General features: G+C 42.3%; 1 protein-coding gene and 1 non-coding gene across 4 annotated transcripts; both read right to left on the reverse strand.

The window, feature by feature from the left end:
• Window positions 645-34,282, reverse strand: LOC102179277 (placenta-specific gene 8 protein). 3 transcript variants are annotated; one of them, XM_005681849.3, is made up of 5 exons: window positions 34,214-34,282; window positions 12,940-13,068; window positions 10,330-10,454; window positions 3,035-3,149; window positions 645-855 (listed from the first exon to the last, which is right to left on the reverse strand). In XM_005681849.3, the coding sequence occupies exons 2-4, from the start codon at window positions 13,037-13,039 to the stop codon at window positions 3,045-3,047; spliced, it is 330 nt and encodes a 109-aa protein (XP_005681906.1). In that variant the 5' UTR covers window positions 13,040-13,068; window positions 34,214-34,282; the 3' UTR covers window positions 645-855; window positions 3,035-3,044. The 3 variants fall into 3 exon arrangements, with proteins under 3 accessions (XP_005681906.1, XP_017905163.1, XP_017905164.1); XM_018049674.1 differs by lacking the exon at window positions 34,214-34,282 and adding an exon at window positions 30,827-30,912; XM_018049675.1 differs by lacking the exon at window positions 34,214-34,282 and adding an exon at window positions 25,503-25,522.
• Window positions 13,985-14,057, reverse strand: TRNAW-CCA. Its single transcript has one exon. It is a non-coding gene; the product is annotated as a tRNA-Trp (tRNA).

Below are 57,738 nucleotides of genomic sequence, written 5' to 3' on the forward strand. Positions count from 1 at the left end.
TTGACATTTTGACAAACGGCTCATTTTTTAAAAGAAACCTATTGGATGCTACGTTGCAGCCTGGATGACAGGGCAGTCTGGGGGAGAATAGTTACATGTACATGTGTGGGTAAGTCCTTTTGCTGTTCACTTGGTACCATCACAACATTGTTAACCAGCTATGACACGCTCAGTTGCTCAATCATATCTGACCTCGGAGACCCATGGACTATAGCCCACCAGGCTACACTGTCCATGGGATTATCACAGCAAGAATACGGGAGTGAGTTGCCACTTCCTCCTCCAGAGAATCTTCCTATTCCAGGGATCAAACCTGTGTCTCTTGTATCTCCTAAATTGGCAGGTGGATTCTTTACCATTGAGTCACCTGCGTGCATGCTAAGTCACTTCAGTTGTGTCTGATTCTTTGCAACTCTATGGACTGTAGCCTGCCAGGCTCCTCTGTCCATGGGATTCTTTAGGCGAAAGAACAGGAGTGGGTTGCTGTGCCCTCCTCCAGGGGACCTTCCCAATCCAGGGATCAAACTCATGTCACCTGGGAAGCCCCTAATTGGCTATACCCTAATACAAACAACAACAATAAAACAAAAACAGAAGCATACGGGAATGTTAATTCCATGATGAAGTACTTAAAGACACAAGAATTGTTGAAGAAATTAATTTTTAATGGCGTCATCTTAGAGAAGAGCACTAGAAATATATTTCTTTCAAAGCAAATCAAAAATTAAAAATATTTTGAAGCCATTTGAAGCTATATGATTAGCTGAATTAGTTTCTAAGATTTAAGGTGAGATAGCACTGAATAGATGCAGTATTTCTTTGCAGCATTTTCTTTCACTACCATGTGAATTTGACCTGTAGAAATCAGAAAAAGAAAGACCAAATCAATGAAAGAATTCCATATTTACATTAACCTTGTTCCAAGTATCAAAACTTTCATCCCACTGCTATCTTACTGCCAAATTGCTACATATTTATTTATTTTAAATATTTATTTATTTGGCCACATGGCATATGGACTCTTGGTTCTTTCACCAGGGATTGAACCCACAGCCTCTGCAATGAAAGTACAGAGTCTTAACCACTGGACTTCCAGGGAAGCCCCCAAATCACTACATATTTAAAATCTATATCAAATCATGACCCCTGGTTCAGTACAATTTACTCAATTGGTCAAGAAGTTCATTCAGGTTTTTCCATAAGATTTTATGAACATTTTGGTCAACCCAATATTTGAACGAGTCACAACCACTAGGTAAGATTCAATGAGTCGTCTAGGTTAGAGCTTACTATGCTTCCTTGCTTGAAAGTTGCATCTATTTATTCATCCACAATAGTTATTAAGTGACTGCCATGTCAGGTACCATTGCTACGCTGTTAGGTAAACCAACAGAATGCTCTGTAGATTGCCAGAGATAATTTCTCTTATCAAATGTCAGTGAATCATCATTCACACTAAGGTAAGAGACTCTAAAAGACAGAGACTCCAGAACAATCTTTTTCATTAATTGGATGACTGGACCAGTAAATTACCACATTCTATGTAGGGAACTACATACATATTCGTTGGAAGGACTGATGCTGAAGCTGAAGCTCTAATAATTTGGCCACCTGCTGCAAAGAACTGATTCACTAGAAAAGACCCTGATGCTGGGCAAGATTGAAGGCAGGAGGAGAAGGGGACGACAGAGGATGACACAGTGGGATGGCATCACCGACTTGATGGACATGGGTATGAGCAGGCTCTGGGAGTTGGTGATGGACAGGAAGCCTGGCATGCTGCAGTCCATGGGGTCACAGAGTCAGACACGACTGAGCGACTGAACTGAACTGATGTAGGGGACTAGGGTTACTTTGGCAAAATTCTGAATTGCATTGGTAACAAATGGCTTTAAAGAAACATCACTGCTTGGGAAGAGAAACAACAGTTGTGTCTCAGGAGGCAGGGGTACAAGGGAGAAAAAGAATAAGAAAACTCACCGTCTTGACTCTGCTTGTAAATGGGTTAAGCACATCAGTCATTGAGGAAAGCAGTCAGAAGACAAATACTAAGATACTAAAATGGCACTAAAAGAAATGAGCTAAAACGTTTCTGAAGAGGACATAATTTTGTGCTGCATGTGGCAAAAGAGCTGAGAGAGAGACAGATTGTGCCCATGCCAACCGTTCACACAGCTGAATGCAGTATCCTGATCAAATGCTCTCAAAGACCTCTCGGGAGATAGGACTTTTAGAGAACATCCTTTTCCAGGTGAAAATAAAACTTGGATGATAAACTCCATGGGATTGGCAGTAAGAGACGGAAAGACAGGACTGAGTAAGCCATCGTCCTCTTGCCTAAGAAAAATAGGAAGAACTAAGAAGATTAAAAACGTGACCAGGAGAGCTTAGGAAACTAGGCATATGAGCAGTTGGCCAGCTTTGATGATATCCCCACCAAAAGGCAGTACTCTTCTTCCTAAACGGGAGCTTTGGGCATTTTAGATAACTGGTTGAATTGTCCGCACTTCATTCATAGAGACTAAGGTAGCTTTCTACCACTTTGGAGAATGAATTACTCTTTTAATATTGTGGTGGTGACAAGAACATATCACTAGATACATTACACAGTCATGGTTAGTGTGACGTCTCAGTGGGTTACTGTTGACAGCAGTGGGCCTGAGCTGTAGGCTTTGGGAAACGAATGTTCGGTTGTACACATATCTCTGGTACCTTCAGTCATGATGCTGTGAAGATACACATGGAGGATAGGTGGCACGTTTATCTGGTACATCATACGGCCACTCCACCTATGGCAGACATCCTAAGAAATCCCAGAATTCTTTCCCATCCAATCAGGGCTAGCCCTCTCTACCCAGGCTCTCTGGGAAGCTGAGTCCCAACTGATTGGTGCAGGCTGGCCACTGAAAGTCATTTGCCCTCCCTTTGTCAAGGGCCATGTCATGGATCTGTGAGATAGAGAACCAAAGAAATCAAAGATACCTTTGAGACTTTCTTTTGCTACTCACAAATCAAAGAAGTCCCGCCAACTTACCAAGCATCTTTTATAAAGCATTCATTGCTTTTCTCTTTTCAATATCTCGCTTGAGTTGACAAAGGGTACAGTGCGGTAAAAATGCCAGACACAGGAAATCCTTGCAAATGGATCCCTGTTAAAAAATAAACAAATGGATCAACAGGTAGCCTGTGAATAGTCACACAATTCCCTGCCCTTGTTTCACTTTTCAAACCTCTTTAAAACATACATTTTATGTCACTTGTTTATCACGTTATCTCTATTTTTCTTTTAATAAAAATCATTTATTTATTCATTCATTTATTTTTGGCTGTGCTGGGCCTTTGTCATTGCCTTTGTCATTTTCTTTAGTTGTGGTGAGCAGTGGCTACTCTAGCTGTGGCGTACAGGCTTCTCATTTCAGTGGCTTCTCTTGTTGCAGAGCCTGGGCTCTAGGTGTGGGTGCTCCAATAGTTTCGGCTCCTGGGCTCTAGAGCACAGGCTAAATAGTTGTGACGCATGGATTTAGTTGCTCCATGGCCTGTGGGATCTTCCAGGATCAGGGATAGAACCCATGTCTCCTGCGTTGGCGTGTGGATTCTTCACCACTGAGCCATCAGGGAAGCACATCCCTATTTTTTTTTATGACCAAGTGAAGTTAACTGACTTGCTAACTAAATCACGTAGACTGGTGGCAGCGACTGGTCTTTCTCCTCTCAAGCCAGTACCCTTTTCATAATAACATGTTTCAAATGATCTGCAGGTTACAATCATAGCCACAGTTCTCTGTTATCTGTTCTAGAAGAGTTCTCTATTTTTTTTCCTTTTTAAAAATCTTTTGATTTACTTACTATTTTTTACTGATGTGGAATGGTTCTCTTTAAAGCCAGTTGTGTAATGCACCAATTTTTCCAATTGATTGTGAGTGGAGTGCTAGATCACACGCCACCCTGTATCCCTCTAATCTTTTTCATTGACATCCCTCATGTTCTGCAAGGGAGGCAGTCCATAGTGAGAGAGGACATAAGCCTTATGGGCAAAAGAAGAAATCAGAGAATGAAGAGTGGCTAGAAAACCTGTAGGATGAGCTGCTTTGCAGAGTTTTGAAGGCCCTCTCCATGGGAGGTCCAGTTGAGTCTTCAATGGGTAGAGATGCCCCAGAAGGGACTCTTGCTCTGTATAGTCAGCACTGGCTAATCCAAGGGGTCTAATCTGATGAGCAGGTTATGTGACTGTGTGTCTTAACCGACTGAAATATTTTGCACTCCATTTTTGGATATCACTTATTTTTTAAAATTTAAAAATTAAAAAATTTTTTTAAATTTAGTATAGTTCCCAATTTCCAGTGTGAACAGAAAGACACAGAGAGAGAGCAGAAAAGAGAAAGAGAGTAGATTTAGCCTATAAAGTCTGGGAGTTCCTAAGTGGTGAGAAAAGTGACTTACTTTTCATAACTTTTTTTCCTTGCTGTAGTGATTTTGATTTTTATCTAACGGAGAAAGTGTGTGGGACAAAGACTGGACAATGAGATAACCATGTTAGAAATCTAAAGTCTTGACCCTCATCAGACAGAGGAACGGATACTCAGTTTGAAGACAGTTTGGTCCCTTGGCCATTTCTTTTTCCCTGAAAAATAATCCAAATCCTTTAACCCTTCCTCAAAGTGCTTGATTTTTTTCCATGCTTCAATTCATTATTTATATTTATTCATCTTTTAAGCCTCCATTAAACCAACATTTATTGAATATACATAATACATTATTAATACAAAAAATAAAATATTCATCAAGGATGTAACTAGTTTTCTGTTCTAGCATGTCTATGCCTGTCTTTATCTCAGGAAGTTTGTAGGAGAAAAAGTCCCACTATTATTTGCTGAGAAACCTAGGGAAACCTTTAGAAAACACACCCTAATTCTAAGTCTGTTTCATAATACAGATATAAAGAATATTGAGAAGAAAAAAATTCCTCTTTCAAATGAGAGGACATGAACTATGGGTTTAAACCATGCTGAAGTTAGCAAGGGACATAAATGCCTTGCCCAGAATAGCTTCTTGGGAAATGGTACCAGAAACAAAGATTTTTGCTTTCATCACTCTGTTTGGAAAAGGGAACTGGTGCTTCACTCATTTGGAAGCTGTTTAAAAAAAAAAAGGAAAGAAATCTGGTTATGAGGACTGGTTACAGAATCGCTGAGCAAATGAATGAGTTGTGGTGCGTGACTCAATACACATGGACTTGAGAAGACAAGATGGTCAAGTGGGAAGAACCAGGCCTGACTGTAAGTCAGAATAAACATGAGCCCATGGGGTGGGGTGGATTGAGAGAGTGGCATAGACATATATACACTATCACGTATAAAATAGCTAGTGGGAAGCTGCTGTACAGCACTGGGAGGTCAGCTCAGTGCCCTGTGATGACCTAGAGGTGTGGGATGAAGCATGCTGGGTGGGAGGTCCAAGAGGGAGGGATTTTTATATATATACATAGAACTGATTCATGTTGCTGTACAGAAATGAACACAATATTGTAAACTTTGTTTGTATTTCCATTTTTACAAATAGAGTAATAATTAAAACAAAAACTTGAGCCCAAATTTCAGCGCTTCCATGTTCTATGACCTTAAGGCTTTCTCATTCCTGCTTTTCATGTCCATGAAGTGGAGATACCACTGCCTGTACCGCAGAGCGTTTGAAGTAGTATATGAGCAAATATATGTCCGGGCAGTATTCCAGCACATAGGAGTTCAATTGGTTGTTTCTTCTCTTTCTCCTCTGCTGTGCAGGTTGTGGTCCTGGACAAGGGGATGTTCTCTTGCCTGTCTGTGTCCATGACGGGAGGGGGAGGTCAGAGAGGCTGTGCTGGGACAGCCTTATAAATGTTTGCATAGATGTAAAGGGGGAACAAAGCAGAGAACCTGAACTATGCAAATCAGTCCTAGGGTTTATTAGCCATTTTAAAGTTCTGTTCTAAGAAAGAAGCTAGAGATACACTGTCTATAAATACACTTATATAATATACAGCAAGAAAACTTATTATAGAATCCTAGACCCTAGGAAGACCTTAGAAATCACCTTGCATGAATTTCTCATGAAAGATGAGAAAACTGATGCTAACAAATGACTGGTCAGAGAGCCCCAAAGTGAGCTATTTGCTGAGCTGTTTCCAGAAACTTGGCTCCAGAATTCAGCTAAGCTCTCCTTCCTCTACCCGCTCAGGGACTACTTTGAGAATCTCACTCCCATACTCACAACTACATACATCCATGTACACAACTATGTACACAAGTACATACACCCGACACTTAGCGTATGGTTTTGGGAAGTTTATGGAACGGTCACGAAGTTAAGAACCCTCGTGTTAAGTTCTGCTGCCTTTTGAGGGATGTAAATGAGAGCACAGGGAGTGCTGAGGCAGCTGAGCAAGCCCACGGGAGGAATGCAGGCTGCCCGGAGACAGCTGAGCTAAGAACAAAAATTATAATAGTTACTCATTGAGCACTTATTACTTGCCAGACACTGTGCTAAGTCCTTTCCCTGCATTATCTGCTGTGACTCTTACTGCACCACCATAGGGGAGGTATCATTGGTACCATTTTATCAGAGAGCCAAGGCTTAGGGAGATGAATTGTTATTGGTTACAGTGAGTGAGAGGCTAAGTTTTCAGGTCACTTCTGTGTTTAAAAGCATTTTAAACGCTTTCCAGATCACTTAAAATGAAAGCTAGGTGAAGATGCTCAGTCGTGTCCAACTCGTTGCAACCCCATGGACTGTAGCCTACCAGGGTCGTCCATCCGTGGGATTTTCCAGGCAAGAGTACTGGAGTGGGTTGCCATTAGATTACTTAAAATGAAAGCTATATTTCTTAAAATGGTCTGCAAGGTCTTGCTGCGATATCATCTTCTTTTATTACCACTCCCCATCTCCCACCCCACCTCCAGTCTTTCCATCTCTCTGGCTGCTTGCTATGTCTCGGACCTTCCAGGTAAGCTCTACTTCTGGACCTTGGCTCTAGCTCATTCCTCTGCTGGGACCTTTCGCAGATGAGTCCTCCTCTCATCCTTTTAGGTCTTTACTTTCTCCCCCATCCAAGCACTAACCAGGCCCGACACTGTTTAGATACTGAGAAGAGACTGAGCGTATTTAGGGTGGTATAAGCGGAAACAGTGTCAGACTTTATTTTTGGGGGCTCCAAAATTGCTGCAGGTGGTGATTGCAGCCATGAAATTAAAAGACGCTTACTCCTTGGAAGAAAAGTTATGACCAACCTATTTAGATAGCATATTCAAAAGCAGAGACATTACTTTCCCAACAAAGGTCCGTCTAGTCAAGGCTATGGTTTTCCAGTAGTCATGTGTGGATGTGAGAGTTGGACTGTGAAGAAGGCTGAGCACTGAAGAATTGATGATTTTGAACTGTGATGTTGGAGAAGACTCGAGAGTCCTTTGGACTGCAAGGAGATCCAACCAGTCCATCTTAAAGGAGATCAGTCCTGGGTATTCTTTGGAAGGAATGATGCTAAAGCTGAAACTCTAGTACTTTGGCCACCTCATGCGAAGAGTTGACCCATTGGAAAAGATTCTGATGCTGGGAGGGATTGGGGGCAGGAGGAGAAGAGGACAACAGAGGATGAGATGGCTGGATGGCATCACGGACTCAATGGACGTGAGTTTGAGTGAACTCCGGGAGTTGGTGATGGACAGGGAGGCCTGGCGTGCTGTGATTCATGGGGTGGCAAAGAGTCGGACACGACTGAGTGACTGAACTGAGGCGTAGACTAGGTCTTTACCTTCTCACTGAGTCTTTCCTGATAATGCGATTTAAAATTAGAACCTTTCAACACTAAATTCCTCTTTCTTGCTTCATTTTCCTCTGTTGTATGTATCACCAACATATACATTATATTCTTACTTATTCTTAGTTATTGGAGAAGGCAATGGCACCCCACTCCAGTACTCTTGCCTGGAAAATCCCATGGACGGAGGAGCCTGGTAGGCTGCACTCCATGGGGTCGCTAGGAGCCAGACACGACTGAGTGACTTCACTTTCCCTTTTCACTTTCATGCATTGGAGAAGGAAATGGCAACCCACTCCAGTGTTCTTGCCTGGAGAATCCCAGGGACGGGGGAGCCTGGTGGGCTGCCGTCTATGGGGTCGCACAAAGTCGGACACGACTGAAGTGACTTAGCAGCAGCAGCAGCAGCAGCAGCAGCAGCATCAGCATTCTTAAATTGTAACTGTTTTCTTCCATTAGTGTCTAAGCTCTCCCATTGACAACCATCACAGTAATAACTGATGGAGGCAAGAATCTATCACAGATGTTAGAACTAGTGGGTGAAAGTTTGATTTACATCTCTCTACAAGATCCTTATCCATTATAAAGGGGAAAATAGCAACTTTGTGGTGGAGAATCTTGACAGACACTATCTTAATTAAGGAATCAAAGTGAACATTACACACAATGAGATAACTTGATGTCATGTGGTGCAAGATGACCATAGCATCACTTTTGTAGAGTTGATACCAAAAGTATATAACCAAAGTCTTATCATGAGGAAACATGTGACAAACCAAACTGAGTCTACGAAATAACTGATCTGTATTCATTAAAAAAAAAAAAAAAAGACAAAGACTGAGAAAATCTTCCATATTATAGAAGACAAACAGTTGTCATTCAGTTCCAGTGGCCCCAGTTCATCTTAACCCTCCCAGCCCCTGCGTGATTGCAACTTTCCATTGACAGAATCACTTGCCAGGTTCTGCCAGCTTCCATCATTAGATCTCCCTTCAGATTATTCCCCACCCACACCCTCTAATACTGTCCACAGGTGCTCTGTGCCTCAAGTGATATGGGCACACACACCCATGTTACCCTATCTTCTTTAAGAGAGGGCAAACAGCTGGCTTAACTCCTCAACATCTCCATCTCATCTCTGCAGCTTTGCCACCTCTCCCTTGAGGCAGTTCTAGGGACAGACAGATGCCACAGACATCTCCATTCAACCCCCAGGGGCCCTTACTCAGCTCAGCTGAGGGCAGAATTTCACATTTTTGTTGCCCTGGATAGTCAAGAAAGAAAGTAAAGGCCAGGGGCTGGCAGAAGCTGGTCCAGACAACTGATTTTTTTTTTTTCATCTAAAGAAAGTTATTGGGATAATTGGTAAAGTTTAAATAATACCCATGGATTAGCTGATAGTACTGTATCAATGTTAAATTCCTTTTGATAGTCACATTGTGATAAAATAAGAGAATGTCCTTGTTTTTAGGAAATACACACTGAAATAGAGATAATAGGGTATCAAGTATATAATTTACTCTCAAATGATTCAGAAAAAAATTAGAATAGATAACCAGAGACAAGAAAGAGAGAAAATCAATCAAATCTGGTACGTTTTTAAATATTGGGGGAATCTGGGTGAAGAGTGTTTAGGAAGTCTTTGTACCATTTCTGTGACTTTAAATCTGAAATTATGTTAAAATAAAAATCTCAAAAAAGTTGAAGTGAGCTCCATGAAGACAGGAATTTTTATTTCCTTTGTTCACTGGTGTGTCTTTAGCATCTGTAATAGTCCTTGGTATGTTCTGCATATTCAGTGAATCCCCGTTGAATGAGTGAACACTAGCTTATGACTTAACAAGGTTCTAGGTGCTCAATAGTATCTTTTGAGTGAATGAACACTGTTTTACGAGTTATCAGTGAACTAACTGGCTCAAAAATGTGCCAGCTCTGGGGGGATCTATATACACCCATTTTTCACCTAAGACTTTCTAAGCAACAGCCACCCACCCTGCAGAGTCCACCGTCTGACTCTGAGTAAAGCCAGGAGAGGCTCTGTGCTGACTTGCTCATCTCCAGCAGCTTTTTCAGAGACACATCTATTGGATCAATAAAAAGTTTTATTGTGAATATATCCCCAGGGATAGATAGATAGTCTCTATAAATCATTTAAAAAGTTTAAGATGCAGGGGTAAGGTATAGCCAGGGAGTTCAGGAAAGCCATGTACACACTGCTAACTGCGCAGCACATGGAATTCTGCTCAGTGTTACGTGGCAGCCTGGACGGGAGCAGGGTTTGGGAGAGAATGGATGCTTTCATATGTATGACTGAGTCCATTCGCTGGACACCTGAAATTGTCACAGTATTGACATCACCTATGCCCCAATACAAAATAAAAAGTTTAAAGTTTAAAGGGAAAATGTTTAGGATGGCAGTGGAGAAAAGGCTAGGGTCAAGTCACGATGGTGAGGAGGGCGATCATGGAGACGCGCTCAGGCTGAAGGAAGGCCTTTGGGCTGTCTGGGTGATTCCTTCCTGGTGGACGTGGGTGACTCACCGGGATGCCGTATCGGGTCCGATACATCGTCCTCATGGCGACACTTGATCCGCACAGGCAGAATTCATCCATGTCAGAGGCAATCTGACACGAAAGGCACAGGGGAAAGAAAGCCCCACAGAGACCTGAGAGCAGGGTGAAATCACAGAGATCAGGCAAGACTGTAAGGAGGTTGGCTTAATCATACCTCTTCCACGGGCTTCCCGGGGGGCTCAGTGGTGAAGAACCCACCTGCCAGTGCAGGAGACATAAGAGATATGGGTTCAGTCCCTGGCTTGGGAAGATCCCCTGGAGGAGGTCTTGGCAACCCACTCCAGTATTCTTGCTGGAGAATCCCATGGACGGAGGAGCCTGGTGGGCTACAGTCAATGGAGTTGCAGGGTCGAACACAACTGAACCCGCAAACACACGCACTGCTTTCAAGAAAATACACACTCAGGGAATGGCCCTGATGGACGCTTGGTGAAAATAGTGGGGTCACCTGGCTCTTTATGCCTTGCTTCTAGATCCTACACACACTGGGGAAACTTGCTCGTCATATGCCGGGTCAGATTTAATGGCAAAAATGCCTGCCTTGCCAGGATGGGAGGGGAGTCTGGGCGAGAATGGATACATGTATACATATGGCTGAGTCCCTTCGCTGTTGACCTGAAAACTATCACAACATTGTTTGTTAATCGGCTATACCCCAATAAAAATAAAAAGTTTAGAAAAAAATTTGCTTTAAAAATAATTGCTAACTTCTCCCCCAACAACCTTAACTCATTAAATCATCAAAATAGTCATCCAAAAAAATAAAAGTTCCTGCCTTGTTGATCTGAGCATGTCCAAAGTATCTTTCTTCCTTATCTTTGTTTACATATGGAGCGTACTGGCATAGGAAGTTTGTGGCGTCGGAATGTCTGAGCGACCCTCTGGAAACTGTGGGAGAATGCTTAGGATCAGAAAGCACTGAGTAAAGAAATAATTGGAAAAATGAGAAAAGCGGTAGGAAACAGATTCTAGATGCTCATTCTGGCAAAGAGGAAAGTTTTATTATTGTTGTGAGGATCGAAGCAAGTAAAAGTTAAGGGATATTGACAAAGAAACTTAAAAAACATACTGAAATTTCACTTTTAAGAGTCTGTGTGAGACAAAAAAGGACCGAAGAAAATAGTGACAAACAGAAAACTGTTCTCAAACGTGCCGAGCTCAAGCTTATTTTGAGAAACTCTAGGGCGGAGTGTTGTCGCGGCTCTACCCTAGATGAGATAAGAAAACTCTTATTTTTTGATTGATGGTTTTCAGCAAAAGGCTATCTGCACAGAACTTGGAACTTCCATCATATACACACACACACAAAAGAGGCTCTTTCTCAAGACAGTGGAAAGACTAGCCACACAGAGAATGCCTACATTCCCTTGGGCAATAGACTCTGAAACAGGAAATTGTCTTACACCAAGGTGTGTTTGGTGCCGTGAAAGAATTTAAGGTTAGGAAAGCTAAAAACCTGAAAGCTTCCTGAAATGGACCGACCACAAGAGTCACAAGAATACTGAAATCTGGAAACACAGACTCAGCCCTGCAGGGAAAAGAGGAAGTAAAGGGAAGAGTGGAGAAACATGGGGAGCTAATGAGGTGGGAGATATAAAGCCAGATGGTCGATCTGGATAAGGATAATAAATTCAAGGCAGGCAGGTAAAACGAATGAATAAAACTGGTTGAAAAAAAAAACACAAACTAGCCAACAGTGGATGATGGACATGAATATGGCAAAGTGTAGAGTGAAGGTCCCTTTGAATAGGGTTAACTAAGCGGGTTAGAAGACTCCAGAGTCCCCTGGACCGCAAGATCAAACCACTCAATCCTAAAGGAAATCAGTCCTGAATATTCATTGGAAGGACTGATGCAGAAGCTGAAGCTCCAGAACTTTGGCCACCTGATGTGAAGAGCTGACTCCTTGTAAATGACCCTGAGGCTGGGAAAGATTGAAGGCAAAAGAAGTGGGTTGCAGAGACTGAGATGATTGCATAGCATCACAAACTCAATGGACATGAGTTTGAGCAAACTCCGGGAGATAGTGAAGGACAGGGAAGCCTGGTGTGCTGCAGTTCATGGAGTCCCAAGGAGTCGGACACGACTTTGTGACTGAACAACAAGTCAGCTTGGCAGCAGCTACTTCTGCCAGTAGAAAATGAGGACTCCTCTTTCCAGATTTTCCAAATTTTCAAGAGAAGCTGGAAATCTAGATTAGAAAGCTACAGTTTTGTGTGGAATCTGATCTGAGAGGGGAGGGTACCATGTCCTGTGGCATGCAGGATCTTAGTTCCCTGACTGGGGCCCCCTGTACTGGGAGCAAAGAGCCCTAACCACTGGACTGCCAAGGAGGTACCCGGAATCTGACTTTCGTATGGTTTCTATTGTTTTAAAGTTAATACAGCAAGAGGGGTCTTTATGTACAGGACAAACAAAACACACCCAGTAGTAAAGTCTGCCCAGGTGTTCCACCTTGTGACCGCTGATCTCTAGAATAACACATGGATCTCAGTGAGAGGATAAGCAAGCGATTTTTGTTATGGCAGTGACTGCATGATTGTAGCCCAGGAGAAAGCAACAGCTACGTTTACTTACAGATCCCTATGTCATCAAAGCAGTCAAAGGTGCCGGTTTGCCAGTCACTAGACCCCGAGACCGCCGAGCCATATCCTGGCTGCGAAACAACTGGGTTCATTTTTAAGACTGAGTTCAAAAGGGTACTGCCTGTGAAAACAAAACCAAAAAATTATTTAACACTTAACTGTTTTGGTTGGATATAACATTCAATTCAGAAAGCATTTCCCTCCTCCTTTGGTTGGAGTCAGTCACATTCAACTAACTTAGCATAACATTTCCAGACTATTGCTGATATTTGAGAATTAAAAATATAAAAGATAGAAAAGCAGCATAAAGGAGAAGGGATGAGGATTCCATCCTCAGGTTGTCTGGTTGTGTATGTGTGTGTGTGTGTGTTTCCCATTCACCAATTCCTCTTTTATCAGCAAGATGATTTTTTTGTGTGTGTGCTGTTTTCAAGACAACTATTTTGCATTTGAAGTATTTTCATTTAATGGTCATTATAATCAGTTTTTACAAAGCAAGTTCACAGGCATTCTCTCAGTTGCTCTGTAGGAGAACTCTGTGAGATGAAGTTGTTTACTTCTCCATAAAATTGGTGTTATGAAAGCAGATACTTCTGGCTAATGTCAGCATTAGCCAACTAATACTAGTGGTATCCTGACAGCTAAAGTTTACTTGGAAAAAGATGAATTTCTCTTTCTGAATGTTTCTCCAAAAAAAGAGGCTTTAAGTCCCGCAGAAAAACCCAGTGGTTGCAAAACCACTAGGATAGGGTGTCCCCCCATACTTTTCACATTTCATCCAGTGATCAAAGTAAGTCTTGTGAGCTGTTACCTAGTAAGAGCTCTCAAGAGAGAAAATGTCTTTGATTTAATTAATGACTAATGCTAAAACTTTCTCTTTTCTTGTATTGAATCTAACTATGCCGTGCTCTATAGTTTTAATTTTACTTTTTAGTATTTATTTATTTATTTGGCTGTGGTGGGTTTAGTTGAGGCACACGGGATCTTTGATCTTCGTTGCAGCATACAGAATTTTTAGATGCGCATGTGGGATCTGGTTCCCTGACCAGGGATCGAACCTGGGACCCCTGCCTTTGGAGGGAGGAGTTTTAGCCACTGGACCACCAGGGAAGCCTGCATGCTCTGTGGTTTGGTCCCGGGTCACTGTCAATACTTCCCTTGACTAGTTGCAGGGCAGCCTCTACCCGCATTTCCCGCTGCTTTGCTCCCTTCAGTCTTCCTCCCCTGTGTTGCTAAGGAAGTCTCCAGTCAAAGATTCTACTGCTGTGCTTCCCAGTCCTGACTGTGCACCACGTTCATCCTCACGCTCGGTTACAGATAGATACAGTAGATATGCAACAGGATATTGCTGAACTAATTTGCAGAGCGGTGATGGTTAAAAGTCAGGAGAATGGATAATATTCCCTTGTCTAACCGAGTGAATTTAAATTCATGAAGGGTAAGACACAACGTTTCAGTTTTTATGTAGAAGTGTTTTGTATTTCTCATTATAAAGGAGTCTTATCAATTAAAATGGGAGAAGGAAATGGCAACCCACTCCAGTATTCTTGCCTAGAAAGTCTCGTGGACAGAGGAGCCTGGTGGGCTGCTGTCCATAGGGTTGCACAAAGTTGGACACGATATTCTACATAGAAGTTATTTTCCACTGGTTTGTTTACAGATATCCTGTCTTAGAAAATCACTGTCACCTTGTTAGCTAACATTTGTGATATAACTTACTTAAATACAATAGAAAACTTGCTTATAATCGACAAAGTTTTCTCTTACTTTTAAAAAATTTACTGTGGGTAAGAACCAGTTGAGGGGGGTTTAAAATTATATATCCCTAGAAATTTGGATTTAACTTAAAAAGTCTAGAAAGGGATTGAGGAATCTGTGTATTCAATAAGTACCAAAGTGCTTCTTAAGGGAGAGGGGCTGATAAAAAAAATGTAAGAGTGATGAAGGGGACTAGCTGTTTTATTGCCTAATCTGACTGCTTTTAAATCTACATCATATTTGTTTGACTGCTTTCCCAACCACTGATTTTTCTGAGAACCAAATCAAAAGAGTATAAGAAAAGAAAAGAATAATTCATTCAAAATCTTTTTATCCAGCAAGTCTGGCCTTGTTTTGGTATTGGGTGTAGGTACAAAGCCAGACGGGGGGTATCAGAACTTTGAATAAGGAGGAGAAACGAAGAAGAGAACTCATCAGGTAGGACTCTCCAGTAGTGAAATAAAAGATCTGAAACTGCAGAGACACTTGCATAGCCCCGGAAGGACAGGTATAATAGTTCACAGAGGAAGTGGTGGCATTTATCGTCAATCAAAACAGTATGTTCTAGAAAGAGATTCACAGAATTAGAGAAGGAGCGTGTGGTTGCCCAGGGGGTGGGGGTGGGGGAGGAGGGAAGGTGGGGGAAAGGACAGTTAGGGAGTTGGGATGGACATGTACACACTGTGATATTTAAAATGGGTACAAGTAAGGTCCTACTATATAGCACAGGGAACTCTGCTCAATGTTACGTGGCAACCTGGACAGAGGGGAGTTTGGGGGAGCATGGATACATGTATATGTATGGCTGAGTCCCTTCGCTGTTCGCCTGAAACTATTATAACAAATAAAAGTGTAAAAAAAAAAAAGGCAAAAAAAACAAGTCTTTTCTGTGAATCTCTTTGATCCCATGGTGGGTATAAGATGAACATCTGACCCAGGGACCTGAGCTGAAGTCTGAACATATGATTTGGGAACAGGTTTCTTGGGTTTTTTTTTTTTTTTTTAAATCATTTGTACTGGCGAAACTTGGGAAGGCTGACTGGAGAGTATGTGATGCTTGTGTAGGCAAGATAATAGACATTCTAGACAGTGAAAATAACGTGAGGAAATGCCTAGGGGGCAAAAAGAGTGTGGAAGGCATGAGGAACAGTAAAGACATTTGCTTTTTGGAGTAGGAAAACAGGGTCAGAGTGCATAACAAGGGTACTTCAGGCTCTCTTTCTTATACTCGCTGCAGACATTGCTAATCAATCCTAGAATGTTCCTGCTGGACGTATCTTCACAAGACAGGGTATCAGATGCTCCTACTGTTTGATCAGAGTTGGCACATGATACGTAAGACATAGTTAACAAATAAGAGTAAGTTGTATAGGTAATGTGTGGTTCAGCTCTGAATGTTACAGATATACCCCTGGCCTCACGAAAGAATTATCCATTACTTTAAAAATTATTTACTGGGAAAATCAGTGTAGTTAACATATACAGAAAGCTGCTTCTGCTATTGGGTGTGCGTATACTACTAAAGAAAGAGCAATGTAACAGTAAGACTATGTTCTTGATGGAGAACTGCTTTATAATAAAAAAACAATGTTTTGGTTATCAGTATAGGTAACCAAAATCAGTTTAGCCAATATATCAAAAAGGAAAACTGTCCTTAAGTACTTCCCTAGAGACCCCAAAGCTAAAAATTACTCCAGGGCAAAAATTGTACCTTAAATATTCTTCTAGTGCTTCATATATTTGTTGTGTTGAGTCGTTTAGGGTAAGGATAAAATTTTCTGTGTTTGCTTTTAAAAAAAAGTGAATAATTTCCTACATAAGAAGTATTGATTAAAAAAACACCCAAAACCTGGAATGGGCAAATGCTGCCATTGCTATATATGAAAACATCTGTCCTGGTATGTATTAAGTATCTATTAATTCAATTCCCAGTCTAACACAGGGACTCATGCCACTTGCTTTAAAATCCCTAAATTCCCTTTCTTAAAGTAAAATTTTTAGAAAAAGTGAAAGTGTTAGCTTCTTAGTCATGTCCAACTCTTTGCGACCCCATGGACTGTAGCCCACCAGGCTCCTCTGTCCGTAGAATTCTCTAGGCAAGAATACTGGAGTGGGTTGCCATACCCTTCTCCAGGGGATTTTCCCAAACCAGGAATCGAATCTGGGTCTCCTGCATTGGAGGCAGATTCTTTACAGCCTGAGCTACCAGGGAAGAGGTGTATTTTAAAAACACCCTACAATATATGTGTGTGTGGTTGTGTATGTGTGCATATATGTGCTTATTTACAGATTTTGCACTTCTGAATATCAGAGATAGACCTTCACCGAGGGGCAATAGAGATCAATGATTCTTAAATTATGATGTGCACGGGACTCACCAAGGAGTCCTTTTAGAAAGCAGATCCTTATTCAGTAGATCCAGAGTGAGACCCAAGATTTGCCTTTTTAACAAGCTCATGGGTGGTGTCAATGCTATTGGCATCTGGCCCACACTCTGACTTGCTAGGGCCTCGATCATGGTTAGGAACTGGTGGAGACAAATGAAACTGGATTCAAATCTATTTTCCATTTGCTCTGTGTTCTCAGACAATTAAACTAAATTCTCTGAGCATCAGTTTTAGCATCTTTAAAATGAGTATAATCTGACTTTCTTCTTTGTCATGTTAATGTATGAGACTATGTCTATTAAACCCCATGTTCCCTGTGTGTCAGTGACCTGACATTGTCTGTTTTAAACTAAATGCTGCCAAGTAGCAGTGTCCATGTATGACTTATTGATACAGAAAAGCACCTGGGATCAATGGGTTAGAAGTCAGAAAGCTTGGATTTTAGTCATTGCTAGTGTTTGGGAAGCTCAAGTAAGAATACATACATGAAGACATTTTGAAAGCTGCAAATCACCATACACATGGGAGAGCATCTAAGCGCCAGTGGACATTGATGGAAAAAGTCTGAACGTGGTGTGTTGTAGATACGACCGTGCTACTGCTACTGCTAAGTCACTTCAGTCAAAGCTGATGCTTATATAGAGTGCTATGCTTCTCATGTCTGGCTCCTACTTCACATTGGTCTCTATTTAATATTCACAGCAGGCCAGAGCACTCAGGGGATTAGGCTGTTAAGACTCTTTTCACTGCAGACAAGAAAACTGAAGCAAGGAGAGTAAGTGCCAAGGCCAAGGAAAAATCATGATGGCTAGTCGAACTTCTTTAATTTATAGATGAGAAAATGTAGCTTGTCTCAAAGATTGCATGTTGGCTCCACATGCTGTTCTTAGTCTCTTCAGGGAAAAGATATGGGGAGCATCTTATGGGAAATGTTATAGGAACCAAAAGATGAGAAAGTGGACCGAGAAGCATGATCAAATGGTTAAGGTCATGGACTCTGGCCCCAGGCTCCAGCTCTCCCAGTGACTAGCTACATGACCTTGGGTGAGTTACTTCGCCTCTCTGTGCCTCAGTTTCCTCATCTGTGAAATGGGGGATATCAATAGCACCCAGGTTACAAAGTTGCCATGAAGATTAAATGAGTTGATGTTTGAAAAGTCCTTCGAAGGAATTTTGGCAGAGTAAATACTTCGTGAATGTTAGTTAAATAAAAACAGTGGTACTGGGCCCTGGAGGAGACAATACTTGCCCCGTCCCATACTTCTTTTATACTTGTAGGAATTGTAAAGTGTGTGTAGCTTTCCCACAAGGCTGCAGAAGAAAGAGCACTGATAGAGGAAACAGAAAATAAGCCACACAGAAAAGAAGCCCAGGTGGTCCAGTGGCCAAAAGCACATGCTCCTAAAGTAAGGGGCCCAGGTTCGATCCCCAGTCAGGGAACTAGATCCCACACGCTGCAACTAAAAAGATCTCATGAGCCTCAACTAAGACCCAACACAGCCAAATGAATAAATAAATATTTTTAAAAATTGGTCTTAAAAAGGGAAAGAAGCCACATGTCCAAAGTGACAGACTGGCAGGGATGCGATTTGAATTTAGTTCTAAGGGATTCCAGAAACTTCATTCTTCTTCCCACTGACCTCTATCAATCAGGGACCACTTGAAATGAGCAAACCCTGTTCAGTATTTTCCTAGAGGGTCCTTTCTTAGGTGAATTTTGGGGTCTCAGGAAGCTAGACAGTTTGTGACTAACTGCTTTTTTACTTTTTAATGTGTGCATGTATATATGTATGTATTTTTAATATCTTGAAATCAGTCAATGAAAACTTGACCTGGAGTTTACAATACATGTGTACAGAACTGGTTCTCAACCAGAGATGATTTCAACTCCTGGGGGACATTGGGCAACGTATGGAGACATTTTTGGTTGTCCCAACTGGGGGGCAAGTGTATAGAGGCCAAGGATATTTCTAAACATCCTGAAAGCACATTTTGTTTTAAGGAAAATGGGCGGAAACATGAGCTTGAAGCCTGTTGAATGGAGTCTCCTAGCAGACAATGACCAGCAATCCTCGTGAGGAATGAGACCTTGCTCCTTGCTTCTGAGTTCAGAAATGTCCAAAGTGGGGACTTCCCTGGTGGTCCAGCGCTCCCGTGCAGGAGGCCTGGGTTCCATCCCTGGTCTGGGAGTTAGGTCCCATAAGCCTCAACTAAGACACTGTGCAGCCAAATAAATAAATATTTTCAAAAAAATGTTCAAAATGCACGTGCTGGAACTCAAGGATCAGGACAGGATCTTGGTCCCCTCACAGGTGTGTTTACATCCTATTCAGTAATGCTTCTCCTGTGTGGCAAGTCCTGTTGGGACTTGTCCCCAAACCTGCCTCTCGTCTCTTCCTTCTGCTTATTGTTCCTAGTTGACAGTTTAACCTCTCCAGTTCTACTGTTTTCTTTAAATAGCCCTTTAATTGAAATGTAATATAAAGTTGCTCAGTCATGTCCTAATCTTTGTGACCATATGGATTGTAGCCTGCGAGCCTCCTCCGTCCATGAAATTCTCCAGGCCAGAATACTGGAGTGGGTAGCCATTCCCTTCTCTTTATATACAGTAAAGGATAGAAATTGTAAACATGACTGATGAATTTTCATCAAGTGAATTCTTGAAACCACAGCCTGAATCGAGAACTAGGATATTATAGAACCCCAGAAGCCCTCCTTACTCTTACAGGGAGTCTAGCCCTCCACCCAGAGGCAACCTCTCTCCTTTCTTCTTAACATCAGAAGCTCATTTTGCCTGTGTCTGAGCCTTATATTTATTGAACTATCAGCATTATTTACGCTTCTATTTCTGGCTTCTTTTGCTCATTGCTGCATAATATCCCATTTTATAGACGTACCGCAATTTCTTGACCCATGCTACCGTTGTACTGTTTCCAGTCTGGACTGTTACCGATAATACAATACTACTATGAACATTCCTGTACATATCTTTAGGGGAACTATGTATGCATCTCTGTTATATCTATATCTAGGAGTGCAATTGTTGGGTTCCAAGGTTTGCAAATAGTGCCAAACAGTATTCCAAAGTAGTGGTGCTCCCTCCATCAGTAATGAGTTCCAGTATGAGAACTGATTACTCATCAGTAATGAGTAATCAGTATGAGAGTTCCAGTTGCTCCACATCCTAGCCCATATCTGGAAATGCCACTATCTTTCTTTTTACTCATAGGCTTCTAAAGAATCTGGGAAGCAGACACCTAGGTTTAAAATTGAGAAAAACAGAAACTAGGGTTAAATGATTAAATAGAGTCATCACATTTATGAAAACAAAAATACAGATTATTCAGTTAAATTTGAAAATTATGTCCCAAGCAACATTGAACTGTGGTGTTGGAGAAGACTCTTGAGAGTCCCTTGGACTGCAAGGAGATCCAACCAGTCCATCCTAAAGGAGATCAGTCCTGGGTGTTCATTGAAAGGACTGATGTTGAAGCTGAAACTCCAATATTTTGGCCACCTGATGCGAAGAGCTGACTCATTTCAAGATTGAAGGCAGGAGGAGAAGGGGACGACAGAGGATGAGATGGCTAGATGGCATCACCAACTCAATGGACATGAGTTTGAGTAAACTTCAGGAGTTGGTGATGGACAGGGAAGCCTGGCGTGCTGCGATTCACAGGGTCGCAGAGTCGGACACGACTGGGCGACTGAACTGAAAAAAAAATTATTTGTTATTTGAAATTCAAATTTAACTGGGCATCCTATATTTTATCTGGAGGGTTGGAGAAGGATTTTGGTGTGAGGTAATATCAAAAAGACCCTAATGCTGGGAAGGATTTGGGGCAGGAGGAGAAGGGGATGATAGAGGATGAGATGGCTGGATGGCATCACTAACTCAATGGACATGGGTTTGGGTAGACTCCGGGAGTTGGTGATGGACAGGGAGGCCTGGCATGCTGTGAATTCATGGTGTCACAAAGAGTCGGACATGACTGAGCAACTGAACTGAACTGAATACCAGTGTAGGGGCAGTTACTGCTCCCCACACTTACAGGAATGGGAAGTGATGGTGAGGAGGTGAAAATAGTGGGCTTTTCTAGGTTGTGCAGTAGGCCTCTTTCTCCACTACCACCCGCCCCACCCCTGCCGCCCCTGCCATAATGTCCCAAAGGACAATGGTTTATTTGATTTCTAGCTTAATTATTTAAGAGCATTTCCTCTGGGAACGTATAATTGTTTATTCATGGATAGAGGAAGGAAAACTGAAATTTATTGAGCAGTTTCTATTGCCAGTTTCCATGTTTGACAATCTGATGTGTGATATTGGCCTTGCAACAATCTTGCTTCCTGTGTTGAAATCTGATTCTTCGAGAAGATAAGCGGCTCAGCCTGGTTCAATGCCAGGCCAGCTAAAGCCAAAGTCAGAGTTCTTCTATTCCATCAAGCCCTCTGTCTCGTGGAAGGAGTTTCATTGACTTGCCTGGGTCCCACATGGGCTCTGTTTCTCTCAGCCAGTCTGATCTGTCTTGATGGGGTTGGGTGATTGTTGCCTATCATTCATTCACTAGGGCTTCCCAGGGCTCTTCATTCCCTTGTTTCCCCCTCTTTTCTCCTCTGTCCACCTCCTTCTGGCTTTCAGCTTCCTGCCAGATCATTCCATGGGTTCTATGGCACCCATTTCTGGAACAAGGAAGTTACATAAAGGCAGCTGAGAAGGCCTTGCTTTTGATCACTTTGAGATTCTGCAGCACTTAGCAACCCACAGCAGGCCTGTCTTCTAGTCCCTGGTCTAAGTCTGCATCCCACACCGTCCCCCCAGATCCAATGTGTCTTTAGCAGAATTCTGCAGTCTCCATGTCACACTGGACCAGTTATAGTGTTAACCAGAAAATGGCATCTCCAAATGCCATTTTGGACTTGTTAGGATTACAGGAGTATGTGTGTGTGTGTGTGTGTGTGTGTCTGTGTGTGTGTTTGTTGCTCAGTCGTGACTGTGAATTCATGGGGTCACAAAGAGTCGGTCACAAAGAGTCTCTTTGTGACCCTATGGACTGTAGCCCACCAGGCTCCTCTGTCCATGGGATTCTCCAGGCAAGAATGCCCGAGTGGGTTGCCAGTTCTTTCTCCAGGGGATCTTCCCTGACCCAGGGCTTGAACCTGGGTCTCCCAAACTGCAGGCAGATTACTGAGCCACCAGGGAAGTTATTTTGAGCTGATTATTTTGAGAAACAGCAGACTTGGGAGAAGATAGGAAAGAGAGTAGAAGTCATGCTTTAAGGGAAATGTATATTTAGAAAGAAGATCACCATTTGTAAGGTGGTCTCCCTGCCCTACCAAGAAAAGAAGAATGACTCTAACAAGATATAAATCATAAGAAACTCTTGGATGGACCAGGCCCTTTCTGCATAACAAACATTCTTGTTGACCTAGCCTCCTCCCCATAACTGGTCCATTCCCAGCTTCTCTTTTGCTTTCAGCAGAAGATGATATTTAAGCCTGAAGTCTAAGCCACTGCTGAGAGTTACAGTTTTTCTTTTCTCCCATGTATATGAGATATAGGAGTTAATCAACTTCTGCTTTTCTCTTTATCTTCTGTTACAGGGCTCCAGCTGAGGAGATAGATGGTTAGAGGGAAAATTATTTTTCTCCCCCTACAGTGTCATTTCTTTTCTTTAAACATTTTTTTTTTTTTTGGCTGTGCTGCAGGGCATGTGGAATTCTAGTTCCCTGACCAAGGATTGAACCTATGTCCCCTGCATCAGAAGCAGAGTCTTAACCACTGGACTGTGATGTTAGGAGACAGAGGAGGAAATGGTCCCTTTTGGTTTATAGACTGGGAGTGAAGAGAGATGATTAGTCTCACATCACTATCTGACCTCCAACCCCCTGTAGCCAGCCCCAGAGTCCGTCAGCCGCTGCACCTAAGAAGACATCTCCTTTCTTGATCTTTTCCAGCCCCCAGCCACCCATGGCAGGCCCGAATCTGCATCTGGAGCCAATTATCTGGATCTCATAAGAATCCCTGTTGTCTGTATCCTAGAAGGATGCTGCCTAATGTCCCCCCAATTATGTCATTTCTGAAATCTTAGCCAGAACAATGAGAACTCTCAGTCATAAGGTAATTTTAAAATGATTATGCACAATTGATGGTATGGCATTTTGTAATGGAAGCTAAATCTTTTTATTTTTAAAAGGTCACTGGAAAACATTTCTCCTCATGGTTAAAATGGTACTCATGCCTGCTAACGCTTAAATGGGGAGCCCTCTTGTATTTTTTTGTTAATTGGAGGATAACTGCTTTACAATGTTGTGCTGGTTTCTGCCATACAACAACGGGGGTCAGCCTTAAGTATACATATGGCCCCTTCCTCTGGAGCCTCCCTCCACTCCTCTCTCTGTCTCACCCACCTCTTGAGTTTTTGATAGTGCAAGACTGGGAAATTTTCGGACACCAGGAAAGTTCAGTTACCCTCCTTTCATCAAGATGGTGAAGGGGACTTGGCTCACTAAAGCCTTTAGTTTGGGGACAGGGTAGAGAATAATGATCACTTGATAAACTGGATCCCTCCAGGCCCACACTATCATTGTACCATTAGTAATATCTTTGGTGACCTAATTCATTAAGCTTCTTCTCTACTTTTATCTAGGTTATGAAGGGCTGTCAGGCATACATGGTTCTAGGGAACGACTGCCTTTTCACAGCCAAACCCCATAAGCCTGCCCTCAGAAGCTCTTTACAGCACAACACACTCTGTTTTCCTAGTCCTTCCCCGACCCTCTCCTTCCTGTATCTGGTCAGCTTCCTCACCACTCTACAAACTCTCCATCTATGCCATTCCTGCTATGAGTTTATACCTCCACTTTCTCTACTGACCAGTCAACAAACATCTCATCTCAAATGCTGTCTCCTCCAGGAAGCCACTCCAAATCCTCCAACTTGGGGTTGCCTCTCTCCCTCCTTTGAACTTGCTCAACAACACTTGGGTGGTGTGGTGAAGAGCCCCCTGGACCTGGGGGTCAGGTTGCTGGGCTCTAACCATAGCTCTCACCATCGATACCTGGCTACCTCTGTGCCTTTTCTTTAAACGACAATGATAGTACCTTCACTTCCTTCTCCCCAGAGTCATTAGGAGAGCTACAGTAGCTATAATAACTTCGGATATAAGCCAAATCTAATTATGCATACTCTGAGAACTTCCGTTTTTTTTTTTTTTTTTTGGCTTATTTTTGGCTTTGCTGAGTGTGGTCAGTGGGTTTCAGTGATCCTTGTGTCCCTCAGAGACAGTGGCCTCCACATAGCTTAGAAATTACAAAGTTCTTGGTGGGATTCAGGACCCAGTACCCTAAAATATGACACCTTGGCATACTGAAGCTGAAGGAGTTTGCAGGCATGTTAAGTTGCCTCAGTCACGTCTGACTCTTTGCAACCCCATGGACCGTAGCCCACCAGACTCCTCTGTCCATGGGATTCTCCAGGCAAGAATAATAGAGTGGGTAGCTATTTCCTTCTCCAGGGCATCTTCCCGACCCAGGGATCGAACCTGGGTCTCCTGAGTCTCCTGCATTGGCAGGCGGGTTCTTTACCACTAGGGCCACCTTCGGGGAAGCTCCTGAAGGGGTTTGAGAAAATAGCAAAAGCAGGAAGGTCTCTCCCTTCACGTCTTCCCAGAAAGCAAGAGGTAAGTAAAAGAAAGGTACCTTCTCTGAACCAGAAGGAAGGCAGACATCCTTAGCACCAGAGATGGAATTTAGGGCTAAGAATAAGCAAACCTTGTTACTTTTCCACCATTTAGTACCCCTCGGGCAAACCCTCTTATCTTGTCAACTCCAAAAATTTATGGTTTCTTTGTCTAAAAGTATAAAAATTTCCTGCTCTGGTCACTTCTTTGAGTCTAATTTTCTTGCAAAAGTTCCCATGAACTTGTTAAAATTTAATAACATTTGCCTGGATTTCCCCAGTCAAACTTAGTTTAATTTTCAGACCCAGCCAAGGACCCTAAGAGGGTCAAGGAAAGCTTTTCTTGCCCTACATATTCAGTACTAAGTTTATTGATGCATTTATACCAGTGAGTTTCAATCAGGGGTGATTTTGCCCACAGGGGACATTTGGCAATGTCTGGTGTTATTTTGGTTGTCACCGCTCAGGGTGACAACGGCTTATTGGCACCTGGTAGGTAGAGGCCAGGGAGGCTCTTCCTCTCTCTCTGCCCCTTCCTTTCTCTTCCACTTAGTATCCATTCCCACAAACAAGAAATTCTTTGACTCACTAGCATGAAGGCTGAGAAATTTTGATTCGTAGTCTTGCCCTGTTTTTACAAAGATTTGAACGATCTACTAAATTACACATAAAACTAGACACAAAAATAAAGAGATCAGGGAAAATAAAGCCAGGAGTAAATGTGGCACTTACTCTAAGGTTCCTGTACAGTGCTTGGTATGGGCTGAAAATTAGTCTCTGAGCTTCCCACTAGGCAAAGCAAAGAGGGAATACAAACATTTAGGAGATTGATCACGCCCATGAAATAAAAAGAGATTGAGACCTAGACAGATTTTTCAACTTCCTCAACAAGGAGATGATACATAAAATGCAGTGGCCAAAGCCTATCTCAATAACTCTACAACAGAAAGAGCGGTGACTTTCCCGAACCTATTCCCTAATACACAGTGATAGCACAATTCTGGGGTAGAGTCAGTGAAAGCAAGAAGCTAAAATGATCCCATCCGAGTATCTACCTCTCTGATAATCTGCGAGGATTCAAGATTAAAAATCAGATTATTTTAGATTGTTCAGTGAAAAACATGGATGGATATTCTTGAATATTCCTCCATGAATAGTATTTTCACCACCTGGGGTTTGTTAAGATTTGTGCGGCACTGAGGCTAAATTAGAAGTCTTTGCCAAGAGTCTGAGTTCAGATACCCATCGAGGGTTGCCTATTACACGTAGCAACAGGTATGCAGAAGAAAAGGCATATAAAGCAAATGTAGTGTTATAAAAATTGAAAGATGCAAACAGGGCATGCACCTGAATAGCAGTGTGGAGGCGAGTTGATGGCCATCCTAATTCAACATGGAGATAAGCTAAAGGCATACCTGCAGGAAGGAATGTGTTTTCCTTATAAATCCATTCTATTAATAAAACTGCTTTAGCAAGTGACCAGTGGGGAAGCTTAGAAAGGAGACTTGGCCAACATGGGCTACGACTGGCATTTAAATATCCATTTAAAACAAGCTGGTGTTTCATTGAGCAGTGCATCTTTCGCACACACCAATGAATCACATCTGACTGTACAACTGATCAAGGTCCAAGTTCTACACCAGAGAGCTGGAAAACTTTTACACCGGGTGTTACCAAAACCCACCCATTGTGATGACAGAAGAAAGCAGTAAAATGCTCATGGACTCTCATCTTACGTAATAGACTTCCTGGTTGGGCTTCCCTGATGGCTCAGCGGTAAAGAATCCACCGGTCAATGCGGGAGACACAGATTCAATCCCTGGTTTGGGAAGATTACTTGGAGAAGGAAATGACAACCCACTCCAGTATACTTGCTTGAGAAATCCCACAGACAGCGAAGCCTGGCAGGTTACAGTCTATGGGGTCCCAAAAGAGTCAGTGTGACTTAGCGACTAGGCAACAACAATAAACTTCCTGGTCAATGCTGTGAAGACAAAAATTACAACATGGACCCTTAGATTATAAAATAAGTTGGCCACTTGGCTTCATTCTGATTCTGGCCCCATTGGTCTAAGTGAAGGAGGCTTTGGGATTGATATTTTTAAAGCTTCCTAGGTGATTTCAGGGTACAGGGAGGGCTGAGAATTAAGTTATCATAATTATTATAGGCCGTCTATCCAAAATGATGATTTGAGTACTGAAGTAATGGTGCGTACATCTTTTACACAAAGATAAGACACACATATCCTCTCTAATTCCAAATTCCCCTCCCACTTAATTTTTCACCCCAAACATGTATAATTTTTAAAACTTAGTTCAAATAGTACAATCAATGAACATAAATCTAAATATCACAAAAATGTCAAAAGCAAAAGTTTCTTTTAAATCCAGCATACAAGGCTAACCACTATTTTTTTTAGGGGGGCACATGGCATGTGGGATCTTTAGTTCCCTGACCAGGGATCAAACCTGTATCCTGTCAGTGAAAGCACGGAGTCTTACCCACTGGATTGCCAGGGAAGTCCAAAGATTAACTATTGTTGACATCTGTGATGTATGTCCTTCCATTTAATCCAATAAAAATTTGTTTTGTGTGTGTAGGAACACATTTTAATGAGTTTACTCCCAACTGTGGCAGTAAAACATGTTTCCTACAGGGAAAAGAAGGCTGTTTTCTTTTTTGTTGTAATTGGAGAGTGAGCATTTATCTGTTTTAGAATTGGGATCCAATCACTGGGCTCTAGCTCAGAATTATTAGTTAAAACTTCTACCGTGACTCTTGAGTTGGTGTAAAGGAAAAGAAAGTCTTTCCAAGAAAGAGTTTGTGTTCTTCCAGCTCATCCTCCAATTTATTTCTGTCTGAAGAATAAAAGGTTGAAATATTATTGGTTGAGTGAATGAATCCTTGAGTTAGAAGTTGTAAGTCATATACAGCTATGAAAACTCTCAACTAAAATCAGATTCCTCCCTTAGGCTATTATTTTCTCAGACTCATGTCTTGCCTTTATTCTATCTGTTGTCTCTTGACTTCTTTCTTGGAAATCTTTGTCTCCAATAGGAACTCAGCAGGGGAGAATCCCAGGAAGAGAAGAGGGGATCACCAGTTCCTGGACTTGCAGAGGGCTTGTCTCCACCCATGTTTGGAATATCTATTATCTGGTCTTATCAGCATAGTAAACCTGTAACTGTCTCAGATTTAATATCTTGGCTAAAAGAACCAGAAGACCTAAGAAGTACAGGACTGTAATTTAAAACTTGCTGCAACTTAAATTAGAACTGGAATCATCAGTCCTTTGAGTCATGTGGGTTGAAGATCACTTACAGCTAATAGCTCCATTCCTTTCAGCACAAACATCTTGAAGGGACTTAGCTGACTTTTTAAAAAATCTTTTTTTGGTCAACAATCAACTTTGCTAAATAATTTTAGATTTTGTGCTATTAGCATGGGATGGGGTTGTGGGGGGAGGCAGCAGGAAGAGCTGCCCACCCCACTCAATGCCCACAAATTGCATTGGTGATGGAAGAAAAGAGGGTTAAGATAGCGCTGGTCATTAGCCATAAAATCAAAGGCCAAAAGTTACAGAATGGTGAATTTGGGTGGTGTCCGTAATCCAAGGGCTTCCGTGGTGGCTCAGTGGTAAAGAATCTACCTGCCAACGCAGGGGACACAGGTTCAGGGTTGGGAAGATCCCCTAGAGAAGGAAATGGCAACCCACTCCAGTATTCTTGCCTGGAAAATCCCATGGGCAGAGGAACCTGATGGGCTACAATGGGTTTTCCAAAGAGTTGGACACGACTTAGCAGCTAAACAACAGCAGCAACAGCTGTAATCCAAAACTTGAGCAAGTCCTATCCAATACTTTCTACGACGATAACTAAAACCATTTCTGGGTGCTCTAGTCAGTATAAATGGATCTCAAAACTTCAGTGAAAATATGATTAGCTGGTGGCCACGAAACACTTAAATGTTGACAAATTTAACTCAGGAAAAAAAGCAGGAGCCAATACACTTAATTACCAAAGTTTTGTTCTCCTAAAAGCCTCTGGACGTGTTCTTCCAGAAGATGATCTGTGCACTAGGAGGGGCAGCCATTAAACGGACCCACACATTTTTCTGCGTGCACACGTTTATCTCTGTTCTTACCTCCCTACATATCTGTGCACTAAGGGGGCAGATGCTAAAAACGCACATGTACGTTTATCTCCATTCTCACTGCCTTCCACCCCACCCCCATAAAACCCAAATGAGTTTAAAAGTAGTGTTAAGTGCTAATTTCTCAATAAAGCTGATGGCTAAACAATGATGCTTGCTCAGTACTCTTGGCTTCCTCTGCATTGTGCTAATACATGGAAGTGCACTTCCGATGGATTGCTTGGATGGCTTCGAAAGAGCTAAACTAGGCATGTCCTCAGGGCTGCAATAAAGTTTGGGCAATAAAGTGAACTAAAACAAAGGAAAAATATTTATTCTCCTTCCTCAAATAAAGGTAATCTTTGAGGGAAATAATCACAATTACACTGGACTTCTTTACATATGGAGGAATGTAGATGAATAGCATACCACACGTTTTTCAGTGTGTTTAAGACCTCATCACTGACTCAGTGGACATGAGTCTGAGCAAACTCCGGAAGATGAAGAAGGACATGGAAGCCTTCAGTTTGGGTGTGCTGCGGTCCATGGGGTCGCAGAGTCGGACATTACTGAGTGGCTGAACGACAACAAAAGGCCTCTCAGAGGGCTTCCCTGGTGGCTCAGACAGTAAAGAATCTGCCCACAGTGCAGGAGAACTGGGCTCAATCCCTGGCTGGGGAAGATCCCCTGGAGAAGGAAATGGCAACCCACTTCTGTATTCTTGCCTGGAGAATTCAATTGTCAGAGGAGCCCGGCAGGTTATAGCCCATGAGGTCGCAAACAGTCAGACACGACTGTGTGACTCACACACACACAAGGCCTCTAGAGGCTTCCCAGGTGCTCAAACGGTAAAGAATCTGCCTGCAAATGCAGGAGAAGCAGGAGATGCAGTTTCGATCCCTGGGTTGGGAAGATGCCCTGCAAAAGGAAATGGCAACCTGCCCCAGTGTTCTTGCCTGGAGAATCCCACGGACAGAGGAGCCTGGCAGGCTGCAGTCCATGGGGCCACAAAGAGTCAGACACGACTGTGGCTGAGTGTGAGCATCTGACCTGATATTTTAAGATCAGCTGTTTTCAGGTCCCTTGCCTCTACTGGAGTCTGAGCTCTATGGATTCTGGCCACTCATCTTTTTATCCTAACATGATGCCTGGGACAGAGTAGAGGCTCAGTGAACAAATGTACGGATACAGAAACAGTAAGTCTCATACGCACAATTTCAAAGTCTCGAGACCAGACATCCATCTAGATGTCATGCCTTTTATCAACCATCTTTAAGAAATAAAAAAAAAACTTTTCTCCCTGACCCCTTTCTTTAAATCATACACGTGAGAAGAATGAATCATTCCCTCCACAGTGAAAATACTAAGATTTGCCTGGGTAATATCGCCCATAAAAACAATAATGCAAATCAGGAAAGGTGACAAATGGCCAGACTGTGATGATCTCAAAAATTTGTTTTTGTTACATAAAAACAGACAGAATTATCGTCAGACAGTAAAGTAATAATAAACTGCAAACTCTAGCAATGGTAATTTCCACAGCAAATCTTGAAACTGATTATAAAATAACAAAGTTTCTAGAAGGAATTTAGAATAATCTGCCTAAACACACCAGTCTTAATTTCTTCTTTATAACTAAGAATATTTTTTCACTTAAAAAATATCTCTTCATCTTTAGGAAACAGTCTATACACAGGATCTTATGAATCGCCCCTGTCAAATTTAATTTAAAAGACAATTACATGTTGCAGACATGTGGGTTTTAACAAAAATTCACTTATTATTCAATTCTACCTCATCTTATATTAGTTATATGATAAGAATTTACTGGTTCAATAATTTATTAAAATAATTTTCTTTTGAAAGAGGATGAAAGAGAAAGACAAGAAGTTTGCAACATTAAAGTTATTGCAAAAATACTCACCACACACAGGCTGACTGCAGAGGACAGCAGCTCAGATCAGCAGGAAAAACCTTTGGAACACGACTGTTTTGTTGTGCAGCCCAGGGCTGTCATCAGTTAAGGCGGGGTTGGGTGGGAGGGAGGTGTGGAAAGTTAGGAGGTGGGACTGGAGGGAAGAAAGCAAGCCTGTCTTTACTGCTTGGGGTGGGGTGGGGTGGTCAGTGTTTCTCCGTTTAAGAAAGTTGACACTCCGTTCATCTGATTCCATTAATTTTATGTGACATTTGCCTGATGATACTGCTTCCTTAGACAGCAAGATTTATCTATGATTGGGCAAACAACACATCTTATGAAGGTCCATGTTTTATTTACTTAGAATTTTTAGAATTCATCTATTTCCTAAGGCATTTAAGGGTCTTGACACATGTTTAAAAGTGAGAATTGAGCAGCTGGCCTTACGATTCAAAAATGCTAAAGACATATTTGATTTCCTTCTTGTCAGATTGTTTTCTAAGCTAACGTGCTGTATGGCCACTGAGAGACAAGAGAAGATATTGAAGGTTAGGAGTGCAGAGAGGGACAGTGGCAATTTTGGAGTCACCCATCTGGTGCTGGGGTGGAGCCTGGATTCTAGAAGGCAAGACTGTCATCATGGAGATCACTGCAGGGACAACTTCATGGAAAGAGAAGGTGCAGGGTTTCCCTGGTGGCTCAGCAGTAAAGACTGCCTGCAAAGCAGGAGACTCGGGTTCCATCCCTGGTCAGGAAGATCCCCTGGAGAACAGCATGGCTACCCACTCTGGTACTCTTGCCTGCGAAATCTCACGGACAGAGGAGCCTGGTGGGCTAATACCCATGGGGTCGCAAAGAGCTGGACATGACTTAGTGACTAAACAACAACAATGAAGAATGCAGAGGACCTCAGCAAGGATGGCAAACAGAAGCGTAGCTTTAACGGAAGCCAGCATTCCTATTGTTTAATCACAACAGGAATGGGCAGTTCTTAGAGAACGGGCACAGCGATGAGGGAGCTGAATCACTTCATGAATCAGTAGCTAGGTACACAGATACGCAATACTGAATACGAAAACTTCAATTGTTTCCTGGTTGCTGATTTAAAATGTGTTCATTTAGCAGAGGTTAAAACATTATCCTTTTCGATGTGACTCTAAGTTGTAGAGATTTTCCATGGTGTTTGAATATAAAACTTGAATGAGTTTTATCACTGAAACTACTTTATGTTCTCCTTGGTTAGTTGTATGTACAGAAGTTGTTCTTGGAGGTGGAAAATAAGGGGAAAGGAATACCTGGGCACTCACTGATTTTGGGGAGACCTTCATCGAGTCTACTGACATTCACACATACCACTGAGTAGAAAACCCAGGTATCAGCACAATCATATGACCTTATTGTAGAAGACTGGAGTGTGAGCCAAAACCATAGCACTCAGCCAAAATGGGTGGTGATATCATTCCCGTCCTAGGAGAGTTTATGACCTGGGAGGTGAGACACACCGTATGGCCCATATAGAAAATATCCTTCCCTGGTGGCTCAGTGGTAAAGAATCTGCCTGCCAGTGTAGGAGACACAGGTCCCACCCCTGGATGCGGAAGACCCTGTGGAGGAGGAAATGGCAACCTACTCCAGTATTAAAAAGAAGAAAGAAAGAAAGAAAGAAAATATCCTTTTGTTGTTCCTTCAGTTAAGTTCAGTTCAGACGATCAGTCATGTCCAACTCTTTGGGACCCCATGGACTGCAGCACACCAGGCTACCCTGTCCTTCACTATCTCTCAGAGTTTTCTCAAACTCATGTCCATTGAGTTGGTGATGCCATCCAACCATCTCGTCCTCCATCACCCCCTTCTCTTCCTGCCTTCAATCTTTCCCAGCACCAGGGTCTTTCCCAATGAGTTGACTCTTCAAATCAGGTGGCCTAAGTAGTAGAATTTCAGCTTCAGTATCACTCCTTCCAATGAATATTCAGGGTTGATTTCCTTTAGAATTGACTAGTTTGATCTCCTTGCTGTCCAAGTGACTCCCAAGAGTCAAAGCAAGAGGTCATCAAGTTCTAGGCCACTTATTCTGTGGATCTTTGGCAAATCTCTTAACAAAAAAGGCTGTAATGTATTAAATCTCCAGCATGTGCTTAAAGCACAAAATCATTTCAACTAATGTGTCATATATCTTCCTCATTTGACATTCATAGCAACTGTCATTGTTACTACCACTACTACTACCACTAATAAGGAGACTAAGTCCAGAGAAGTCAAGTAGTTTCCAAGGGCCCTACAGCAGCTAATCTGAAAGAGTGGAATGTGAATCCAGGCTTATCTGACATTAAAGTCTGTATTTTTCCACTATGATTCTCAACTACAAAACAGTGGTGAAAACATCCACATCTCAGGACCCTGGTGAAGATTAAATAAGATAATATGGGAGAGCCTGGATACATGAATGATATGCAATAGAGTTGCGTTTCCCTCCCCTCTCACCCCTACCCTTTCCCAAGATGAGGCCCTTTTTTAAGGTTCTTTCAAAGCCATCTGTGTACCCCTTTCCTCCACAGTAGGACATCTCACCTGCCCCATTCTCCAGCTGGACACTGAGCCCTTTGAAGGACAGGGGGAGGCCTCTGTCACTGGCATGAGTGAAATTCAGGGACCCTTGGGATCACATTGAAATGTCTTTAGAGTTATGGTCCAAGCCAGCCACAGGTGTTACAGTAGTAGAGAATCCACCTGCCAATTCAGGAGACATGGGTTCAATCCCTGGGTCAGGAAGATCCCCTAGTGGAGGAGATGGCAACCGACTCCATCATTTTTGCCTGGAAAATCCCAGGGACAGAGGAGCCTGGTGGGCTATAGTCCATGGGGTCACAGAGGTGGACATGACTGAGCATTGACTCACTCACTCACTGAGCCAGTCACACAGAAATAGGAAAAGAACCACCCAGGGATTAATTGAATTCCATCAAGTGGGGAAGGATCCAGGATTTGGGAACTTCATGCATTCTGCCCAGTTATACCAATTGAACACTTTAAAAAGGGACCTACCAGGTCATCTGTGATTGGAGTTAAATCAGGCCCCCCAGGTTCTGTATTCTAGTCTCTGATTCTTTTTTATTCATTCACTCAACAAACATATACATATATGCTGAGTCCTTGCTATACAACAGGACTGTGTGAGGTACCAGCGATATAAGAGCAACAAAGAGAGTTCCTGCCCTCAAGATGCCCCTTTGGTTTTATCCTACTAAGGGAGGAAGAGGAAAGAAAAACACACGCAAACACAAACCCCAAGCCAACATCCAAGTGAATAAAACGGTTGCCTGTTGTTCTAAGGGTTGTAAAGGCAGTCATCAAGGGGATGTGGTTCTGAAAGAGGGAGTCGGGGAAGGCAGGACCTACCTCAGACAGGATGGGCAGGGGAGGCCTCCCTGGAGCAGACACCCGAGGAGGATTGGGGGGTGGCTGTGTGGATGGGTGGGAGGAGCATTCCAAGAGAGGGCAAAAGTCCCGGTGTGAGCTCAGTGGATTTGAGGAAGTGAAAGGAGCATCTGTAGAAGTAGGAAGTGTTCAGATGGTCTACATGAGGAGTCCTGGAATGGCAGCAGGGAGAGGTTTATAGGACTGTTCAGGAAAGGCTCCACGGGACCTTCTGTGATGGTCCAGTGGTTAAGACGCCGAGTTTCCACTGCAGGGGGTGTGGGTTCGATCCCTGGTCAGGGATCCTACACGCTGTGTGGCCAAACACTAAAAAAATTAAGAACAAAAACAACAGAAAAGACTCCATGAAGAACTATATATATATATATTAAAACATGTTTATTTATTTATGGCTGTGCTGGGTCTTCATTACTGTGTCGGCTTTCTCTAGTTGCAGCAAGCGAGGGCTACTCCCTAGCTGTGGTGCACGGCTTCTCATTGCACTGGCTTCTCTTGTTGCACAGCATGGGATCTAGGGTGCTTCGGCTTCAGTATTTGCAATGTACAGGCTTAGTTGACCTGCAGCATGGGGAATCTTCCCGGACCAGGACTTGAACCCATGTCCCCTGCACTGACAGAAAGCTTCTTAAGCACTGGACAACCAGGGAAGTCCAAGAACTATATTTTCAAGGAGACAGACTTGTGAACAGGTGTGTGTGTGTGTGTGTGTGTGTGTGTGTGTGTGTGTGTGTGAACTCCTGCTGAGAAAATCACCAGGCCATTTTTTTTTTTTTTGGTCTTTCTTTGATCAAAAGATGTGGCATGGCCACAACCTGGCTGGTGTTACTCTTTTCTTTGCAAACAGGTTCCACAAGCTCTGGGGCTGAGAATGTGGAGATTTAGTGGTTGATAACAAATTCTCTGAGAAAAGTGATCAGGTTGGGTATTGACTAGACTGCTTTGGAGAGTCATTGCCGTTTTCAAAAAGGACTAAGTAGCTGCTGGCCTGTGTCATGTGGGCACTGCCTGGGGTGGAGTTCTATAACTATTGCTTCTGGGGTTAGTCACTGAGTAAACGTTTATCAAGACAGTCTGGCATACGGGTGCCCAGTATGGCTTCTGGAGTTAGAATCACTGCTGGCTCACTGTGTGACCTTGGTCTAGTTAGTCACCATCTCTGCTTCAAATTCTTCAAATTCTTCATAGGGTTACTGTTGGGATTAAATAGTGAACGTGTCCTAGCAGTCTGAGCTTCCCTGGTGGCTCAGTGGTAAAGAACCCGCTTGTCAATGCAGGAGACTTGGGTTCAATCCTTGAGTCAGATCCCTGGAGAAGGAAATGGCAACCCACTCCAGTATTCTTGCTGGGAAATCCTATGGACAGAGGAGCCTGGTGGGCTACAGTCTGAAGGGTCACAAGGGTCAGACTTGACTTTGTGACTAAAGTCATGTAGTCATACCGCCACTACCTAGCAATCTATAAGTATGTCTATAGTTCAGTTCAGTTCAGTCGCTCAGTCGTGTCCGACTCTTTGCGACCCCATGAATCGCAGCACACCAGGCCTCCCTGTCCATCACCATCTCCCGAAGTTCACTCAGACTCACGTCCATCGAGTCCGTGATGCCATCCAGCCATCTCATCCTCGGTCGTCCCCTTCTCCTCCTGCCCCCAATCCCTCCCAGCATCAGAGTCTTTTCCAATGAGTCAACTCTTCACATGAGGGGGCCAAAGTACTGGAGTTTCAGCTTTAGCATCATTCCTTCCAAACAAATCCCAGGGCTGGTCTCCTTCAGAATGGACTGGTTGGATCTCCTTGCAGTCCAAGGGACTCTCAAGAGTCTTCTCCAACAGCACAGTTCAAAAGCATCAATTCTTCAGCGCTCAGCCTTCTTCACAGTCCAACTCTCACATCCATACATGACCACAGGAAAAACCATAGCCTTGACTAGACGGACATTAGTCGGCAAAGTAATGTCTCTACTTTTGAATATGTTATCTAGGTTGGTCATAACTTTTCTTCCAAGGAGTAAGCGTCTTTTAATTTCATGGCTGCAGTCACCATCTGCAGTGATTTTGGAGCCCCCCAAAATAAAGTCTGACATTGTTTCTACTGTTTCCCCATCTATTTCCCATGAAGTGATGGGACCGGATGCCATGATCTTCGTTTTCTGAATGTTGAGCTTTAAGCCAACTTTTTCACTCTCCTCTTTCACTTTCATCAAGAGGCCTTTTAGTTCTGTTTACTTTCTGCCATAAGGGTGGTGTCATCTGCATATCTGAGGTTATTGATATTTCTCCTGGAAATCTTGATTCCAGCTTGTGTTTCTTCTAGTCCAGCGTTTCTCATGATGTACTCTGCATAGAAGTTAAATAAGCATGGTGACAATATACAGCCTTGACATACTCCTTTTCCTATTTGGAATCAGTCTGTTGTTCCATGTCCAGTTCTAACTCTTGCTTCCTGACCTGCATACAGATTTCTCAAAAGGCAGGTTAGTGTTCAGCAAATACTGCTTTTTTTCCCCCCTCTCCCTTGAATTAAGGAAGTGGGGAAAAGGAATCATAACGAAAAGAAATTTAAGAAGTAGAATCCGCAGACTTGCTATATGGAATGTGGACAGTGAGACAGCAAAATTGAAATGGATCTCAAGTTTCTATCCTGGGACACTGCTTGGCAGTTGTATTGTTTAAGACTCTTTCTGACTCCAGTCACAGAATATTAACTGTAAATATTAAGTGTCAGTCATGGGCTTCCCTCATAGCTCAGTTGGTAAAGAATCTGCTTGCAATGCAGGAGACCCAGAGTCGATTTCTGGGTCAGGAAGATCCCCTGGAGAAGGAAATTGCAACCCACTCCAGTATTCTTGCCTGGAGAATCCCATGGACAGAGAAGCCTGGCAGACTACAGTTCATGGAGTCACAAAAGTCCAACATGAGGTGGATTCTTTACTGTCTGAGCCACCAGGAGCCCAAGAATCCTGGAGTGGGTAGCCTGTCCCTTCTCCAGGGGATCTTCCTGACCCTGGGATTGAACTGGGGTCTCCTGAATTGCAGGTAGATTCTTTATGCCCAAGCTACCAGAGAAGACCATATTAAGCAAAAAAGGAAATTTATTGCCTCATATCTGAAAAATCTTGGGTGCAACCAGGTCCAACCATGTGATCAAGGCTCAGTGGTCTTAGCTCTGCTCTGCTTCATGCCAGCTTCATTCCTTCTCAAACATCACATGGAGGTACAGGGGCCACCAACAGCTCCAGACTTGTCCTCTCAGATCGTCTATAATAAATAGGTAAATAATAACAGTAGTTAACACCCACATTTGCTTACACCAAAAAGAGCAGGGCAACTACTCTTTTTAAATATATTGACACTTGTAATTTTCACAAGAATGATGTAGGTAGAAAAAACTCTCTAGAAACCAATGAAAAAGATTCCACTTTTATTGAGATTAATAGGACCCTGAAAACAGTACTAAAAGGAACATTTAGAGCTCTAAAATGCCTTCATAATTTAAAAGTAAAACCAAAAAAAAAGGAACTAAATATTCATCTTAAAAAAGATAGAAAAAGAAAACACAAAACTGAAATCAATCAACAAAGGTAAAAGTTGAAATTAATGATATAGAAAAATAATTGATTAAAATAGTATTAGTAAGAAGGACGAATTAGAATCTGCTGGAAATAACTCCGAAAGTTAGTGAATAGACTAATAAACTATACATAAAACAGACCAAAAAAATGCGCAAAGTTGACGAGGTCAAAAAAGAGAAGGAAATAAAAGAGGGTAGGAATGAGAAAAAAAGGCATGACCATAGGTATGTGAGAAATTAAAAAATTTGAAAGACTCATTATAGGCAACTCTACAGCAATGCTTATGAAAGCCTACAGAAATGTGTGATTTCCTGGCAAAACACAAGCTATTAAAACAGACCCAAGAAAACAGAAAAAACAAAAGCAGAACAACAATAATGTGCTTGGAGGTCAATACTGAAAAGATTCTAGGGCCCGATGGCCTCAGAGTTGGGCTTTAATCTACCTCTAAATGTCGACAATTCCAGTACCAAGTAATTTAGTCCATGTGTTCATGAACTGGTAGTATTAGTATCACCTGGGAGCTGGTTAGAAATGGAAATTCAGCCACTCCTCCAAGCCATAGAAAAGTCTTTTAAAATGATGTTTTGAAGCCAATGTAATTTTAAAGCCAAAATTTAAGAAAGAAAAAAATGTATAGATTATTTTTAAGTACTAATTATAATTATAGATTAATATCACTGATGATTTAGAGAGGAAAGTTATAGAAGACTTCTTTATACATTATATCAAAAGAATAAAAGGCAATAAATAAGCAAGGTTTATTCCACAACTGCATGAGTGGGTCAGTCTCTAAATCCATCACCATAATTTATTACACTGATAAACTAAGAGAAAACATCAGCAGATATTCTAACAACACTTGCTTAAATTCAACAACCATTCAATCTGGATAAAAATCGAAGCAGGTAGGTATAAAAGAAAATTATTTAAACAGGCAAAACACTATATTCCAAACCAATAACAAATATTATCTTAAGAGAATATGATAAGATGGATGGATACTAGATGAACATACAGAAATCAAAAGGTCTTTTTCTGCTCTAATCGGTTCAGTTCAGTCACTCAGTCATGTCCGACTCTTTGCAACCCCATGAGTCGCAGCACGCCAGGCCTCCCTGTCTATCACCAACTCCCGGAGTTCACCCAAACTCATGTCCATTGAGTTGGTGATGCCATCCAGCCATCTCATCCTCTGTCGTCCCCTTCTCCTGCCCTCAATCCCTCCCAGCATCAGGGTCTTTTCCAATGAGTCAGCTCTTTGCATGAGGTGGCCAGAGTATTGGAGTTTCAGCTTCAGCATCAGTCCTTCCAATGAACACCCAGGACTGATCTCCTTTAGGTTTCTGCTCTAACAAGAACCAGCAAAAAGTAAAAATGGGAGTGTATTTTTTCCATTTATAATAATGATGAAAACTATAAACTACTTAGGAATAATTCTAATAAGAATGTAAGAGAAAATATAGAGGATAAAATCTTACTGTCTTGTTAAATCAACAAAAAAATCTGAATAGCTGGAAGATTTTCATGTTTTTGGATGAGAAATCTTATAATAAAGTCAATTCTTTTAAAATTGATTTCATGCAGTTCCATTAGAATGAAAACAAGGGTTTTTTTTTTCTTTCTTTGAATTAGATAAAATAATCATATAGTTCATTGGGGAAGATAAGTCCAATATTAGGTTAAGAAAACTATAAAAAAGGGAAATAGTATCTAAAGCTGAAGCTCCAGTACTTTGGCTACCTGATGTGAAGAGCCAACTCATTGGAAAAGACCCTGATGCTAGGAAAGATTGAAGGCAGGAGGAGAAGGGGACGACAGGATGAGATGGTTGGATGGCATCACTGTCTCAATGGACATGAGTTTGAGGAAATTCCAGGAGACAGTGAAGGACAGGGAAGCCTGGAATGCTGCAGTCCATGGAATCACAGAGTCAGACACGACTTAGCAACTGAACAACAACAAATAGGTTTTGATGTTTTATTTAAGTGACATTTTTGGGGGGATGCCCGTGTAGAAATATCCAGCTGCTAACGTGAGAAAATGCGATTTTCATTCTCTGGTAGGACCAGAGAAGTGGGTCTGAGAACTTTCTGTTGAGATCTTATGAATGGCTGAGTTACCAAGGAAGAGAAAATGATATTCCCAGGAGTTATGGTTGGAGACCTGAGGCCAGTCCAGTGGTTACTCCAGTGCTACCTCCAGACCATGTCATTCTGGGTACACCATTCAATGGCTTTAATGAACTTGTATGTGTACTCAGTTACACGAAGAGCTATTAATATTAACATCTGCCCTCCACTCCACAGAACATAAGCGTGATGTCTGAGTGGTTGTGGTCGTGGTTGTAAACCAGCAAGCATGATGCAAATTAAGGATGTGGGTGAAGGTGGTGCTGCCTGACACTGAGCACTGGGGTTCTGGCCTCACCCTTTCACCTGGTCCACAGACACCTACCCATCCTTCACATCTCAGACCCAGTGGCCTTCCCTGATCGCCCCTTGGCCCAGTGCCCCATCATGAACTGCCATTGCAAGCCCACATTTGTTCCTGTATTGATTTGATTCACACCTGTCTCTCTGGTCTCAGGGGCACCCCCAAGGGAGCAGGCTGTACATTCATTTTGCTCCCTCTTGGGAGCACATTGCAGCCCCTCTGGAAATATTCACTGAGTGAATAGAGGAGAAAACCAAGTGAGAAAGATAACAGGAGGGATAGAGCCAGAGAAGGAGGAGGAAACCCCCTCCAGAAAAAAAAAAAAAAAACACAACAAACCACAGCTGGAGACAAGTTGTAGAGAACATTTTTGTAAAGGAGGCAGGGCAATGATGCTGTATGCTTTAAGAAGCAAAACTGAGAGAGGAATGCGAGAAAGCCCTGGATTAACTGTAAATTGCTCTGGTTACAGTGTGGCTGCCACTGAAACAATTGTGTAATTATGAAAAGTGGCAAAGCTGATGGATGAAAGTCTTTGGGTTTCTAAAGAAGGGAAATGTAAACACTGAAACTTTTCCTATTTCCGTTAGCTCTAGGTAACCTTGCTCTGTGAAGCAAGAAGACGAAAGGCATGCAAATTCAGCAGAGAGACCTGAATGGAGATGTTGAATAGTAACCAGGTGTGTGTATTCTACCCCACAGGTCTGTAGTTGTTGCTAGAGAAGTTTCCAGTTAACCAACTTTTGTTCAAAACCCTAACACTGTTAATACTGTGTGACACACTTCAAAGCTGTTAAGAGAGTAGATTTTATATGTTTTCAGCACAGAAAATAAGCTGTAATTGTGTGACTTGATGGAAGTGTTAGCAGCAGGTGGTAATCTTTGCCAATAGGTAAGTGTATCAGCTCAACAGTTTGCACACCTTACACTCACTGAATGTTATATGCCAATGATATGTCAATAAGGCTGGGGAAAATCCCATAAGGGTTATTGAAGGAGGAAACAGACAGAACAGGTTCCATCTTGAAAGCAGGACTCCATCTTGGGCCGGACTGTGGACTTTGAGCTATATGCCTGGTATCTATGGAAACGAGATACTAACTGGAAAACCAGATCCCCCGATGAAGGAGCCTCAGGACTTGTACCTAGACTCTCCTTCGCCTAAAAGAATGTGCTAATTATCTCTGTAACAGAACAAAGTCGTAAATCCCATTATACTTATGGGGTATGACCACAGGCCTATTGATAAATGTCCACTATTTAACTATCTAGGCTTATGACACATGAATCATGGGTTAACTTTGATTGTATCTCTCTTTTACTTTGTCCAGACTAGTTTCAAGGAATTTGGGGAGGTGGGTCTGAGCACATACACTTAGGGTATATAAGGTTTTCACAAAAACTGGTCGGGGTCCTTGCTTAAGAGGAGACTCTGCCTTGGGCCCACCAGTGTAATAAACTGCACTCCTCTATCTGCATTGTCCTTCTGAGTGAGTGTTTCCGGAACGCATGGCTATAACATTATAGCTAATTTGGGTCCATGTATTTTGTGCATTTAATAACTTTCACACGCTGTTTTATAGGGTGGACACTAATTTTCCTAAGCTCCATTTTTGTCTAGGAATGTGAAATATTTGGATGATGTTTTATTCCCGGTTGACCCTACAGATCGATGTTTCTCTGTAGCTATAACAATTCCAGGAGGTGATAAGAACACCTAAGCTTTAAATATAATCTGTCATAAAATAAAATGTAGTATCCTTATTTCTTGGAGGTCTCACCCTTTTTCTTGAGTGTATGGTGGAGACTTCCAATGATTACATTTTTAAATACTGTGGAAAAAATATGCATAAGATAAAACTTACTGATTTTTCATGGTCCAGGCACTGGTTGGAAAAGAATTTCCAGACATAGACAGAACGAGAGGGAAATAAAGTTTATTAGAGTGGGAGACACTGTTAGAACAGCGGGCCAGCTCAAGGGAGAGCTGACGTTGAACAGGGGTTCTTAGTAAACTCTTAGTGAACAGGGTCCACTTTTATAGCCATGTACAAGGAGTGGGATAAGGGTCTTGTGGGTCATTTGCTGATTGGATGAGGCATGTATCCTGGGTAGGGGAAAGAGTAAAGAATAAAGAGTAAAAAATACCTTCTCCCTGTGGGGTAGCAGGGGAGACAGGTTATACTGCTCAGGAGGACCTGAAATCTATTAATAGTTACAACATGGGGGAGGGAAGGATGATAAGGGTCTGGTTTTTCCATTCCTGCATTCCAAGACCCTCCTGGGTTTTATCTGCTCTTTTGTCCTTGGGTCACCACGCTGATCACCTTTTTTTAAGTGCACAATTCAGTAAAACTAAATATACTCACATTTTTGTTCCACCAATCTCCAGAATTTTTCATCTTGCAACACTGAAACTCTATATTCATTAAACAAAAACTCCCTATTTCCTTCCCCATCCCACCCCTGGCAACCACTCTGATGGTAACTTTTCTTTTTGGGTCGATTTCCTGGAAGTTCTGCCTGGGTGGGTGTCCTTATGACATCCCTGGGAAACCAGAATTGGTAGGTACCCATAGAAATTAGTGTGTCATTTGATTAATCCAGAGGATTAGTGACTAGGTACAATTCTACGCCAAGAGGAAACAAAATTCAGGGGTGGATTCATAGACACTAAAATCCGTGTGGGATCTTAGTTCCCTGACCAGGGATCAAACCCAAGTCCCCTGCATTGAGAGGCGGACTCTCAAGCACTGGGCTACCAGGGAAGTCTCTGTAATTTTTAAGTCACTCATTTTCTACCATCTTTTATAGCATCCACACTGATATATTCACCACTTAACTAAATTTGGCTGATGTACTTGGAATGTCTACTAAGTATTTACAAGTCCATCATCATATTAACTCCTTAGAAATGCCCCAGAGGAGGATGTTATTATTACCATCTTTATTTTGCAGATGAAAAAATGAAGTTCAGAAAGCCTGGGTGAATTTTCCAGAGTCACAAAACTAGAAAAGGTAGAGTTAAGATGGCCTCAGTGGCTCTGAATAAAGGCGGAGCTCTCTTGATTTCCGCATATGTTAACCACAGCTAGAAAGTGGACAGTCAATGGGTCATGCATCTGTGCTAAGTCACTCAGTTGTGTCTGACTCCTTTGCAGCCCCATGGACTGTAGCCTGCCAGACTCCTCTGTCCATGGGACTTTTCAGGCAAGAATACTGGAGTGGGTTGCCATTACCTCCTCCAGGGGATCTTCCCTGACCCAGGGATTGAACCTGCATCTCCTGAATTGGCAGGCAGATTCTTGATCATGGAGCCACCTGGGAAGCCCCAGTCGATTGGTCATCAACACACTTATTTGTTGAGCACTTACTCTGCCAGGCATCCAGGACCCTGTAGTAAATGAGATCCCAGTAAACCAGTCCTTTGTTAGCCAAGGTTGCACTGCAAGAAGATGGAAAATCACAGAAGATCACAAATGCATTGCAAAAGGGGGCTTTGGGGGAGTAAAACAAGGGAAACCCACCTGGGCTGAAGTGAGGTAGGGGGTGGAAGAATCATATTAGGAAGGGAATCACAAACAAGTATTTTCCTTCTGAAAACAAAGCTTCAGGACCCAGCCCTTAATTTCTATTGCCTACACAGACAAACGCATTCATGCTTGTTTTGCCTTGTGGGATGATTCAGTTACTGCACAGGTGGGTTCAATCGAATTGTGGGTAGAAGGTTCAACCCCACCCAGACCAGTGAAGCTGGTTTGGGTTTTCACATCCTATGAAATACACACTCTATGAAAAATTTTGTTTAAATACACTATTTTGGAGCAAAAACTAAAATTAGATCCTGGGTGAGAAAGTAGCATGTGGTTCATCACCTACTCTACTCCAAGCAAGGGAGGAGCCTCTCATCTTTGTGGGGATGAAAAGTGTTGTTTGACTTGATACAAATTTTGAAAAAGAGACTGCTGCAATGCTCTCTTCCCCCAAGCTGACACAATCATGGAAAAAGTTGACAGGAAAGTGCTTTCAAGACACAATTGCAAAAATTAACAGTAACATTTGAAAGAACTCACTTCTGCTTAAAAGAAAAAAAAAACATGTTTCTTCAGCTACGTGCATTCTTGTAATTAGCATTCATTTTAACACACTGTATGAACTTAACCACTGTTATTGGATGTTCCAGAGCTCTGAATACACTAGGCTCAACAAACTGAGCAGATCATTGCGTTGGTCCCTGGGTTATAAAGATGCACCAAAGACTTTATTCTTGCTGCTCTTCTATAGATTATAGTCTACTACTACAGGAATCTTGCTTTCCGGACTTTCTGGACCTGTCCCAATTTCAGATTATTCCGTTCCTGGTCCAACCACAGCTCCTTGGAGACAAGGGACTCCCTTGTCTTATCTGTTATTGTATATCTGTTTCCAATAGAGTGTTTGTATATTGCACAAGATCAATGGATTAGTTGTGTAGGAGAGAAAATATTTTCCTCTACCCTTCTAGGTTCTTGTGGCTGGTCTGTTAATGAAATTGACATAAGATAATTAACAGGAGAAAAACAAAGTTTTTCTAGTTATGTTTGTACGGGAGCCCCACAAAGACAATGAGATCCAAGGACAAGTTAGGTAATTATGGCCAAGGAATGGGATGGCCCTGGGACTTCAAAAAGAGGTGGTGATTTATGGAATGGTAAGAAAAGCAGATATTCTTGTTATTAGGTGTCTGTCCTGCCACGCAGTTCAGATAAGAATTATCTCTTGGGCTTAGTGGTAAAGAATCCACCTGCCAATGCAGGAGACGTAAGTTTGATCCCTGGGTCAGGAAGATCTCCTGGAGAAGAAAATGGCAACGCACTCCAGTATTCTTGCTTGGGAAATCCCACGGACAGAGGAAGCTACAGTCCATCAGGTCACAAAAGAGTCGGACATGACTTTACAACTAAACAACAAAAATTCTGAACACAGAAAACACAGCTGGGAATTTACAGCTGACAAGCAGTCTGAGGAGGTCAGTAGTAAATGGAGAGGTTGTAAGGGAAGACATTACAGGTAGGGGGATTCTTGCTAAACTGACTTAATAAGGTTCTTGCTAAATGACTTAATAAGATTCTTGCTGAAGACAGACCAGAGTGATGAGATAACTGTGGGGGAGGAGGGGGATGAGGAATTTGATCAGATATAAAGGTCAGGGAAGAATTCCCTGGTAGTCCAGTGGTTAAGATTCTGAGCCTCCACTGCAAGGGGCATGGGTTCAATCCCTGGTCAGAGAACTAAAATCTCACATGCCACACAGTGTAGTCAAAAGTCATATAGATATTAAGGGTGAGGAATTCTCTCTAAACGGACTTAGCAAGATTCTTGCTGCATTGGCCTCAGCAAGGACAGGTCAGGGACAAGGTTGAGACCTGGTGGGGAAGATGTCTCAGAGGAGCCTCACAGAACTGAGTCTTCATCAGGCTTCCCTGGTGGCTCAGAGGTTAAAGCGTCTGCCTGCAATGTGGGAGACCTGGGTTCGATCCCTGGGTTGGGAAAATCCCCTGGAGAAGGAAATGGCAACCCATCAGCTACTCAGGCTCTTGAACTAGAATAACTGGACTTGAATTCTCATTCTGTATCGTCTTGAACAATTTGCTCTATCTCTCTGCCAGTTATACATTGATGATGGTAATAATATCTACCTCTTCAGGATACTGTGAGAAGTGATTAAATATATAAGGTGCTTAGAACTGGCACCAGGTAAGTGGTCAATAAATGTTAGCTGCTGATGCTGGTGTTGCTTCTTCTTACCACTCTGATTATCTCCTTTGACCGTAGAACAAACATTCAGAAAGCACAGGAAGTGAAGTGTAGTCAAAGGCCTTGTTTGAGTCTCAGCAGGGCCATTCGCCAAGGTTATCCAAGGGAACTGGCCTGACCTATATTGAGTCTTTTGTTTCCTCATTTTTCACTGAGATCAATGAGTCATGCACTCTCTCTGAAAGGTTCCTGCAAGAGTCAATGGAGACAACCGGTGTGAAGTTGTAAAGCTCTGTTCAGACGGAAGGAATTCTAAAACGCCCTACTCTTACCCTTGCTGCACTTCCGAGCCCAGGCTGTGTTTCACAGGCTTCTCAGAAACCTCTCATCAGCATTCCCCCCACCCACTTCCTTCAACCTTTGGACTTTGCTGGAATCCACTTAATACTCACTTTACAAGGCTTCACTCTACTGTCCTACCCACACCTACCTGCTGTTCACGTGTCCCCATCAGTCACAACCCAATCTAGACATCACGTTATGCTGAGCCTGTCCTCTTCCATTTCTTTAAGATTTTGAGGAACTCTGACTGAAGGAGGATTGCCAGGAGCATTGCCAGGTAAAATACAGGGTCCCGGGACTTCCCTGGTGATCCAGTAGATAAGAATCTGCCCTTTAATGCATGGGACATGGATCTGATCCCTGGTCTGGGAACTAGGGGCTTCCCTGATAGCTCAGTTGGTAAAGAATCCACCTGCAATGCAGGAGACCCCGGTTTGATTCCTGGGTCAGGAAGATCTCCTGGAGAAGGGATAGGCTACCCATTCCAGGATTCTTGGGCCCTTGTGGCTTGGCTGGTGAAGAATCTGCCTGCAATGTGGGAGACCTGGGTTCAATCCCTGGGTTGGGAAGATCCCCCTGAGAAGGGAAACACTACCCACTCCAGTATTCTGGCCTGGAGAGTTCCATGGACTGTATAGTCCATGGGGTTGCTCGGACACGCCTGAGCAACTTGCATTTCACTTCACTGGGAACTAAGATCCCACATGAGGTGGGGTAACTAAGCCTATATGCTGCAACAAGAGAAACCCTTGTTCTGCAACTACTGAACCCATGTGCTCTGGAGCCCCCCGTGTGCCATAACTTGAGAAGCCCGTGTACTGCAATGAAGACTCCCTGCAACAATGAAGACCCAGCATAGCCAAAAAAATAAAAACATAAAGTGAGAAGAATAAAACAAATACAGGGTCCCTAGTTAAGTCTGAATTTTGGATAAACAATGAATACACTTTTAGTAAAAGTGTGTCCCAAATATGCATGAGACATACACTATCAATTATGTTTTGTATATCTGAAATTCAAATTTAACTAGGTGTCCTGTATTTTTATTTGCTAAATCTAGCAACTCTACACCCCTTCAAAAGGGGAACAGGTAAAAATATACAGGAGGAAATGGGACCGGGAGGGCAAGTGAGAAGGGAGTGAGAGAACTGTGTGAAAACACCCTAAGTACTACCTTCCTCATCTCACAAAATCCCAGGCCCTCAGGTCTGTGTTGTGCTTAGTCACTCAGTCACGTCAGACTCTTTGCAATTCCGACTCCATGGACGGTAGCCCATCAGGCTCCTCTGTCCATGGGATTCTCCAGGCCAGAATACTGGAGTGGGCTGCCATGTCCTCCTCCAGGGAATCTTCCCAACCCAGGGATCGAACCCAGGTCTCCCACATTGCAGGCAGATTCTTTACCATCTGAGCCACCAGGGAAATCCAAGAATACTGGAGTCAGTAGCCTATCCCTTCTCCAGGAGATCTTTCTGGCCCAGGAATCGAACTGGGATCTCCTGCATTGCAGGCAGATTCTTTACCAGCTAAGCTACCAGAGATGCCTCCTTTAGGTCAATCACGGTGCAAATTTTCCTGAACTACTCCAAGGAAAAAGATAATGACAACATGAACTTTTTCTTTTACCTTGCCCAGAGTGTTCTTTCTAGATCAAAGATTTGATCCTTTCCCTGCTTTAATCATTGATTTTGTAGGGATCTGCAAACTCTGACCCAGGCAAAATCCAGCTGCCTTCTTGTTTTTGTAAATTAGGTTTCTGGAATACAACCACGTTCATTCATTTTCATTTGGACTTTGCTTTCGTGCTGCCATAGCAGAGTTCAGTAGCTGCAGCAGAAATTGTCTGGCCTGCAGAGCCTAAAATGTTTACTCTCTGGCATTTTATTAAATTAAAAAAAATTCTTCCTCCTCATTTTTCCCTTGTAAAACCCGGCCCTAATGTGAGATGGCTCTCTATTTACACCCTATAATTCCTGCTTCTCTGTGCTCCCATAGTATTTACCCATAGCAGCACTTTTTAAAAAAGCCTCTTGTAATTACAAGTTTGGTATCTATCTCTTCTACTGGCCGTGGTTTTCTTGGGTTCCAGGCATCATATTTTGTTTTTCTTTGTAGCTTTCTGAGTGCCTAGTACAGGGAAACGCATACTAGGTATCTGTTGAATAAATAAGAGAGAGAAGAGTCTGGGTGTTAGACCCAAAAAGACCTATTTTCAGATCCAATCTCTTCCTCCTACTGTCTACGTATTCAGCATTGATTGAGCAAATTACTGAAGTTTTGTGAGCTTCAGTTTTCTCAGCTATAAAATGAGGATAGTAATACTTAGTGAGATATCAGTGAGGTAATGCCTATAAAACACGTGGTGTATTATTCACTCTTTCTCTAATCCTGTTTGAATGAGAGGAGAGAGGAGAGAAGAAAGGTGAACAGTGATTTCTAAAGAAGAGGTGGATAGAGGAAGTGATAAGGATACCAGATGGATAATTTACCAGCATCAGAAACCACTGACGACTGTGACTTGTTTGATGTGCCTGTCTCCAGACTGTCTCTCTGCCTATGGTTGATTCTCTCTGAGTGTGGGAACAAAATTAGGTACCAACGCAGCTGTGTTGCGCTCTGGGAATAGCCACTGTACCACAAACCAAAGATTTGTCTGGACAGAGCCAGAAATACACACATAATGTCAAGATGCTCAACAAGCCACATGGTCTCCATGGCTGGTTCTAATGACCCTTCCCCAGATTGTAGGCATCTCAGTGCCTGAGTCTTCCAAGTCCGTGCCATGTGTAAGCAGAGCTCTGCCCTGCCTTGTTCCTGATCTCACTCAGATAGAAAATTTCCCCCATAAAACTAGGAAGTTAGCACTGAACCAATGGGTCAAAGAGTAAATCACAAGAGACATTAGGAAATATATTGAGACAAATGAAAACGAAAGCGCAGCATTGCAAAACCTATGGGATGCAGCTAACACAACTGAGAAGGAAATGCCTATCTGCTAAAAATGAAGTGAAGTGAAAGTCACTCAGTCGTGTCCGACTCTTTGTGACCCCATGGACTATACAGTCCATGGAATTCTCCAGGCCAGAATACTGGAGTGGGTAGCCTTTCCCTTCTCCAGGGGATCTTCCTAACCCAGGGATCGAACCCAGGTCTCCCACATTGCAGGCGGATTCTTTGCCAGCTGAGCCATAAGGGAAGCCCAAGAATACCCGCATGGGTAGAAAAATCTCAAATCAAAAACCTAAATTTATACCTCAAGAAACTAGAATAATAAGAAAAAGCAAAACCCCAAATTACCAGAAGGAATGACTAATAAAGACTAGAGCAAAAATAAATGAAATAGAAAATAGAAAAACAAAAGAAAAAAATGACAAAATTAAGAGTTGGGGTTTTTTTAAAGCCCATTAAATTGTCAAGCCTTTAGTTAGACTAAGAGAAAAAAGAGAAGACTCAAAACACAAGAATCAGAAATGAAAAAGGAGACACTATAACTGGTATCACAGAAATAAAATGGATTATATGAGACTACTTGCAACAATTATATGCTAACAAATTGGATAATCTAAGAAAAGAGATCAACTTCTGGAAACATACAACCCAGCAAGACTGAATCATGAAGAAATAAAAAACCTAAACAGACTTATAATTAGTATGAGAATTGAATTAGCAATCATAAACCTCCCAACAAAGAAAAGCTCAGGACTAAATGGCTGGAGAATGCTACCGAATATTTAAAGAAGAATTAACACTAATTTTCAAATTCTTCCCCAAAATAAAGAGAAAGGAACCCTTCTAAATTCACCTTATGAGTTTAGCATTACCCAGATGCCAAAATTAAACAAACATACTAAAAGAAAAAAAAAGTTACAGACTGATATCTCTGATGAATATTGAGGTAAGAATTCTCAGCAACATACCAGCAAACTGAATTAAACAGCACACTGAAAGGATTATGCACCATGTCTAAGTGAGATTTATCTCTGGAATGCAAGGATAGTTAAAATTACACAAATCAGTCAATCCAATATACTATATTAACAGAAGAAGGAAAAACTCACAAGATTACCTCAACTGATGCAGGAAAAGTATTTGACAAAATCCAATACCTTTTTGGGAGAAGGAAATGACAACCCATTCCAGTACTCTTGCCAGGAGAATCCCATGGATGGAGGAGCCTGGTGGGCTACAGTCCATGGGGTTGCAAAGAGTCAGACACGACTGAGCGACTTCACTTTCACTTTTCACTTTCGTGCACTGGAGAATGAAATGGCGGCTCCAGTATTCTTGCCTGGAGAATCCCAGGAACAGGGGAGCCTGGTGGGCTGCCATCTATAGGGTTGCACAGAGTTGAGCATGACTGAAGTGACTTAGCATCAGCAGCAGCAGTAGCAATACCATTTCATGAACTCAACAAATCAGCCTTAGAAGGAAATTACCTGAACATAATAAAGGCTATATGTGAAAAGTCCGTAGCTAATATCACACCCCAATGGTGAAAAACTGAAAGCCTTTCCTCTAAAATCAGAAACAAGGCAAAAATGCCCATTCTAACCATTTCTATTTAAAATAATACTGGATGTCCTAGCCAGACAATTAAGCAAGATAAAGAAATAAAAGGCATTCAAATTGGAAAGGAAGAAATAAAATATTTCTATTTATAGTCATTATCTTATATGTAGAAAACTCTAAAGACTCCACCAGGGAGGGGGATATAAGTATACATATATTCACTTCACTGTGAATGTGAAGTGAATCATTTCACTGTACAATGGAAACTAACACAACATTGTAAAGCAACTATATTCCAATAAAAAAACCCAACAGAATTGTGGGATATAAAATTAACACACAAATATCTGTTGCATTTCTATGCACCAACAATGAACAATCTGAAAATGAAATTTAAAAAGGAATTCCACTGAAATATTAATAGCATCAAAAATATTAAAATACTTGGAAATAAATTTAAGGAGTCAACATTTAACTAGGGCTCCAAAATCACTGCTGATAGTGACTGCAGACATGAAATTAAAAGATGCTTGCTCCTTGGAAGAAAAGCTGTGACAAACTTAGACAGCATATTAAAAAGCAGACACATTACTTTGCCAACAAAAGTCCATCTAGTCAAAGCTATGGTTTTTCCAGTAGTCATATATGGAGGTAACAGCTGGAACATAAAGAAGGCTGAGCTCTAAAGAATTGATGCCTTTGAACTGTGGTGTTGGAGAAGACTCTGGAGAGTCTCTTGGACTGCAAGGAGATCAAACTAGTCCATCCTAAAGGAAATCAATCCTAAATATTCATTGGAAGGACTAATGCTGAAGCTGAAGCTCCAATCTTTGGCCACCTGATGTGAAGAACCGACTCGGTGGAAAAGACCCTGATCCTGGGCAAGATTGAAGGCAGGTGGAGCAGGGGATGACAGAGCATGAGATGGTTGGATGGCATCACCGACTCAATGGACATGGGTTTGAGCAAACTCAGGGAGTCGGTGAAGGACAGGGAAGCCTGGCAAGCTACAGCCCATGGGTTCGCAAAGAGTCAGACAGGACTGAGTGACTGAACTGAACTGAACTGAAGGAGTCAAAAGACATGCACTGTAAACTACAAAACACTGTGAAACAAACTTAAAAATACATAAGTAAATAAAAAGATATCCCATGTTCTTAGACTGGAAGACTTAACATTGTTAAAACTGAACACTGTCCAAATCAATACACAGATTTAATGTAATCCTCATCAAAATCCCAATGGTAGAAATAGAAAAGTCCATCCTAAAATTCATATAAAATCTCAACACCTTGTATTCAAAACATTCTTGAGAAAGAAAATAAAGCTGTAGGCCTTATACTTTCTGATTTCAAAATATATTACAAAACTATATTAAACAAAATCATATAGTACTGGCATAAAAATAGACACATAGACCAGTGGAATAGAATAGACAGCCCAGAAATAAACCATCATATATAATATATGGTCAAATTATCTTCAAAACCACAGTGGGTAAAGGAGAGTCTCTTCAGTAAATGATACTGAGAAAACTGGTACCCACAGGCACAAAAATGAAATTGGACCCTAACATTATGCTATATACAAAAAGTAACTCAAAATGTATTAAAGACCTAGATATAAGACTTAAAGCTATAAATATCCTAGAAGAAAACCTGTCACACATTATGATATTGTATTTCAGAATGATTTCCGGGTATGATGCCAAAAGCACCGGCAACAAAAGTAAAAATAGACAAATGCGAATACGTCAAGTGTTAAAATGTCTGTTTGGTTCTGTTCAGCAGAGACAACAATCAGCAGAGTTAAAAGGCAATATACAGGGTTGGGAGAAAACATTTGCAAATCATATATCTGATAAGGGGTTAATATTTAGAATATTAAGACTCAACAACAAAATAGAACTGCCTTATGACCCAGCAATCCCACTGCTGGGCGTACACACCGAGGAAACCAGAATTGAAAGAGACAAATGTACCCCAATGTTCATCGCAGCACTGTTTGTAATAGCCAGGACATGGAAGCAACCTAGATGTCCATCAGCAGATGAATGGATAAGAAAGCTGTGGTATGTATACACAATGGAGTATTACTCAGCCATGAAAAAGAATACATTTGAATCAGTTCTAATGAGGTGGATGAAACTGGAGCCTATTATACAGAGTGAAGTAAGCCAGAAAGAAAACACCAATACAGTATACCAATGCATGTACATGGAATTTAGAAAAATGGTAACGATAACCCTGTATGTGAGACAGCAAAAATTGCACAGATATATAGAACAGTCTTTTGGACTCTGTGGGAGAGGGAGAGGGATGATTTGGGAGAATGGCATTGAAACATGTATAATATCATATATGAAATGAATCACCAGTCCAGGTTCGATGCAGGATACAGGATGCTTGGGGCTGGTGACCCAGAGGGATGGTACAAGGAGGGAGGTGGGAGGGGGGTTCAGGATGGGGAACACGTGTATACCCATGGTGGATTCATGTTGATGTATGGCAAAACCAATACAATATTGTAAAGTAAAATAAATAAATAAATAAAAACAGGGGGAAAAAAAGACTCAACAATAACAACAATAACCCCCACAAAACCCAATTCAAAAATGGGCAAAGGACTTCAATAGACATGTCTCCAAAGAAGATGTATAGACAGCCAACAAGCGTATGAAAAGATACTCAAGATTACTAACCATCATGGAAACGCAAATATAAACCACGATGAGATATCACCTCTCATCTATTAGGAGGGCCACCACCAAAAGAAAAAAAATAGAAATAAAGGACATAACAAGTGCTGGCCAGGATGTAGAGAAACTGGAATCCTTGCATGTTGTTGATGGGAATCTAAAGTGATCCAGCCACTATGGAAACCAGTATGAAAGTTCCTCAAAAAATTAAAAATAGAATTACTATGTAACTCAGCAGTTCTACTTCTGTGCCAGCCACTATGGAAACCAGTATGAAAGTTCCTCAAAAAATTAAAAATAGAATTGCTATGTAACTCAGCAATTCTGCTTCTGTGTATATATATATATATATATATATATAAAAACTGAAAACAGGAACTCAAAGAGATATTTACACATGCATGTTCATTGTGGAGTATTTACAATAGCCAAGAAGTGGAAGGAGAAGCAGTCCCAATGTCTTCTGAGGGGTGAAGACATAAAGAAAATATGTCATATATGTAAAATGAAATATTACTCAGCCTTAAAAAAAAGTAACTTCTGTCATATGATACAGTGTGGATGAGCCTTAAAGATATTATGCTAAGTGAAATAGACCAGCCACAAAAAGACAAATCCTGTGTCATTCTACTTTTTTGTTGTTGGTCCGTTGCTAAGTCACGTCTGACTCTTTGTGACCCCATTGACTGCACATGCCAGGCTTCCCTGTCCTTCGCTATCTCCCAGAGTTTGGTCAAACTCGTGTCCATTGAGTCGACGAGGTATCTAATGTGGCCAAATCCACAGAGACAGAAAGTAGAACGGAGGTCGCCAGGGGCTTGGGAAATTATTGTTTAATGGGTACAGAATTTCCGTCTAGGAAGATGGACAATTCTGAGAGATAGATGGTAAGGATGGATATACTTAATGCCACTGAACCATGCACTTAAAAATGGTGACAGTGATGAATTTTATGTGTATTTAAACAATGCACACACAAACAGAAATATATATTTGAAAAATTAGATATCCCTAAATATCATCCTGAGAAATCCTGGTTCAGTAAATCTAGGGCCCAGGAATACACATTTTGAACATGCAACTGTGGTGATTTGATACATGTTAACAACCAAGGCACCCCACTCCAGTGCTCTTGCCTGGAGAATCCCAGGGACGGGGGAGCCTGGTGGGCGGCAGTCCATGGGGTCGCTAAGAGTTGGACACGACTGAGCGACTTCACTTTCACTTTTCACTTTCATGCATTGGAGAAGGAAATGGCACCCCACTCCAGTGCTCTCACCTGGAGAATCCCAGGGACGGAGGAGCCTGGTGGGCGGCAGTCCATGGGGTTGCTAAGAGTTGGACACGACTGAGCGACTTCACTTTCACTTTTCACTTTCATGCATTGGAGAAGGAAATGGCAACCCATTCCAGTGTTCTTGCGTGGAGAATCCCAGGGACGGGGGAGCCTGGTGGGCTGCCGTCTATGGGGTCGCACAGAGTTGGACATGACTGAAGCTACTTAGCAGCAACTTAGCAGCAGCAACAAGCTGCTGGGATTCCCAGGTGGCGCTGGCAGTAAAGAACACTCCTGCCACTGCAGGTTAGATGTAAGAGACACGGGTTCAATCCCTGGGTTGGGAAGATCCCCTGGAGGAGGACATGGCAACCCTCTCCTGTATTCTTGCCTGGAGAATCCCTTGGACAGAGGAGCCTAGGGGGCTGCAGTCCATATGGTCTTATAGAGTCAGACACGACTGAAGCAACATAGCACAGACACACACAAACAGGTAAAGTACAGGAAAATCAACACTTATTCCAATTCTGGGAAGCCTCTCAGGTGAGCTGCTGGTGGAGCCCTGCATGGCTGAGACGCTTCCTGCTGCTGGACTGTTCCTTTTCCCTTTGCTGAGAAACTGGTTGAACACCACCAGTGTGTGAGGTGCTGTGCTAGGATTTGGGTGTAGAATATGAAATCCAGTTTCAGACTGAGGGAAGACTGTCAGACACAGGAGAAGTACAAAGAAATAGAGATCCTTGGCAACTTGCAGCCCTGTGACTCTTCCCGTCCTCTTCTGAGCAGTGGGGCAATGATGCCCAGCTCACAGAGTTGCTCTGGAAACAGAAATGAAATAAAAGGTGTGTGAGTGTTTTTCATTTTTGTAACCATTTATTCACTGTTTACTTTTAGGGCGACTGCTTGCATCTTGGCTCCATAAAGCGCCAGAGCAGAAGTTCTTAATCCTAGGCATTACCATTACCTGGGAAGTTTTTTTACATTTTTTCCTTTTTATTATTTTTTTTTATTGGAGTATAATTGCTTTACGATGTTGCTTTAGTTCCTGCTGAACAACAAAGTGAATCAGCTATATGTATGCATATGTTCCCTCCTTCTTGAGCCTCCCTCCCACCACCACCCCCCACTTCCCTATCCCACCCCTCCAAGTCATCAGAAGGCAGCAAGCCTTGCTCCGTGTGCTATACGCCAGGTGCCCACTAGCCAGCTGGTTTACACGTGGTACTCTCTCAACTCGTCCCACACTCCCCTTCCCACACTGCATCACATATCCACTCTCTACATCTGCATCGCTGTTCCTGGGGAATTTTTTTTAAAACATCCCTACTGACTTTCCCTCCACCGGGCTTCTCATTCAGTTGGTCTGGGGAGTGGCCCGAACAGGGGCGCTTGTTTTAAAAGTTCTCAGGTTTTTCAGCCACCAGCCAGCTGGAGAGCTACTGCACCATGAAACACACAGAAGGGGATGCTGAGTTCAAACCAGTAGGATGGGAGAGGCTCACAGAGCTGGTCATGTTTGTGCTGGACCTTCGGAGGCTGTGTGAGATTGGGGGATCATCTTTGGAGTAGTTATGCACACATGAAATAAAATTCAAAAGTTTAAAAGGATCTCTCTTGACAGGCTTATCTTCCTTTTCCTCCTGGGCCCCTCCCCTGTCCTCCTCTCTGGGGCAAATACTCTTAGCAGTCCCTGCTTATACCACCAGAGATAGTCCACACAGTTGTCGATAAGGAACTTGTTGGTTTGGTAAGTGGGAAGGAGAAGAGAGGCGCAGGTGTTGTTTTCTTTCCTTTTTTTTTTTTTTTTTTTTGGGTCTAGCCACATGGCATACAAGATCTAAGTTCCCCAACCAGGGATTGAACCCGCACTCCTTGCGTTGGAAGCATGGCGTCTTAACCACTGGACTCTGGGGAAGCCCAGATGTCATTTTCTGTTGCATAGGTTTCCACCTGGCTCAGAATGGCATCTATGTGTAGCTTGATTGAGGAAGACCATCTAACAAAATAACACAAAGGTGATTTTCAGAACGGTTTTCTTTTCTTTTTCTTTTTTTTTTTTTGAGGAGTGGAGATTGTTCTTTCTTCCTGTCACAAACCATTCTGAGAAGCTTGGTGTTTTAAATCACACTTTTTATTTTGAGATAACTGTTGATTCACATCAGTTGTAGGAAATAATACAGAGAGATCCCATGTACCCTTTGCCTGCATGGTTTAATTTTAATTCCAGTATTAATCAAGGTACTTCAAATCCAATTCTCTTATGGTTTTGAAAAAAACTGTACCCAGGAAATGAGAGCAAGCTTGCAGGGGACAGGTGGTGAGTAGAGAGGAAGAGAGTATTTTCAGTTTGCCCTCTTGGTGGCTGGGAAATTGAAACTTAACATCTAAATGTGCTTTCTTCTCCGTGGTGACTCACACCCCTTCTTGATCAGAGTGAATGCTGGTGAATCAGGGCCACATCAGGTGAGAACACCAGGTGGAACAGAGACTGCTTTAGTGCAGCCCAGCAATTTCTAGACCAGGTTCTCTAGGTTGGAACTTGCAGGAGCACTGGGACTGCTTCTTTCAAAACTCACCTTCCTGGTTTTCAGATCCCAAGAGTGAACACACGGAGAACCATTCCTGACTTTCTCTCGGGTTTCCAGTATCCTCTGTTAAAGGACTTTTACAAACAGATGACATGATAACAGTGTAGCTGCGATCCTTTCCTGGCCTCTTCCTCTCTGAACTGCAATGGCAGGGAGGAACAGCTAGTTGGCAAAATTGTGGGTGCTAAGTTGCTACAGTCGTGTCCGACTCTTTGAGACCCTATGGACTGTACCTGCCAGGCTCCTCTGTCCATGGGATTCTCCAGGCAAGGATACTGGAGTGGGTTGGAAAGACTCATCTTCCCTCAATTCTCCTTCCTCTATTTACCCAT

This window comes from Capra hircus, chromosome 6 (assembly GCF_001704415.2).
Source record: "Capra hircus breed San Clemente chromosome 6, ASM170441v1, whole genome shotgun sequence".
In the NCBI taxonomy this organism is placed as follows: Eukaryota; Metazoa; Chordata; class Mammalia; order Artiodactyla; family Bovidae; genus Capra; species Capra hircus.

What these genes read in the sequence shown, in the direction of transcription:
- LOC102179277 (XM_005681849.3), bottom strand. Translation starts at nt 13,039, where the DNA reads ATGAACCCAGTTGTTTCGCAGCCAGGATATGGCTCGGCGGTCTCGGGG. An exon ending in CTTTGATGACATAGGGATCT is followed by an intron (nt 10,455 to 12,939) that starts GTAAGTAAACGT and finishes CCCTGCTCTCAG; the next exon opens with GTCTCTGTGGGGCTTTCTTT. An exon ending in GGACCCGATACGGCATCCCG is followed by an intron (nt 3,150 to 10,329) that starts GTGAGTCACCCA and finishes ATTTTTTAACAG; the next exon opens with GGATCCATTTGCAAGGATTT.